This window comes from Macrosteles quadrilineatus, unplaced genomic scaffold (genome assembly GCF_028750875.1).
Source record: "Macrosteles quadrilineatus isolate MER2022 unplaced genomic scaffold, UCM_ALF_1.0 Scaffold_1__1_contigs__length_201487025, whole genome shotgun sequence".
NCBI classification, from domain to species: domain Eukaryota; kingdom Metazoa; phylum Arthropoda; class Insecta; order Hemiptera; family Cicadellidae; genus Macrosteles; species Macrosteles quadrilineatus.
In genome coordinates, this window is record NW_026542594.1 from 138,034,482 (window position 1) to 138,098,173 (window position 63,692).

The 63,692-nt window shown below is 44.2% G+C and overlaps 3 protein-coding genes and 1 non-coding gene across 4 annotated transcripts; 1 reads left to right on the forward strand and 3 right to left on the reverse strand.

Moving 5' to 3' along the window:
• Nucleotides 1-41,033: 41,033 nt before the first annotated feature.
• Nucleotides 41,034-41,870, reverse strand: LOC129000876 (uncharacterized). Its single transcript, XM_054427940.1, has 2 exons — nt 41,427-41,870; nt 41,034-41,381 (listed from the first exon to the last, which is right to left on the reverse strand). Exons 1-2 carry the CDS (start codon nt 41,868-41,870, stop codon nt 41,034-41,036), a joined length of 792 nt encoding a protein of 263 aa, XP_054283915.1.
• Nucleotides 41,871-43,129: 1,259 nt separating this feature from the next.
• Nucleotides 43,130-43,315, reverse strand: LOC128983779 (U2 spliceosomal RNA). Its single transcript, XR_008489955.1, has one exon. It is a non-coding gene; the product is annotated as a U2 spliceosomal RNA (small nuclear RNA).
• Nucleotides 43,316-47,954: 4,639 nt separating this feature from the next.
• On the forward strand, nt 47,955-48,908 carry LOC129000882 (uncharacterized). The gene has a single exon (XM_054427952.1). It carries the CDS (start codon nt 47,955-47,957, stop codon nt 48,906-48,908), a length of 954 nt encoding a protein of 317 aa, XP_054283927.1.
• Nucleotides 48,909-49,695: 787 nt separating this feature from the next.
• LOC129000889 (uncharacterized) lies at nt 49,696-60,684 on the reverse strand. Its single transcript, XM_054427966.1, has 3 exons — nt 60,226-60,684; nt 58,453-60,129; nt 49,696-49,833 (listed from the first exon to the last, which is right to left on the reverse strand). Exons 1-3 carry the CDS (start codon nt 60,682-60,684, stop codon nt 49,696-49,698), a joined length of 2,274 nt encoding a protein of 757 aa, XP_054283941.1.
• Between the last annotated feature and the right edge of the window lie 3,008 nt (nt 60,685-63,692).

Here is a 63,692-nt window from a genome sequence, read left to right on the forward strand (position 1 = left end):
GGTCAGCGACGTTGGCACCACGCGCACTCGAGCTCACTCACACGTGTAGCACACGGTGTAGAACGTTCGTGGCACGACACTGAACACGCGTGACACGCACAACTGTATTCAAAAAATACATTGGCTACACTTTGATCTTAGCCAACAGGCCTACACTTTGATCTTAGCCAACAGGCCGAGAAGCGAAGATCGGGCTACACTTTGATCTTAGCCAACAGGCCGAGAAGCGATACTTGACCGAGGATTTTCAAAATTCTCCGCCACTTTGCAACCACGTAATAAATAAATAACTTTCGTCAATAAATAAAATTTAAAACGTAGTCCAGTTTAGTAGAATAAATTAAAACAGTTTGCAAGAAACATGTTTCGACAAACCAGTCCATTCCTGCAGCCAGGTCACGTGGTCACGACGATCACCTGGCTCCATCGTCGACGTCGGCCCGGGATCTACACTCGCCACTAGGGTCCGACACACATGTCACTTCACTGGTCCCACGTTTGTCACGTCCACGTCAGTAGTGCTCCTCGTGGCGGTCAGCGACGTTGGCACCACGCGCACTCGAGCTCACTCACACGTGTAGCACACGGTGTAGAACGTTCGTGGCACGGCACTGAACACGCGTGACACGCACAACTGTATTCAAAAAAGACATTGGCTACACTTTGATCTTAGCCAACAGGCCGAGAAGCGATACTTGACCGAGGATTTTCAAAATTCTCCACCACTTTGCAACCACGTAATAAATAAATAACATTCGTCAATAAATAAAATTTAAAACGTAGTCCAGTTTAGTAGAATAAATTAAAACAGTTTGCAAGAAACATGTTTCGACAAACCAGTCCATTCCTGCAGCCAGGTCACGTGGTCACGACGATCACCTGGCTCCATCGTCGACGTCGGCCCGGGATCTACACTCGCCACTAGGGTCCGACACACATATCACTTCACCGGTCCCACGTTTGTCACGTCCACGTCAGTATTGCTCCTCGTGGCGGTCAGCGACGTTGGCACCACGCGCACTCGTGCTCACTCACACGTGTAGCACACGGTGTAGAACGTTCGTGGCACGGCACTGAACACGCGTGACACGCACAACTGTATTCAAAAAAGACATTGGCTACACTTTGATCTTAGCCAACAGGCCTACACTTTGATCTTAGCCAACAGGCCGAGAAGCGATACTTGACCGAGGATTTTCGAAATTCTCCGCCACTTTGCAACCACGTAATAAATAAATAACTTTCGTCAATAAATAAAATTTAAAACGTAGTCCAGTTTAGTAGAATAAATTAAAACAGTTTGCAAGAAACATGTTTCGACAAACCAGTCCATTCCTGCAGCCAGGTCACGTGGTCACGACGATCACCTGGCTCCATCGTCGACGTCGGCCCTGGATCTACACTCGCCACTAGAGTCCGACACACATGTCACTTCACTGGTCCCACGTTTGTCACGTCCACGTCAGTAGTGCTCCTCGTGGCGGTCAGCGACGTTGGCACCACGCGCACTCAAGCTCACTCACACGTGTAGCACACGGTGTAGAACGTTCGTGGCACGGCACTGAACACGCGTGACACGCACAACTGTATTCAAAAAAGACATTGGCTACACTTTGATCTTAGCCAACAGGCCTACACTTTGATCTTAGCCAACAGGCCGAGAAGCGAAGATCGGGCTACACTTTGATCTTAGCCAACAGGCCGAGAAGCGATACTTGACCGAGGATTTTCAAAATTCTCCGCCACTTTGCAACCACGTAATAAATAAATAACTTTCGTCAATAAATAAAATTTAAAACGTAGTCCAGTTTAGTAGAATAAATTAAAACAGTTTGCAAGAAACATGTTTCGACAAACCAGTCCATTCCTGCAGCCAGGTCACGTGGTCACGACGATCACCTGGCTCCATCGTCGACGTCGGCCCGGGATCTACACTCGCCACTAGGGTCCGACACTCATGTCACTTCACTGGTCCCACGTTTGTCACGTCCACGTCAGTAGTGCTCCTCGTGGCGGTCAGCGACGTTGGCACCACGCGCACTCGAGCTCACTCACACGTGTAGCACACGGTGTAGAACGTTCGTGGCACGGCACTGAACACGCGTGACACGCACAACTGTATTCAAAAAAGACATTGGCTACACTTTGATCTTAGCCAACAGGCCGAGAAGCGATACTTGACCGAGGATTTTCAAAATTCTCCGCCACTTTGCAACCACGTAATAAATAAATAACTTTCGTCAATAAATAAAATTTAAAACGTAGTCCAGTTTAGTAGAATAAATTAAAACAGTTTGCAAGAAACATGTTTCGACAAACCAGTCCATTCCTGCAGCCAGGTCACGTGGTCACGACGATCACCTGGCTCCATCGTCGACGTCGGCCCGGGATCTTCACTCGCCACTAGGGTCCGACACACATATCACTTCACTGGTCCCACGTTTGTCACGTCCACGTCAGTAGTGCTCCTCGTGGCGGTCAGCGACGTTGGCACCACGCGCACTCGTGCTCACTCACACGTGTAGCACACGGTGTAGAACGTTCGTGGCACGGCACTGAACACGCGTGACACGCACAACTGTATTCAAAAAAGACATTGGCTACACTTTGATCTTAGCCAACAGGCCTACACTTTGATCTTAGCCAACAGGCCGAGAAGCGAAGATCGGGCTACATTTTGATCTTAGCCAACAGGCCGAGAAGCGATACTTGAACGAGGATTTTCAAAATTCTCCGCCACTTTGCAACCACGTAATAAATAAATAACTTTCGTCAATAAATAAAATTTAAAACGTAGTCCAGTTTAGTAGAATAAATTAAAACAGTTTGCAAGAAACATGTTTCGACAAACCAGTCCATTCCTGCAGCCAGGTCACGTGGTCACGACGATCACCTGGCTCCATCGTCGACGTCGGCCCGGGATCTACACTCGCCACTAGGGTCCGACACACATATCACTTCACTGGTCCCACGTTTGTCACGTCCACGTCAGTAGTGCTCCTCGTGGCGGTCAGCGACGTTGGCACCACGCGCACTCGTGCTCACTCACACGTGTAGCACACGGTGTAGAACGTTCGTGGCACGGCACTGAACACGCGTGACACGCACAACTGTATTCAAAAAAGACATTGGCTACACTTTGATCTTAGCCAACAGGCCTACACTTTGATCTTAGCCAACAGGCCGAGAAGCGAAGATCGGGCTACATTTTGATCTTAGCCAACAGGCCGAGAAGCGATACTTGAACGAGGATTTTCAAAATTCTCCGCCACTTTGCAACCACGTAATAAATAAATAACTTTCGTCAATAAATAAAATTTAAAACGTAGTCCAGTTTAGTAGAATAAATTAAAACAGTTTGCAAGAAACATGTTTCGACAAACCAGTCCATTCCTGCAGCCAGGTCACGTGGTCACGACGATCACCTGGCTCCATCGTCGACGTCGGCCCGGGATCTACACTCGCCACTAGGGTCCGACACACATATCACTTCACCGGTCCCACGTTTGTCACGTCCACGTCAGTATTGCTCCTCGTGGCGGTCAGCGACGTTGGCACCACGCGCACTCGTGCTCACTCACACGTGTAGCACACGGTGTAGAACGTTCGTGGCACGGCACTGAACACGCGTGACACGCACAACTGTATTCAAAAAAGACATTGGCTACACTTTGATCTTAGCCAACAGGCCTACACTTTGATCTTAGCCAACAGGCCGAGAAGCGATACTTGACCGAGGATTTTCAAAATTCTCCGCCACTTTGCAACCACGTAATAAATAAATAACTTTCGTCAATAAATAAAATTTAAAACGTAGTCCAGTTTAGTAGAATAAATTAAAACAGTTTGCAAGAAACATGTTTCGACAAACAAGTCCATTCCTGCAGCCAGGTCACGTGGTCACGACGATCACCTGGCTCCATCGTCGACGTCGGCCCTGGATCTACACTCGCCACTAGAGTCCGACACACATGTCACTTCACTGGTCCCACGTTTGTCACGTCCACGTCAGTAGTGCTCCTCGTGGCGGTCAGCGACGTTGGCACCACGCGCACTCAAGCTCACTCACACGTGTAGCACACGGTGTAGAACGTTCGTGGCACGGCACTGAACACGCGTGACACGCACAACTGTATTCAAAAAAGACATTGGCTACACTTTGATCTTAGCCAACAGGCCTACACTTTGATCTTAGCCAACAGGCCGAGAAGCGAAGATCGGGCTACACTTTGATCTTAGCCAACAGACCGAGAAGCGATACTTGACCGAGGATTTTCAAAATTCTCCGCCACTTTGCAACCACATAATAAATAAATAACTTTCGTCAATAAATAAAATTTAAAACGTAGTCCAGTTTAGTAGAATAAATTAAAACAGTTTGCAAGAAACATGTTTCGACAAACCAGTCCATTCCTGCAGCCAGGTCACGTGGTCACGACGATCACCTGGCTCCATCGTCGACGTCGGCCCGGGATCTACACTCGCCACTAGGGTCCGACACTCATGTCACTTCACTGGTCCCACGTTTGTCACGTCCACGTCAGTAGTGCTCCTCGTGGCGGTCAGCGACGTTGGCACCACGCGCACTCGAGCTCACTCACACGTGTAGCACACGGTGTAGAACGTTCGTGGCACGGCACTGAACACGCGTGACACGCACAACTGTATTCAAAAAAGACATTGGCTACACTTTGATCTTAGCCAACAGGCCGAGAAGCGATACTTGACCGAGGATTTTAAAAATTCTCCGCCACTTTGCAACCACCTAATAAATAAATAACTTTCGTCAATAAATAAAATTTAAAACGTAGTCCAGTTTAGTAGAATAAATTAAAACAGTTTGCAAGAAACATGTTTCGACAAACCAGTCCATTCCTGCAGCCAGGTCACGTGGTCACGACGATCACCTGGCTCCATCGTCGACGTCGGCCCGGGATCTTCACTCGCCACTAGGGTCCGACACACATATCACTTCACTGGTCCCACGTTTGTCACGTCCACGTCAGTAGTGCTCCTCGTGGCGGTCAGCGACGTTGGCACCACGCGCACTCGTGCTCACTCACACGTGTAGCACACGGTGTAGAACGTTCGTGGCACGGCACTGAACACGCGTGACACGCACAACTGTATTCAAAAAAGACATTGGCTACACTTTGATCTTAGCCAACAGGCCTACACTTTGATCTTAGCCAACAGGCCGAGAAGCGAAGATCGGGCTACATTTTGATCTTAGCCAACAGGCCGAGAAGCGATACTTGAACGAGGATTTTCAAAATTCTCCGCCACTTTGCAACCACGTAATAAATAAATAACTTTCGTCAATAAATAAAATTTAAAACGTAGTCCAGTTTAGTAGAATAAATTAAAACAGTTTGCAAGAAACATGTTTCGACAAACCAGTCCATTCCTGCAGCCAGGTCACGTGGTCACGACGATCACCTGGCTCCATCGTCGACGTCGGCCCGGGATCTACACTCGCCACTAGGGTCCGACACACATATCACTTCACCGGTCCCACGTTTGTCACGTCCACGTCAGTATTGCTCCTCGTGGAGGTCAGCGACGTTGGCACCACGCGCACTCGTGCTCACTCACACGTGTAGCACACGGTGTAGAACGTTCGTGGCACGGCACTGAACACGCGTGACACGCACAACTGTATTCAAAAAAGACATTGGCTACACTTTGATCTTAGCCAACAGGCCTACACTTTGATCTTAGCCAACAGGCCGAGAAGCGATACTTGACCGAGGATTTTCAAAATTCTCCGCCACTTTGCAATTACGTAATAAATAAATAACTTTCGTCAATAAATAAAATTTAAAACGTAGTCCAGTTTAGTAGAATAAATTAAAACAGTTTGCAAGAAACATGTTTCGACAAACCAGTCCATTCCTGCAGCCAGGTCACGTGGTCACGACGATCACCTGGCTCCATCGTCGACGTCGGCCCTGGATCTACACTCGCCACTAGAGTCCGACACACATGTCACTTCACTGGTCCCACGTTTGTCACGTCCACGTCAGTAGTGCTCCTCGTGGCGGTCAGCGACGTTGGCACCACGCGCACTCAAGCTCACTCACACGTGTAGCACACGGTGTAGAACGTTCGTGGCACGGCACTGAACACGCGTGACACGCACAACTGTATTCAAAAAAGACATTGGCTACACTTTGATCTTAGCCAACAGGCCTACACTTTGATCTTAGCCAACAGGCCGAGAAGCGAAGATCGGGCTACACTTTGATCTTAGCCAACAGGCCGAGAAGCGATACTTGACCGAGGATTTTCAAAATTCTCCGCCACTTTGCAACCACGTAATAAATAAATAACTTTCGTCAATAAATAAAATTTAAAACGTAGTCCAGTTTAGTAGAATAAATTAAAACAGTTTGCAAGAAACATGTTTCGACAAACCAGTCCATTCCTGCAGCCAGGTCACGTGGTCACGACGATCACCTGGCTCCATCGTCGACGTCGGCCCGGGATCTACACTCGCCACTAGGGTCCGACACTCATGTCACTTCACTGGTCCCACGTTTGTCACGTCCACGTCAGTAGTGCTCCTCGTGGCGGTCAGCGACGTTGGCACCACGCGCACTCGAGCTCACTCACACGTGTAGCACACGGTGTAGAACGTTCGTGGCACGGCACTGAACACGCGTGACACGCACAACTGTATTCAAAAAAGACATTGGCTACACTTTGATCTTAGCCAACAGGCCGAGAAGCGATACTTGACCGAGGATTTTAAAAATTCTCCGCCACTTTGCAACCACGTAATAAATAAATAACTTTCGTCAATAAATAAAATTTAAAACGTAGTCCAGTTTAGTAGAATAAATTAAAACAGTTTGCAAGAAACATGTTTCGACAAACCAGTCCATTCCTGCAGCCAGGTCACGTGGTCACGACGATCACCTGGCTCCATCGTCGACGTCGGCCCGGGATCTTCACTCGCCACTAGGGTCCGACACACATATCACTTCACTGGTCCCACGTTTGTCACGTCCACGTCAGTAGTGCTCCTCGTGGCGGTCAGCGACGTTGGCACCACGCGCACTCGTGCTCACTCACACGTGTAGCACACGGTGTAGAACGTTCGTGGCACGGCACTGAACACGCGTGACACGCACAACTGTATTCAAAAAAGACATTGGCTACACTTTGATCTTAGCCAACAGGCCTACACTTTGATCTTAGCCAACAGGCCGAGAAGCGAAGATCGGGCTACATTTTGATCTTAGCCAACAGGCCGAGAAGCGATACTTGAACGAGGATTTTCAAAATTCTCCGCCACTTTGCAACCACGTAATAAATAAATAACTTTCGTCAATAAATAAAATTTAAAACGTAGTCCAGTTTAGTAGAATAAATTAAAACAGTTTGCAAGAAACATGTTTCGACAAACCAGTCCATTCCTGCAGCCAGGTCACGTGGTCACGACGATCACCTGGCTCCATCTTCGACGTCGGCCCGGGATCTACACTCGCCACTAGAGTCCGACACACATGTCACTTCACTGGTCCCACGTTTGTCACGTCCACGTCAGTAGTGCTCCTCGTGGCGGTCAGCGACGTTGGCACCACGCGCACTCAGCTCACTCACACGTGTAGCACACGGTGTAGAACGTTCGTGGCACGGCACTGAACACGCGTGACACGCACAACTGTATTCAAAAAAGACATTGGCTACACTTTTATCTTAGCCAACAGGCCTACACTTTGATCTTAGCCAACAGGCCGAGAAGCGAAGATCGGGCTACACTTTGATCTTAGCCAACAGGCCGAGAAGCGATACTTGACCGAGGATTTTCAAAATTCTCCGCCACTTTGCAACCACGTAATAAATAAATAACTTTCGTCAATAAATAAAATTTAAAACGTAGTCCAGTTTAGTAGAATAAATTAAAACAGTTTGCAAGAAACATGTTTCGACAAACCAGTCCATTCCTGCAGCCAGGTCACGTGGTCACGACGATCACCTGGCTCCATCGTCGACGTCGGCCCGGGATCTACACTCGCCACTTGGGTCCGACACTCATGTCACTTCACTGGTCCCACGTTTGTCACGTCCACGTCAGTAGTGCTCCTCGTGGCGGTCAGCGACGTTGGCACCACGCGCACTCGAGCTCACTCACACGTGTAGCACACGGTGTAGAACGTTCGTGGCACGGCACTGAACACGCGTGACACGCACAACTGTATTCAAAAAAGACATTGGCTACACTTTGATCTTAGCCAACAGGCCGAGAAGCGATACTTGACCGAGGATTTTCAAAATTCTCCGCCACTTTGCAACCACGTAATAAATAAATAACTTTCGTCAATAAATAAAATTTAAAACGTAGTCCAGTTTAGTAGAATAAATTAAAACAGTTTCCAAGAAACATGTTTCGACAAACCAGTCCATTCCTGCAGCCAGGTCACGTGGTCACGACGATCACCTGGCTCCATCGTCGACGTCGGCCCGGGATCTACACTCGCCACTAGGGTCCGACACACATATCACTTCACTGGTCCCACGTTTGTCACGTCCACGTCAGTAGTGCTCCTCGTGGCGGTCAGCGACGTTGGCACCACGCGCACTCGTGCTCACTCACACGTGTAGCACACGGTGTAGAACGTTCGTGGCACGGCACTGAACACGCGTGACACGCACAACTGTATTCAAAAAAGACATTGGCTACACTTTGATCTTAGCCAACAGGCCTACACTTTGATCTTAGCCAACAGGCCGAGAAGCGAAGATCGGGCTACATTTTGATCTTAGCCAACAGGCCGAGAAGCGATACTTGAACGAGGATTTTCAAAATTCTCCGCCACTTTGCAACCACGTAATAAATAAATAACTTTCGTCAATAAATAAAATTTAAAACGTAGTCCAGTTTAGTAGAATAAATTAAAACAGTTTGCAAGAAACATGTTTCGACAAACCAGTCCATTCCTGCAGCCAGGTCACGTGGTCACGACGATCACCTGGCTCCATCTTCGACGTCGGCCCGGGATCTACACTCGCCACTAGAGTCCGACACACATGTCACTTCACTGGTCCCACGTTTGTCACGTCCACGGCAGTAGTGCTCCTCGTGGCGGTCAGCGACGTTGGCACCACGCGCACTCAGCTCACTCACACGTGTAGCACACGGTGTAGAACGTTCGTGGCACGGCACTGAACACGCGTGACACGCACAACTGTATTCAAAAAAGACATTGGCTACACTTTTATCTTAGCCAACAGGCCTACACTTTGATCTTAGCCAACAGGCCGAGAAGCGAAGATCGGGCTACACTTTGATCTTAGCCAACAGGCCGAGAAGCGATACTTGACCGAGGATTTTCAAAATTCTCCGCCACTTTGCAACCACGTAATAAATAAATAACTTTCGTCAATAAATAAAATTTAAAACGTAGTCCAGTTTAGTAGAATAAATTAAAACAGTTTGCAAGAAACATGTTTCGACAAACCAGTCCATTCCTGCAGCCAGGTCACGTGGTCACGACGATCACCTGGCTCCATCGTCGACGTCGGCCCGGGATCTACACTCGCCACTTGGGTCCGACACTCATGTCACTTCACTGGTCCCACGTTTGTCACGTCCACGTCAGTAGTGCTCCTCGTGGCGGTCAGCGACGTTGGCACCACGCGCACTCGAGCTCACTCACACGTGTAGCACACGGTGTAGAACGTTCGTGGCACGGCACTGAACACGCGTGACACGCACAACTGTATTCAAAAAAGACATTGGCTACACTTTGATCTTAGCCAACAGGCCGAGAAGCGATACTTGACCGAGGATTTTCAAAATTCTCCGCCACTTTGCAACCACGTAATAAATAAATAACTTTCGTCAATAAATAAAATTTAAAACGTAGTCCAGTTTAGTAGAATAAATTAAAACAGTTTCCAAGAAACATGTTTCGACAAACCAGTCCATTCCTGCAGCCAGGTCACGTGGTCACGACGATCACCTGGCTCCATCGTCGACGTCGGCCCGGGATCTACACTCGCCACTAGGGTCCGACACACATATCACTTCACTGGTCCCACGTTTGTCACGTCCACGTCAGTAGTGCTCCTCGTGGCGGTCAGCGACGTTGGCACCACGCGCACTCGTGCTCACTCACACGTGTAGCACACGGTGTAGAACGTTCGTGGCACGGCACTGAACACGCGTGACACGCACAACTGTATTCAAAAAAGACATTGGCTACACTTTGATCTTAGCCAACAGGCCTACACTTTGATCTTAGCCAACAGGCCGAGAAGCGAAGATCGGGCTACATTTTGATCTTAGCCAACAGGCCGAGAAGCGATACTTGAACGAGGATTTTCAAAATTCTCCGCCACTTTGCAACCACGTAATAAATAAATAACTTTCGTCAATAAATAAAATTTAAAACGTAGTCCAGTTTAGTAGAATAAATTAAAACATTTTGCAAGAAACATGTTTCGACAAACCAGTCCATTCCTGCAGCCAGGTCACGTGGTCACGACGATCACCTGGCTCCATCTTCGACGTCGGCCCGGGATCTACACTCGCCACTAGAGTCCGACACACATGTCACTTCACTGGTCCCACGTTTGTCACGTCCACGTCAGTAGTGCTCCTCGTGGCGGTCAGCGACGTTGGCACCACGCGCACTCAGCTCACTCACACGTGTAGCACACGGTGTAGAACGTTCGTGGCACGGCACTGAACACGCGTGACACGCACAACTGTATTCAAAAAAGACATTGGCTACACTTTTATCTTAGCCAACAGGCCTACACTTTGATCTTAGCCAACAGGCCGAGAAGCGAAGATCGGGCTACACTTTGATCTTAGCCAACAGGCCGAGAAGCGATACTTGACCGAGGATTTTCAAAATTCTCCGCCACTTTGCAACCACGTAATAAATAAATAACTTTCGTCAATAAATAAAATTTAAAACGTAGTCCAGTTTAGTAGAATAAATTAAAACAGTTTGCAAGAAACATGTTTCGACAAACCAGTCCATTCCTGCAGCCAGGTCACGTGGTCACGACGATCACCTGGCTCCCTCGTCGACGTCGGCCCGGGATCTACACTCGCCACTTGGGTCCGACACTCATGTCACTTCACTGGTCCCACGTTTGTCACGTCCACGTCAGTAGTGCTCCTCGTGGCGGTCAGCGACGTTGGCACAGCGCACTCGAGCTCACTCACACGTGTAGCACACGGTGTAGAACGTTCGTGGCACGGCACTGAACACGCGTGACACGCACAACTGTATTCAAAAAAGACATTGGCTACACTTTGATCTTAGCCAACAGGCCGAGAAGCGATACTTGAACGAGGATTTTCAAAATTCTCCGCCACTTTGCAACCACGTAATAAATAAATAACTTTCGTCAATAAATAAAATTTAAAACGTAGTCCAGTTTAGTAGAATAAATTAAAACAGTTTGCAAGAAACATGTTTCGACAAACCAGTCCATTCCTGCAGCCAGGTCACGTGGTCACGACGATCACCTGGCTCCATCTTCGACGTCGGCCCGGGATCTACACTCGCCACTAGAGTCCGACACACATGTCACTTCACTGGTCCCACGTTTGTCACGTCCACGGCAGTAGTGCTCCTCGTGGCGGTCAGCGACGTTGGCACCACGCGCACTCAGCTCACTCACACGTGTAGCACACGGTGTAGAACGTTCGTGGCACGGCACTGAACACGCGTGACACGCACAACTGTATTCAAAAAAGACATTGGCTACACTTTTATCTTAGCCAACAGGCCTACACTTTGATCTTAGCCAACAGGCCGAGAAGCGAAGATCGGGCTACACTTTGATCTTAGCCAACAGGCCGAGAAGCGATACTTGACCGAGGATTTTCAAAATTCTCCGCCACTTTGCAACCACGTAATAAATAAATAACTTTCGTCAATAAATAAAATTTAAAACGTAGTCCAGTTTAGTAGAATAAATTAAAACAGTTTGCAAGAAACATGTTTCGACAAACCAGTCCATTCCTGCAGCCAGGTCACGTGGTCACGACGATCACCTGGCTCCATCGTCGACGTCGGCTTGGGATCTACACTCGCCACTAGGGTCCGACACACATATCACTTCACTGGTCCCACGTTTGTCACGTCCACGTCAGTAGTGCTCCTCGTGGCGGTCAGCGACGTTGGCACCACGCTCACTCGTGCTCACTCACACGTGTAGCACACGGTGTAGAACGTTCGTGGCACGGTACTGAACACGCGTGACACGCACAACTGTATTCAAAAAAGACATTGGCTACACTTTGATCTTAGCCAACAGGCCGAGAAGCGATACTTGACCGAGGATTTTCAAAATCCTCCGCCACTTTGCAACCACGTAATAAATAAAAAACTTTCGTCAATAAATAAAATTTAAAACGTAGTCCAGTTTAGTAGAATAAATTAAAACAGTTTGCAAGAAACATGTTTCGACAAACCAGTCCATTCCTGCAGCCAGGTCACGTGGTCACAACGATGACCTGGCTCCATCGTCGACGTCGGCCGGGATCTACACTCGCCACTAGGGTCCGACACACATGTCACTTCACTGGTCCCACGTTTGTCACGTCCACGTCAGTAGTGCTCCTCGTGGCGGTCAGCGACGTTGGCACCACGCGCACTCGAGCTCACTCACACGTGTAGCACACGGTGTAGAACGTTCGTGGCACGGCACTGAACACGCGTGACACGCACAACTGTATTCAAAAAAGACATTGGCTACACTTTGATCTTAGCCAACAGGCCTACACTTTGATCTTAGCCAACAGGCCGGGAAGCGAAGATCGGGCTACACTTTGATCTTAGCCAACAGGCCGAGAAGCGAAGATCGGGCTACACTTTGATCTTAGCCAACAGGCCGAGAAGCGATACTTGACCGAGGATTTTCAAAATTCTCCCCCACTTTGCAACCACGTAATAAATAAATAACTTTCGTCAATAAATAAAATTTAAAACGTAGTCCAGTTTAGTAGAATAAATTAAAACAGTTTGCAAGAAACATGTTTCGACAAACCAGTCCATTCCTGCAGCCAGGTCACGTGGTCACGACGATCACCTGGCTCCATCGTCGACGTCGGCCCGGGATCTACACTCGCCACTAGGGTCCGACACACATGTCACTTCACTGGTCCCACGTTTGTCACTTCCACGTCAGTAGTGCTCCTCGTGGCGGTCAGCGACGTTGGCGTCACGCGCACTCGTGCTCACTCACACGTGTAGCACACGGTGTAGAACGTTCGTGGCACGGCACTGAACACGCGTGACACGCACAACTGTATTCAAAAAAGACATTTGCTACACTTTGATCTTAGCCAACAGGCCTACACTTTGATCTTAGCCAACAGGCCGAGAAGCGAAGATCGGGCTACACTTTGATCTTAGCCAACAGGCCGAGAAGCGATACTTGACCGAGGATTTTCAAAATTCTCCGCCACTTTGCAACCACGTAATAAATAAATAACTTTCGTCAATAAATCAAATTTAAAACGTAGTCCAGTTTAGTAGAATAAATTAAAACAGTTTGCAAGAAACATGTTTCGACAAACCAGTCCATTTCTGCAGCCAGGTAACGTGGTCACGACGATCACCTGGCTCCATCGTCGACGTCGGCCCGGGATCTACACTCGCCACTAGGGTCCGACACACATGTCACTTCACTGGTCCCACGTTTGTCACGTCCACGTCAGTAGTGCTCCTCGTGGCGGTCAGCGACGTTGGCACCACGCGCACTCGAGCTCACTCACACGTGTAGCACACGGTGTAGAACGTTCGTGGCACGGCACTGAACACGCGTGACACGCACAACTGTATTCAAAAAAGACATTGGCTACACTTTGATCTTAGCCAACAGGCCTACACTTTGATCTTAGCCAACAGGCCGAGAAGCGAAGATCGGGCTACACTTTGATCTTAGCCAACAGGCCGAGAAGCGATACTTGACCGAGGATTTTCAAAATTCTCCGCCACTTTGCACCACGTAATAAATAAAAAACTTTCGTCAATAAATAAAATTTAAAACGTAGTCCAGTTTAGTAGAATAAATTAAAACAGTTTGCAAGAAACATGTTTCGACAAACCAGTCCATTCCTGCAGCCAGGTCACGTGGTCACAACGATCACCTGGCTCCATCGTCGACGTCGGCCGGGATCTACACTCACCACTAGGGTCCGACACACATGTCACTTCACTGGTCCCACGTTTGTCACGTCCACGTCAGTAGTGCTCCTCGTGGCGGTCAGCGACGTTGGCACCACGCGCACTCGAGCTCACTCACACGTGTAGCACACGGTGTAGAACGTTCGTGGCACGGCACTGAACACGCGTGACACGCACAACTGTATTCAAAAAAGACATTGGCTACACTTTGATCTTAGCCAACAGGCCTACACTTTGATCTTAGCCAACAGGCCGAGAAGCGAAGATCGGGCTACACTATGATCTTAGCTAACAGGCCGAGAAGCGAAGATGAAGCGAAGATCGGGCTACACTTTGATCTTAGCCAACAGGCCGAGAAGCGATACTTGACCGAGGATTTTCAAAATTCTCCGCCACTTTGCAACCACGTAATAAATAAATAACTTTCGTCAATAAATTAAATTTAAAACGTAGTCCAGTTTAGTAGAATAAATTAAAACAGTTTGCAAGAAACATGTATCGACAAACCAGTCCATTCCTGCAGCCAGGTCACGTGGTCACGACGATCACCTGGCTCCATCGTCGACGTCGGCCCGGGATCTACATTCGCCACTAGGGTCCGACACACATGTCACTTCACTGGTCCCACGTTTGTCACGTCCACGTCAGTAGTGCTCCTCATTGCGGTCAGCGACGTTGGCACCACGCGCACTCGTGCTCACTCACACGTGTAGCACACGGTGTAGAACGTTCGTGGCACGGCACTGAACACGCGTGACACGCACAACTGTATTCAAAAAAGACATTGGCTACACTTTGATCTTAGCCAACAGGCCTACACTTTGATCTTAGCCAACAGGCCGAGAAGCGAAGATCGGGCTACACTTTGATCTTAGCCAACAGGCCGAGAAGCGATACTTGACCGAGGATTTTCAAAATTCTCCCCCACTTTGCAACCACGTAATAAATAAATAACTTTCGTCAATAAATAAAATTTAAAACGTAGTCCAGTTTAGTAGAATAAATTAAAACAGTTTGCAAGAAACATGTTTCGACAAACCAGTCCATTCCTGCAGCCAGGTCACATGGTCACGACGATCACCTGGCTCCATCGTCGACGTCGGCCCGGGATCTACACTCGCCACTAGGGTCCGACACACATGTCACTTCACTGGTCCCACGTTTGTCACTTCCACGTCAGTAGTGCTCCTCGTGGCGGTCAGCGACGTTGGCGTCACGCGCACTCGTGCTCACTCACACGTGTAGCACACGGTGTAGAACGTTCGTGGCACGGCACTGAACACGCGTGACACGCACAACTGTATTCAAAAAAGACATTTGCTACACTTTGATCTTAGCCAACAGGCCTACACTTTGATCTTAGCCAACAGGCCGAGAAGCGAAGATCGGGCTACACTTTGATCTTAGCCAACAGGCCGAGAAGCGATTCTTGACCGAGGATTTTCAAAATTCTCCGCCACTTTGCAACCACGTAATAAATAAATAACTTTCGTCAATAAATCAAATTTAAAACGTAGTCCAGTTTAGTAGAATAAATTAAAACAGTTTGCAAGAAACATGTTTCGACAAACCAGTCCATTTCTGCAGCCAGGTAACGTGGTCACGACGATCACCTGGCTCCATCGTCGACGTCGTACCGGGATCTACACTCGCCACTAGGGTCCGACACACATGTCACTTCACTGGTCCCACGTTTGTCACGTCCACGTCAGTAGTGCTCCTCGTGGCGGTCAGCGACGTTGGCACCACGCGCACTCGAGCTCACTCACACGTGTAGCACACGGTGTAGAACGTTCGTGGCACGGCACTGAACACGCGTGACACGCACAACTGTATTCAAAAAAGACATTGGCTACACTTTGATCTTAGCCAACAGGCCTACACTTTGATCTTAGCCAACAGGCCGAGAAGCGAAGATCGGGCTACACTTTGATCTTAGCCAACAGGCCGAGAAGCGAAGATCGGGCTACACTTTGATCTTAGCCAACAGGCCGAGAAGCGATACTTGACCGAGGATTTTCAAAATTCTCCGCCACTTTGCACCACGTAATAAATAAAAAACTTTCGTCAATAAATAAAATTTAAAACGTAGTCCAGTTTGGTAGAATAAATTAAAACAGTTTGCAAGAAACATGTTTCGACAAACCAGTCCATTCCTGCAGCCAGGTCACGTGGTCACAACGATCACCTGGCTCCATCGTCGACGTCGGCCGGGATCTACACTCACCACTAGGGTCCGACACACATGTCACTTCACTGGTCCCACGTTTGTCACGTCCACGTCAGTAGTGCTCCTCGTGGCGGTCAGCGACGTTGGCACCACGCGCACTCGAGCTCACTCACACGTGTAGCACACGGTGTAGAACGTTCGTGGCACGGCACTGAACACGCGTGACACGCACAACTGTATTCAAAAAAGACATTGGCTACACTTTGATCTTAGCCAACAGGCCTACACTTTGATCTTAGCCAACAGGCCGAGAAGCGAAGATCGGGCTACACTATGATCTTAGCAAACAGGCCGAGAAGCGAAGATGAAGCGAAGATCGGGCTACACTTTGATCTTAGCCAACAGGCCGAGAAGCGATACTTGACCGAGGATTTTCAAAATTCTCCGCCACTTTGCAACCACGTAATAAATAAATAACTTTCGTCAATAAATTAAATTTAAAACGTAGTCCAGTTTAGTAGAATAAATTAAAACAGTTTGCAAGAAACATGTTTCGACAAACCAGTCCATTCCTGCAGCCAGGTCACGTGGTCACGACGATCACCTGGCTCCATCGTCGACGTCGGCCCGGGATCTACATTCGCCACTAGGGTCCGACACACATGTCACTTCACTGGTCCCACGTTTGTCACGTCCACGTCAGTAGTGCTCCTCATTGCGGTCAGCGACGTTGGCACCACGCGCACTCGTGCTCACTCACACGTGTAGCACACGGTGTAGAACGTTCGTGGCACGGCACTGAACACGCGTGACACGCACAACTGTATTAAAAAAAGACATTGGCTACACTTTGATCTTAGCCAACAGGCCTACACTTTGATCTTAGCCAACAGGCCGAGAAGCGAAGATCGGGCTACACTTTGATCTTAGCCAACAGGCCGAGAAGCGATACTTGACCGAGGATTTTCAAAATTCTCCGCCACTTTGCAACCACGTAATAAATAAATAACTTTCGTCAATAAATAAAATTTAAAACGTAGTCCAGTTTAGTAGAATATATTAAAACAGTTTGCAAGAAACATGTTTCGACAAACCAGTCCATTCCTGCAGCCAGGTCACGTGGTCACGACGATCACCTGGCTCCATCGTCGACGTCGGCCCGGGATCTTCACTCGCCACTAGAGTCCGACACACATGTCACTTCACTGGTCCCACGTTTGTCACGTCCACGTCAGTAGTGCTCCTCGTGGCGGTCAGCGACGTTGGCACCACGCGCACTCGAGCTCACTCACACGTGTAGCACACGGTGTAGAACGTTCGTGGCACGGCACTGAACACGCGTGACACGCACAACTGTATTCAAAAAAGACATTGGCTACACTTTGATCTTAGCCAACAGGCCTACACTTTGATCTTAGCCAACAGGCCGAGAAGCGAAGATCGGGCTACACTTTGATCTTAGCCAACAGGCCGAGAAGCGAAGATCGGGCTACACTTTGATCTTAGCCAACAGGCCGAGAAGCGATACTTGACCGAGGATTTTCAAAATTCTCCGCCACTTTGCAACCACGTAATAAATAAATAACTTTCGTCAATAAATAAAATTTAAAACGTAGTCCAGTTTAGTAGAATAAATTAAAACAGTTTGCAAGAAACATGTTTCGACAAACCAGTCCATTCCTGCAGCCAGGTCACGTGGTCACTACGATCACCTGGCTCCATCGTCGACGTCGGCCCGGGATCTACACTCTCCACTAGGGTCCGACACACATGTCACTTCACTGGTCCCACGTTTGTCACGTCCACGTCAGTAGTGCTCCTCGTGGCGGTCAGCGACGTTGGCACCACGCGCACTCGTGCTCACTCACACGTGTAGCACACGGTGTAGAACGTTCGTGGCACGGCACTGAACACGCGTGACACGCACAACTGTATTCAAAAAAGACATTGGCTACACTTTGATCTTAGCCAACAGGCCTACACTTTGATCTTAGCCAACAGGCCGAGAAGCGAAGATCGGGCTACACTTTGATCTTAGCCAACAGGCCGAGAAGCGATACTTGACCGAGGATTTTCAAAATTCTCCGCCACTTTGCAACCACGTAATAAATAAATAACTTTCGTCAATAAATAAAATTTAAAACGTAGTCCAGTTTAGTAGAATAAATTAAAACAGTTTGCAAGAAACATGTTTCGACAAACCAGTCCATTCCTCCAGCCAGGTCACGTGGTCACGACGATCACCTGGCTCCATCGTCGACGTCGGCCCGGGATCTACACTCGCCACTAGGGTCCAACACACTTGTCACTTTACTGGTCCCACGTTTGTCACGTCCACGTCAGTAGTGCTCCTCGTGGCGGTCAGCGACGTTGGCACCACGCGCACTCGAGCTCACTCACACGTGTAGCACACGGTGTAGAACGTTCGTGGCACGGCACTGAACACGCGTGACACGCACAACTGTATTCAAAAAAGACATTGGCTACACTTTGATCTTAGCCAACAGGCCTACACTTTGATCTTAGCCAACAGGCCGAGAAACGAAGATCGGGCTACACTTTGATCTTAGCCAACAGGCCGAGAAACGATACTTGAACGAGGATTTTCAAAATTCTCCGCCACTTTGCAACCACGTAATAAATAAATAACTTTCGTCAATAAATAAAATTAAAAACGTAGTCTAGTTTAGTAGAATAAATTAAAACAGTTTGCAAGAAACATGTTTCGACAAACCAGTCCATTCCTGCAGCCAGGTCACGTGGTCACGACGATCACCTGGCTCCATTGTCGACGTCGGCCCGGGATCTACACTCGCCACTAGGGTTCGACACACATGTCACTTCACTGGTCCCACGTTTGTCACGTCCACGTCAGTAGTGCTCCTCGTGGCGGTCAGCGACGTTGGCACCACGCGCACTCGAGCTCACTCACACGTGTAGCACACGGTGTAGAACGTTCGTGGCACGGCACTGAACACGCGTGACACGCACAACTGTATTCAAAAAAGACATTGGCTACACTTTGATCTTAGCCAAAAGGCCTACACTTTGATCTTAGCCAACAGGCCGAGAAGCGAAGATCGGGCTACACTTTGATCTTAGCCAACAGGCCGAGAAGCGATACTTGACCGAGGATTTTCAAAATTCTCCGCCACTTTGCAACCACGTAATAAATAAATAACTTTCGTCAATAAATAAAATTTAAAACGTAGTCCAGTTTAGTAGAATAAATTAAAACAGTTTGCAAGAAACATGTTTCGACAAACCAGTCCATTCCTGCAGCCAGGTAACGTGGTCACGACGATCACCTGGCTCCATCGTCGACGTCGGCCCGGGATCTACACTCGCCACTAGGGTCCGACACACATGTCACTTCACTGGTCCCACGTTTGTCACGTCCACGTCAGTAGTGCTGCTCGTGGCAGTCAGCGACGTTGGCACCACGCGCACTCGAGCTCACTCACACGTGTAGCACACGGTGTAGAACGTACGTGGCACGGCACTGAACACGCGTGACACGCACAACTGTATTCAAAAAAGACATTGGCTACACTTTGATCTTAGCCAACAGGCCGAGAAGCGATACTTGACCGAGGATTTTCAAAATTCTCCGCCACTTTGCAACCACGTAATAAATTAATAACTTTCGTCAATAAATAAAATTTAAAACGTAGTCCAGTTTAGTAGAATAAATTAAAACAGTTTGCAAGAAACATGCTTCGACAAACCAGTCCATTCCTGCAGCCAGGTCACGTGGTCACGACGATCACCTGGCTCAATCGTCGACGTCGGCCCGGGATCTACACTCGCCACTAGGGTCCGACACACATATCACTTCACTGGTCCCACGTTTGTCACGTCCACGTCAGTAGTGCTCCTCGTGGCGGTCAGCGACGTTGGCACCACGCGCACTCGTGCTCACTCACACGTGTAGCACACGGTGTAGAACGTTCGTGGCACGGCACTGAACACGCGTGACACGCACAACTGTATTCAAAAAAGACATTGGCTACACTTTGATCTTAGCCAACAGGCCTAAACTTTGATCTTAGCCAACAGGCCGAGAAGCGAAGATCGGGCTACATTTTGATCTTAGCCAACAGGCCGAGAAGCGATACTTGACCGAGGATTTTAAAAATTCTCCGCCACTTTGCAACCACGTAATAAATAAATAACTTTCGTCAATAAATAAAATTTAAAACGTAGTCCAGTTTAGTAGAATAAATTAAAACAGTTTGCAAGAAACATGTTTCGACAAACCAGTCCATTCCTGCAGCCAGGTCACGTGGTCACGACGATCCACTGGCTCCATCGTCGACGTCGGCCTGGGATCTACACTCGCCACTAGAGTCCGACACACATGTCACTTCACTGGTCCCACGTTTGTCACGTCCACGTCAGTAGTGCTCCTCGTGGCGGTCAGCGACGTTGGCACCACGCGCACTCAAGCTCACTCACACGTGTAGCACACGGTGTAGAACGTTCGTGGCACGGCACTGAACACGCGTGACACGCACAACTGTATTCAAAAAAGACATTGGCTACACTTTGATCTTAGCCAACAGGCCTACACTTTGATCTTAGCCAACAGGCCGAGAAGCGAAGATCGGGCTACACTTTGATCTTAGCCAACAGGCCGAGAAGCGATACTTGACCGAGGATTTTCAAAATTCTCCGCCACTTTGCAACCAGGTAATAAATAAATAACTTTCGTCAATAAATAAAATTTAAAACGTAGTCCAGTTTAGTAGAATAGGCTAAATTAAAACAGTTAGCAAGAAACATGTTTCGACAAACCAGTCCATTCCTGCAGCCAGGTCACGTGGTCACGACGATCACCTGGCTCCATCGTCGACGTCGGCCGGGATCTACACTCGCCACTAGGGTCCAACACACATGTCACTTCACTGGTCCAAAGTTTGTCACGTCCACGTCAGTAGTGCTCCTCGTGGCGGTCAGCGACGTTGGCACCACGCGCACTCGAGCTCACTCACACGTGTAGCACACGGTGTAAAACGTTCGTGGCACGGCACTGAACACGCGTGACACGCACAACTGTATTCAAAAAAGACATTGGCTACACTTTGATCTTAGCCAACAGGCCTACACTTTGATCTTAGCCAACAGGCCGAGAAGCGAAGATCGGGCTACACTTTGATCTTAGCCAACAGGCCGAGAAGCGATACTTGACCGAGGATTTTCAAAAATCTCCGCCACTTTGCAACCACGTAATAAATAAATAACTTTCGTCAATAAATAAAATTTAAAACGTAGTCCAGTTTAGTAGAATAAATTAAAACAGTTTGCAAGAAACATGTTTCGACAAACCAGTCCATTCCTGCAGCCAGGTCACGTGGTCACGACGATCACCTGGCTCCATCGTCGACGTCGGCCCGGGATCTACACTCGCCACTAGGGTCCGACACACATGTCACTTCACTGGTCCCACGTTTGTCACGTCCACGTCAGTAGTGCTCCTCGTGGCGGTCAGCGACGTTGGCACCACGCGCACTCGAGCTCACTCACACGTGTAGCACACGGTGTAGAACGTTCGTGGTACGGCACTGAACACGCGTGACACGCACAACTGTATTCAAAAAAGACATTGGCTACACTTTGATCTTAGCCAACAGGCCTACACTTTGATCTTAGCCAACAGGCCGAGAAGCGAAGATCGGGCTACACTTTGATCTTAGCCAACAGGCCGAGAAACGATACTTGAACGAGGATTTTCAAAATTCTCCGCCACTTTGCAACCACGTAATAAATAAATAACTTTCGTCAATAAATAAAATTAAAAACGTAGTCCAGTTTAGTAGAATAAATTAAAACAGTTTGCAAGAAACATGTTTCGACAAACCAGTCCATTCCTGCAGCCAGGTCACGTGGTCACGACGATCACCTGGCTCCATCGTCGACGTCGGCCCGGGATCTACACTCGCCACTAGGGTCCGACACACATGTCACTTCACTGGTCCCACGTTTGTCACGTCCACGTCAGTAGTGCTCCTCGTGGCGGTCAGCGACGTTGGCACCACGCGCACTCGTGCTCACTCACACGTGTAGCTCACGGTGTAGAACGTTCGTGGCACGGCACTGAACACGCGTGACACGCACAACTGTATTAAAAAAAGACATTGGCTACACTTTGATCTTAGCCAACAGGCCTACACTTTGATCTTAGCCAACAGGCCGAGAAGCGAAGATCGGGCTACACTTTGATCTTAGCCAACAGGCCGAGAAGCGATACTTGACCGAGGATTTTCAAAATTCTCCGCCACTTTGCAACCACGTAATAAATAAATAACTTTCGTCAATAAATAAAATTTAAAACGTAGTCCAGTTTAGTAGAATAAATTAAAACAGTTTGCAAGAAACATGTTTCGACAAACCAGTCCATTCCTGCAGCCAGGTCACGTGGTCACGACGATCACCTGGCTCCATCGTCGACGTCGGCCCGGGATCCACACACGCCACTAGGGTCCGACACACATGTCACTTCACTGGTCCCACGTTTGTCACGTCCACGTCAGTAGTGCTCCTCGTGGCGGTCAGCGACGTTTGCACCACGCGCACTCGTGCTCACTCACACGTGTAGCACACGGTGTAGAACGTTCGTGGCACGGCACTGAACACGCGTGACACGCACAACTGTATTCAAAAAAGACATTGGCTGCACTTTGATCTTAGCAAACAGGCCTACACTTTGATCTTAGCCAACAGGCCGAGAAGCGAAGATCGGGCTACACTTTGATCTTAGCCAACAGGCCGAGAAGCGATACTTGACCGAGGATTTTCAAAATTCTCCGCCACTTTGCAACCACGTAATAAATAAATAACTTTCGTCAATAAATAAAATTTAAAACGTAGTCCAGTTTAGTAGAATAAATTAAAACAGTTTGCAAGAAACATGTTTCGACAAACCAGTCCATTCCTGCAGCCAGGTCACGTGGTCACTACGATCACCTGGCTCCATCGTCGACGTCGGCCCGGGATCTACACTCGCCACTAGGGTCCGACACACATGTCACTTCACTGGTCCCACGTTTGTCACGTCCACGTCAGTAGTGCTCCTCGTGGCGGTCAGCGACATTGGCACCACGCGCACTCGTGCTCACTCACACGTGTAGCACACGGTGTAGAACGTTCGTGGTCGGGCACTGAACACGCGTGACACGCACAACTGTATTCAAAAAAGACATTGGCTACACTTTAATCTTAGCCAACAGGCCTACACTTTGATCTTAGCCAACAGGCCGAGAAGCGAAGATCGGGCTACACTTTGATCTTAGCCAACAGGCCGAGAAGCGATACCTGACCGAGGATTTTCAAAATTCTCCGCCACTTTGCAACCACGTAATAAATAAATAACTTTCGTCAATAAATAAAATTTAAAACGTAGTCCAGTTTAGTAGAATAAATTAAAACATTTTGCAAGAAACATGTTTCGACAAACCAGTCCTTTCCTCCAGCCAGGTCACGTGGTCACGACGATCACCTGGCTCCATCGTCGACGTCGGCCCGGGATCTACACTCGCCACTAGGGTCCGACACACATGTCACTTCACTGGTCCCACGATTGTCACGTCCACGTCAGTAGTGCTCCTCGTGGCGGTCAGCGACGTTGGCACCACGCGCACTCGAGCTCACTCACACGTGTAGCACACGGTGTAGAACGTTCGTGGCACGGCACTGAACACGCGTGACACGCACAACTGTATTCAAAAAAGACATTGGCTACACTTTGATCTTAGCCAACAGGCCTACACTTTGATCTTAGCCAACAGGCCGAGAAGCGAAGATCGGGCTACACTTTGATCTTAGCCAACAGGCCGAGAAGCGATACTTGACCGAGGATTTTCAAAATTCTCCGCCACTTTGCAACCACGTAATAAATAAATAACTTTCGTCAATAAATAAAATTTAAAACGTAGTCCAGTTTAGTAGAATAAATTAAAACAGTTTGCAAGAAACATGTTTCGACAAACCAGTCCATTCCTGCAGCCAGGTCACGTGGTCACTACGATCACCTGGCTCCATCGTCGACGTCGGCCCGGGATCTACACTCGCCACTAGGGTCTGACACACATGTCACTTCACTGGTCCCACGTTTGTCACGTCCACGTCAGTAGTGCTCCTCGTGGCGGTCAGCGACGTTGGCACCACGCGCACTCGTGCTCACTCACACGTGTAGCACACGGTGTAGAACGTTCGTGGCACGGCATTGAACACGCGTGACACGCACAACTGAATTCAAAAAAGACATTGGCTACACTTTGATCTTAGCCAAGAGGCCTACACTTTGATCTTAGCCAACAGGCCGAGAAGCGAAGATCGGGCTACACTTTGATCTTAGCCAACAGGCCGAGAAGCGATACCTGACCGAGGATTTTCAAAATTCTCCGCCACTTTGCAACCACGTAATAAATAAATAACTTTCGTCAATAAATAAAATTTAAAACGTAGTCCAGTTTAGTAGAATAAATTAAAACAGTTTGCAAGAAACATGTTTCGACAAACCAGTCCATTCCTGCAGCCAGGTCACGTGGTCACGACGATCACCTGGCTCCATCGTCGACGTCGGCCCGGGATCTACACTCGCCACTAGGGTCCAACACACTTGTCACTTTACTGGTCCCACGTTTGTCACGTCCACGTCAGTAGTGCTCCTCGTGGCGGTCAGCGACGTTGGCACCACGCGCACTCGTGCTCACTCACACGTGTAGCAAACGGTGTAGAACGTTCGTGGCACGGCACTGAACACGCGTGACACGCACAACTGTATTCAAAAAAGACATTGGCTACACTTTGATCTTAGCAAAGAGGCCTACACTTTGATTTTAGCCAACAGGCCGAGAAGCGAAGATCGGGCTACACTTTGATCTTAGCCAACAGGCCGATAAGCGATACTTAACCAAGGATTTTCAAAATTCTCCCCCACTTTGCAACCACGTAATAAATAAATAACTTTCGTCAATAAATAAAATTTAAAACGTAGTCCAGTTTAGTAGAATAAATTAAAACAGTTTGCAACAAACATGTTTCGACAAACCAGTCCATTCCTGCAGCCAGGTCACGTGGTCACGACGATCACCTGGCTCCATCGTCGACGTCGGCCCGGGATCTACACTCGCCACTAGGGTCCGACACACATGTCACTTCACTGGTCCCACGTTTGTCACGTCCACGTCAGTAGTGCTCCTCGTGGCGGTCAGCGATGTTGGCACCACGCGCACTCGTGCTCACTCACACGTGTAGCACACGGTGTAGAACGTTCGTGGCACGGCACTGAACACGCGTGACACGCACAACTGTATTCAAAAAAGACATTGGCTACACTTTGATCTTAGCCAACAGGCCTACACTTTGATCTTAGCCAACAGGCCGAGAAGCGAAGATCGGGCTACACTTTGATCTTAGCCAACAGGCTGAGAAGCGATACTTGACCGAGGATTTTCAAAATTCTCCGCCACTTTGCAACCACGTAATAAATAAATAACTTTCGTCAATAAATAAAATTTAAAACGTAGTCCAGTTTAGTAGAATAAATTAAAACAGTTTGCGAGAAACATGTTTCGACAAACCAGTCCATTCCTGCAGCCAGGTCACGTGGTCACGACGATCACCTGGCTCCATCGTCGACGTCGGCCCGGGATCTACACTCGCCACTAGGGTCCGACACACATGTCACTTCACTGGTCCCACGTTTGTCACGTCCACGTCAGTAGTGCTCCTCGTGGCGGTCAGCGACGTTGGCACCACGCGCACTCGAGCTCACTCACACGTGTAGCACACGGTGTAGAACGTTCGTGGCACGGCACTGAACACGCGTGACATGCACAACTGTATTCAAAAAAGACATTGGCTACACTTTGATCTTAGCCAACAGGCCTACACTTTGATCTTAGCCAACAGGCCGAGAAGCGAAGATCGGGCTACACTTTGATCTTAGCCAACAGGCCGAGAAGCGAAGATCGGGCTAAACTTTGATCTTAGCCAACAGGCCGAGAAGCGATACTTGACCGAGGATTTTCAAAATTCTCCGCCACTTTGCAACCACGTAATAAATAAATAACTTTCGTCAATAAATAAAATTTAAAACGTAGTCCAGTTTAGTAGAATAAATTAAAACAGTTTGCAAGAAACATGTTTCGACAAACCAGTCCATTCCTGCAGCCAGGTCACGTGGTCACTACGATCACCTGGCTCCATCGTCGACGTCGGCCCGGGATCTACACTCGCCACTAGGGTCCGACACACATGTCACTTCACTGGTCCCACGTTTGTCACGTCCACGTCAGTAGTGCTCCTCGTGGCGGTCAGCGACGTTGGCACCACGCGCACTCGTGCTCACTCACACGTGTAGCACACGGTGTAGAACGTTCGTGGCACGGCACTGAACACGCGTGACACGCACAACTGTATTAAAAAAAGACATTGGCTACACTTTGATCTTAGCCAAGAGGCCTACACTTTGATCTTAGCCAACAGGCCGAGAAGCGAAGATCGGGCTACACTTTGATCTTAGCCAACAGGCCGAGAAGCGAAGATCGAGCTACACTTTGATCTTAGCCAACAGGCCGAGAAGCGATACCTGACCGAGGATTTTCAAAATTCTCCGCCACTTTGCAACCACGTAATAAATAAATAACTTTCGTCAATAAATAAAATTTAAAACGTAGTCCAGTTTAGTAGAATAAATTAAAACAGTTTGCAAGAAACATGTTTCGACAAACCAGTCCATTCCTCCAGCCAGGTCACGTGGTCACGACGATCACCTGGCTCCATCGTCGACGTCGGCCCGGGATCTACACTCGCCACTAGGGTCCAACACACTTGTCACTTTACTGGTCCCACGTTTGTCACGTCCACGTCAGTAGTGCTCCTCGTGGCGGTCAGCGACGTTGGCACCACGCGCACTCGTGCTCACTCACACGTGTAGCTCACGGTGTAGAACGTGCGTGGCACGGCACTGAACACGCGTGACACGCACAACTGTATTCAAAAAAGACATTGGCTACACTTTGATCTTAGCCAACAGGCCGAGAAGCGAAGATCGGGCTACACTTTGATCTTAGCCAACAGGCCGAGAAGCGATACTTGACCGGGATTTTTAAAAATTCTCCGCCACTTTGCAACCACGTAATAAATAAATAACTTTCGTAAATAAATAAAAATTTAAAACGTAGTCCAGTTTAGTAGAATAAATTAAAACAGTTTGCAAGAAACATGTTTCGACAAACCAGTCCATTCCTGCAGCCAGGTCACGTGGTCACGACGATCACCTGGCTCCATCGTCGACGTCGGCCCGGGATCTACACTCGCCACTAGGGTCCGACACACATGTCACTTCACTGGTCCCACGTTTGTCACGTCCACGTCAGTAGTGCTCCTCGTGGCGGTCAGCGACGTTGGCACCACGCGCACTCGAGCTCACTCACACGTGTAGCACAGGGTGTCAAACGTTCGTGGCACGGCACTGAACACGCGTGACACGCACAACTATATTCAAAAAAGACATTGGCTACACTTTGATCTTACCATTTATAAAAAAATTAGAAATTAGAGCCACTCAATAATACACATTCAACTACAATGGAGTATAGTGAGTAGGTAGAGAGAGTCATTCGTTATTTTATACAAACAACAGCGGTAGTGTACGTAAATAAATGATATTTTTGTTAACAATCGTTGAATAACGTAGCGCAATAACCTGTAAACAAAGAAACGGACTAAATTTTTCATAATATTAAATCGTGCAATGCGTTATATTATTCAATGTTGATTGTTATTTACTTTTTTAACAGTCGATGAATTTCGTAGTGCAAAACTGACTAGGATCCTACCACGGATCTGGCGAATCCACTAATTTTCGAGTTTTTATCCATTTTGATTTATAAAACTGATAATGTATTGCTGATTGCTCTGTCAGTTAGAATAATGATGGTTCACTCAGGATGGTGACAGGTACTTCCAGCACTCACCAACGGCCATACCACGTTGAATATACCGGTTCTCGTCCGATCACCGAAGTCAAGCAACGTCGGGCGTGGTTAGTACTTGGATTGAAGTTTCGACAAGAGGGAATAACATAGCGGCATATTTTTCCTTAGTGACGCCCAAAGTTTCAAGAGCCCGCAGCTGCACTTCAAGTCTATCATAGAGGTTAGTGACAGACACCTGGCTACTTTTACTTAACACTAAGGTCAACAGCTCCCTTATATAATACTCGATTAGTAATTCGTCTTTGCCAAATCGAGATTTCAAGAGTTCGATTGCTTTATAATAGTTTTCCTGAGACAAAGGAAAACCCTCGATCAGTTTTAGAGCCGCGGAACCTGGTGTCATTGATTGAATTAAATATTCAAATTTATCCTCATCACGCAGACTCTGATCATAATGGATTTTCGAAAACTGTGACCAAAATCCAATCCAATTTTTGAACTGCCCGTCAAATTTTTTTAGTTAAATTTTTGGTAAACGAATTTTGGTTTCATGTTTAGAGGGGTTCAACTCACCTCGGTCGCTGCAGGGAAAAGTTTTTACCAGGTTTTTGTATTGGGCCTTCATGTTGAACCACTTGTCTCGAAACTCTAACGAAGCGTCGTACTCTGCGTCCAGGTCAGCGTCAGAAGTGTTCTCGCCTAGCATCACGTCTTGTATCTGTTCATCCATAGTGAAGAGATTGTCACATGTCGCCTGCATACCTAAATATTGTGTTTCAATGGCTACCAGGAGTTCTTCTTTTGGCAAATCTTCTTTTAAAGCATTTTCAAAATTATTATGTGCTTTCAAAAATTGTCGTCGAAGCTGTCTTCTCCTCCTGTTTAAACGTATTAGGTCATCTGCCATTTTTTGTTAGCCTAATTGACCTTCAGGTTTTATACAATAATTAATATTTCAAAATAATGTATTCTTCTAATAATCCTGGCAGGGTCGCCAAAAATGTAAACTAACCTCAAATATGAACCAATTCTCAATAAAGTTAAATAACATCAGTCTCAAGTTAGTTGGAACAAATTTACTATTTCTTTTTCAACACACAATGTTTACATTCATGATTCTTTTAACTATCATAATTAAACATCTGTTAATATATCATATCTTTACAAAGAGGATAATATTGAATTATATAACAACACTACATTTTATAACACACGGCATCGGCAAGCCACGTCGAAAACCTTCCCCTGATCAGGCTTCCTAGTGAGTGTCTTCTTCAACTTGACCCTCATGGCAGCCTCATGGCAGCTTGAGCCTCATGGCAGTCTCATGGCAGCTTGAGCCTCATGGCAGTCTTCAATCGTGAAAAGAGATGGCCCCTTGCGTCCTCTGGGACAATGACTGGACCGGAAGTGCCGTCAGGCGAGGGAATTCGAATTTGGAACTCCTCCCTGTCATGGTCGAACTTCCAGTAGACTCCGATTTTCTTTTGGAGCCTACCGGCGGCATTCCTCGAATCAGTCCACAGAGAACCGATGTCACCTCCATCCCTGGCAAAGTCACCGTCCAACCTACCGGACAAGTAGTCGGAAACCTCGTCAAGGGAAACGGGACGCCCAAGGCGTTTCCTGGCGACATGCGAAAGAGTAGCTCTAGCCAGGTTGTAACATGTTAAATTTCGCCATGATATTTTTTGTATAAGGAGCCGATTTAGCACCAATGCAATGTCACAAATGTAAATTTGTAAATCCCGCCAACGTTTGAGTCGGCGGCTTCCATTCGCACAGCGCCGGGCGCTCTGCGCATGCCCAACTGGACCTGCGCACAAGCGTCGTCCCCGGCCGTTGCACCACACGCAGCTCCTCGAGACAGTGGAGGCCAGGACACGAGAGAGAGCAGACTTCACGTTACCTGACAGTCGAGTCAGGGAGTCGACCATATCCACTACGGGGGCACGAGACAGACGACTGTCAACCACGCACGGGTCTCCGAGGACCAATTACGACGACTCTGTATAAGGTAGTCATCACCTTGCTTTGAAATAGACATTTGTCGTACCGTTCGTTCAAGTCTAGTACAAGATAAAGTTTCATTGTGTATTCTGTTAAAGTCAGCTTAACGTAAAACTTACTTGCGCTAATTGTTCAGTATATTTAGCATTGATCGCATTGCAGACATACATTGACATTTTGTCACTCACATAATTCGATACGTTTACTTGTAATTATTTATTGAGCTTGATTAAACAATAATTACATTCAAAGGAATTTACCGTATCTCTCATCCTCACACATACGAGGAAACCATTTAGCTGTTGTAGTCATATTTACTGTGTGTTGTGTGTTTTGTGGTTTTAAATTATTAACTAAACGATTATAATCGAAGATATCTAACGGTTTGTGTGACGAATTATCTGTAGTTTAAACACGTAAATACTGTGTGACATCAAGACGTGTGATCTAATGGAATAATCGAGATACTAGCTTATTTGTGTGATCTGTGTAAATATCTGTGTAAACCATCCTTAACTGTGGTTCGCCCGCAGCATCCCCCGATCCTACCTGTGGTTCGCCCACAGCAATTAGCTTTAACTAGCGATAATTCCCTGTGGTTCGCCCACAGCACTTAGCTATAGTTAGCTTTAATCTCTGTGGTTCGCCCACGGCAATTAGCTTTAGTTAGCTTTAGTTCCCTGTGGTTCGCCCACAGCATTTAGTCGTAGTCAGCGATAATCCCCTGTGGTTCGCCCACAGCAATTAGCTTTAGCTAGCGATAATACCCTGTGGTTCGCCCACAGCACTTAGCTTTAGCTAGCGATTATTCCCTGTGGTTCGCCCACAGCACTTAGCTGTAATTAACGATAATCCCCTGTGGTTCGCCCACAGCAATTAACTTTAGTTAGCGATAATTCCCTGTGGTTCGCCCACAGCAATTAGTTATAGTTAGTGATAATTACCTTTCCCTGTGGTTCGCCCGCAGCACCCTCCGATCCTATCTGTGGTTCGCCCACAGCACTTAGCTTTAGTTAGCGTTAATTTCCTGTGGTTCGCCCACGGAAATTAGTTATAGTTATAGATAATTCCCTGTGGTTCGCCCACAGCATTTAGCTTTACTTAGCGTTAAATCCCTGTGGTTCGCCCACGGCATTTAGTTATAGTTAGCGATAAATCCCTGTGGTTCGCCCACGGAAATTAGCTGTAGTTAGCGATAATTCCCTGTGGTTCGCCCACAGCTCTTAGCAATAATAACCTATCCTTAACTGTGGTCCGCCCACAGCACTCCCCGATCCCTAACTGTGGTTCGCCCACAGCATGTGTAAATAGGTTACGAATATTTGTGTGCTTTATATGCCTAACTATATTTCAGGTGTTGCAGTATAGTAGTGACTAATACGTGTGTCTTGAATAATGTTATTTTAGGTGATTGTAGTTTTAGCGATTACTAGTGTGTGCGTGTCTTATATAACTGTGTGGTAGGTGGTGTAGGTTTAGTGCTTACATACTTGCGTGTTTTTATTTAACTGTATTGTAGGTGTTTGTGTGAAATAATCATATTTTGCAGCTTAGCTTCTTCCCGTTCCCCAAGATCGACGTATCCGTCCTAACTGTGGTTCGCCCACAGCGATCCGTCCTAACTGTGGTTCGCCCACAGCAATCCGTCCCGAACTGTGGTTCGCCCACAGCACTCCGTCCCGAACTGTGGTTCGCCCGCAGCGCACCTTTCTTTACATATAGAGAACAAATATGGCAATGATGATAACGTGGGTTCGATTGTTGGAGATTTTATATCTCATACCCTTTGTCTGAGCCATCCGTTCTCTTTTCAAAATATTAGTCCGCCCTTAAATGGTCAATTCGTTAGACATTTCGACCCCTGGAACCGCAACCCAGCGCGACTAGCTATCCGGCAACCGGGTCAAAACCGGACTCGCGTATTTTCCGAACGCCTCACCCGGAAATACGTCGTAGGTTTTGGCGCCCGCGAACAGGGACTTTTACTCGAACACAATAAAGATTAATTTTCGTAAAATTTGCAACTAAGTTGCTGGCGCCCGTTCAGAATGACAGGTGGAACGACTACCACAACCGCTGTTAAGCCCAAGACGATGATTACGAGAACAACCACCCCAACAACGATAACTCCGTCCACTAATGTTGCTGCGACCTGTAGACCGGAATTAATTACCACGACTGACGTTTTAGTAGTAACTACCTCCCAAGAATTGTTAACACCAGCCACTACAACGGCACAGGCCAGAAGTGAGCTCCTACTTCCGCTCGAATCTGATTCTAGAGTTAATTGGGTTTACAAACTGTCCAAAGATGCAATTAGACAAATTTTAAGGGACTATAACTTGTCAGACGAAGGTAAAACTGACGAATTAAGAAAACGACTTGTAACTGCTATCAGGAAAAGTCCAACTAAGGAGATGGACCCGGTAACTTTGTACAGTGATGTTCTTCGTACGAGCCCATACAAAACCACGAGCACTACTGATTCGACACTTACTACCATGGCTCAATTCATAACCCCTGTTACAACTAAACAACTAAAAACTCCATTGACCGACCCACGAGTTAGCTGGATTTTCGATTTAAATAGAGACGACTTGATTAGTGAAATGAAAAAGTACGGACTGAGAACTACCGGACATGCAGTGGATCTTAGACAAAGATTTGCGGATTATTGGTGTGACCACGCGGCTGGAGGCTTCACCACGTCTACTACATCTATCTCGCTGGACTCTTTGCATGTTCCCGCTACGACCAGTAGATTCGTGGATTATCAACCCATACATCAACAGGAGCTTGATACTACACAAGCTGACTATTTGTTAGGAGCACCAGTTTTTCAAACGAAGGAAAATACCAATGTGGTTTTTACTTTTAACAGAGGACTACCTTCAACACATGCCTATGATACTCAGCAATCAGAGGAATTAAGAATCCGGGAAATGTTAAACCTGCCACCCGCGGCTGATTTTCGTACAGTACAAGAAAAGATGTTCACAGCTCAGCCAGGAGCAGACCAGCGTGGTCCAAGGGATCCTTTGAATAATAAATTATATGAATACGGCCCTACAGCATTCCTTCCTCATAATTCGTATGGAAATAGAGAGCAGACTTTCGAATCTGTACCAGTCGACAGTAGGATGCAATTTACACGTTTACCTCAAGGAGACATTCCAGAACGTAATTTTGAACCTAGGTCAGCGTACACATTACCTGATGCTTCGACTATATTTGCTAAAAGCTATGCTCCGACGAGAAATCTAAATGCTGTAGCAGAAGTTTGCAATCAAGTACGGAAATGGAACTTGAAGTTCGATGGTGAACATCAACCAGTATTGTTTATCGAAAGACTAAATGAGTTAGCCGAATCTTATGATATACCACCGCCACTTCTGCTTAAAGCAATGCCCGAGATGTTGAAAGGAGGCGCTTTACTATGGTTCCGGAATAAAAAGGCGCAATGGGCCAATTACCAGGAATTCGTCACTAGCTTCGCTGAAAATTATTTCCCTCCAGACTACCGAAGAAAACTTACCGAAGAGATTGAGAAGAGGACCCAAGGTGAAAATGAATCGATTAGGAAGTTTGTTGTTGCCTTAACCACGCTAATTCGTAGGAGAGGAGGCTATACACAGGACGAAATACTCGACCGTCTGTTCACTAACATGCGACCAGAATACAAGTTAACAGTAAGACGTAACCACTGTCACACCGAGGACGATCTGGTAAATCTAGCCGAAGGGTATGGTATGAGAGTTATCTACGGGATAAAAGAAGTTTTCGGCCCCCGCCTAATCATGCTCAATCATTGTTTACTGAAACTGCATACAATCCACGAAATAAAGCATTTACTCCGTATAAAGTTGAGCTATCGAAACCCGGCCTTACTTTAAGGAACACAAGCCAACACAGCAAACTATCTTTCAAAATAAGGAAGTGACTCGTAGAACAAACAGTCCTACCAACAGCTCACAACAACAATCACATGTGACGTTTGCTCAAAGGACACCTCCTCCCAACATTTTCTACCCTAACAGTAGCCGACCTGTGAGACAATCTCAAGAAGAAATACGATATGTAGAAAGCTTAAGGCGTAATGAAGGAAATGGTAACAATAATGCCAACAATTCAGAGGACTACGTTTGCTGGAACTGCGATGGACGAGGACACAGATTTCGGGACTGTAGACACCCAAAAGTTATAAGGTGTTTTAATTGCAAAAGAGAGGGTGTGTTAACCACAAAATGTCCGTGTAAGGCGGGAAACTCAGATCGAGACCGGAAGGCAAGAGGTGGACCGAGTCTCGCTACAATAAAACCACCTCAATAGAGTGGGAAAATTGGCTAAACAAAGTTAAAAATTTCAATTTTAACACGTGTTCCAAAGTTAATGAATCGGAAAACAGGATTTTCATTACAGTCGAAATTCTAAACGAAAATTTTAATGCCTTGATAGATACGGGCTCAATGATCACTCTAATCGGAAATGGTGTTGCCGATTATCTTCGAGAGCATGATATAAAACCTCAGATGGTGAAAACAAATATTTGTCTGGCCGACCAATCTACACGTACCGTTGACGAAGTTTATGAATTTGAATGTTCAGTTGGAAATAAAGAAACTCGAGTCCGAGCTATAATGGTACCTAATCTGTCTGTACCCATAATACTAGGAATGGACCTAATCATTCCTCTAGAATTGATTACCGTTAACTGTAACGAATCCAGTGTTACACCTGCAACAGGAGCTACGAACATTTTAAAGTGTAATGCTGTTACACCTCTCTCCAAAGAAGAGAACGAAAAACTAGAATGTTTTCTCGATAAAGAACTTGCTCTATTTAACGAAGTTCCGGGTCGTACGAACTTAATCCAACATAGTATTAGACTAAAATCAGAATACCCCATCAAGCAGCGGTACTATCCCCGAAACCCTGCGATGCAGGCGATTATCGAGAAGGAAATCGATCAAATGCTCGCTGATGATATAATCGAACCATCAAATAGTCCATGGAGTAGTCCATTGGTAGTCGTAAAGAAACCTGGTGGTAAAGTAAGGATCTGTATTGATTTTAGAAAAGTTAATCAAGTAAGTGAACGTGACGCATATCCACTACCTCAGATTGGAGCTATTTTAGACAAACTGAGACAAGCTGAGTACATTAGTACACTTGATCTTAAGTCAGGATACTGGCAAGTTCCATTGGAAGAAAAGAGTCGTCCTATAACGGCATTTACGATCCCAGGAAGAGGTCTCTTTCAGTTCAAAGTTTTACCTTTTGGACTTCACTCGGCTCCCGCTACATTTCAACGCCTACTAGACCAAATCATTGGTCCTGAATTTGAGCCTCATGCTTTCGCTTATTTAGATGACCTGGTGTTGGTGTCTAAAACCTTCTCGGAACATTTAACACTATTGAGTAAGGTTTTCAAGAAACTCAGGGATGCAGGACTTATTTTGAATGAAGAAAAAAGTAAGTTTTGTCGAAAGGAATTGAAATACCTTGGACACGTAATTAACGAGCAAGGTATCCAAACCGATCCTGAAAAGGTAAAATCCATTACAGAGTTTCCTACACCTAAATGTCCGAAAGATGTAAGAAGTTTCATCGGATTGTCCTCATGGTACCGTCGCTTTGTTGAAAACTTTGCTAAGATATCAGCCCCTCTAACGAAACTTACAAAGGAAAATGTACGATGGGAATGGGGTTCCGACCAGGAGACTGCTTTTGCTACACTGAAAGAAAAACTGACAAAAACACCAGTTCTTTCATGCCCGGATTTCAACCAAACGTTTGTTATTCAAGTAGATGCCTCAAATCATGGCTTAGGAGCTTCTCTGACACAAAACTCTGGGAAAAACGAAAAAGTTATAGCCTACGCCAGTCGATTACTCTCAGATAATGAGAAAAAGTTCACTACAACTGAAAAAGAGTGTTTGAGCTTAGTATGGGCAGTAAAGAAATTCAAGCCTTACATCGAAGGGTATAAGTTCATAGCAATAACAGACCATCAAGCCTTGAAATGGCTAATGAACCTCGAAAAACCTTCAGGAAGATTAGCGCGATGGGTTCTTGAGCTGCAACAGTATGACTTTACAGTGCAGTATAGAAAAGGAGCACTAAACAAAGTAGCGGATGCATTGTCGAGACACCCAGTGAATGAAAGCGAACAATGTAAGAACCTCCGCACTTGTGTGGTAGAAAAAGGAGAACAAATCGAGGAGGATCCACAGCCCAACGATTGGTACAGCAAAATGTTCCAATCTGTTACGAAAAATCCTTCAAGACATAAGAACTACACGATCCGTGACGGGAAACTTTACAGAAAATTCCGCTTGAAGAATGGTGATCTAGATCGAACAAAACAGTGGAAATTGTGTATTGCTGATGATCAAATACGCCAAGTCCTAAGAGAATGTCACGACCAACCCACTGCGGGACATTTAGGATGCAACAAAACGATCCAAAGGATAGCTCAAAGCTATTTCTGGCCTGGATTACGTATGGATACGATTAAGTATGTTAGAAGTTGTGAAAGCTGTCAACGCTATAAAGTTGAGCAACGTAAGGCAATTGGCAAAATGTATTTCAGGTAAATTAGCCCCCAAATTCGATGGACCATTCATTATTCACGCCGCTGAGGGTGCGAACATATTTGTGTTACGTGACAACCAACGAAGAATCGTAGGAAGGGCCCACGCAAAGGACTTGAAACCTTATTCCCAAGGCTTAAGGCAACCCTAATAAGACCTGATTCCAAACATGTCGTTATGATAAATCTTTTCTTATTGTCAAAGCTACAACTTCTTCGCCTTGTTTAGGTTTGATCCTATTATCAGATAAGTGACGTATTCGTGTACCCATGAGTAAGAAAGATCTCTTTTCTTTTTCATGTTTTCTTTTGTTTCTTAAAGGTAGGGGAGGGTGTAACATGTTAAATTTCGCCATGATATTTTTTGTATAAGGAGCCGATTTAGCACCAATGCAATGTCACAAATGTAAATTTGTAAATCCCGCCAACGTTTGAGTCGGCGGCTTCCATTCGCACAGCGCCGGGCGCTCTGCGCATGCCCAACTGGACCTGCGCACAAGCGTCGTCCCCGGCCGTTGCACCACACGCAGCTCCTCGAGACAGTGGAGGCCAGGACACGAGAGAGAGCAGACTTCACGTTACCTGACAGTCGAGTCAGGGAGTCGACCATATCCACTACGGGGGCACGAGACAGACGACTGTCAACCACGCACGGGTCTCCGAGGACCAATTACGACGACTCTGTATAAGGTAGTCATCACCTTGCTTTGAAATAGACATTTGTCGTACCGTTCGTTCAAGTCTAGTACAAGATAAAGTTTCATTGTGTATTCTGTTAAAGTCAGCTTAACGTAAAACTTACTTGCGCTAATTGTTCAGTATATTTAGCATTGATCGCATTGCAGACATACATTGACATTTTGTCACTCACATAATTCGATACGTTTACTTGTAATTATTTATTGAGCTTGATTAAACAATAATTACATTCAAAGGAATTTACCGTATCTCTCATCCTCACACATACGAGGAAACCATTTAGCTGTTGTAGTCATATTTACTGTGTGTTGTGTGTTTTGTGGTTTTAAATTATTAACTAAACGATTATAATCGAAGATATCTAACGGTTTGTGTGACGAATTATCTGTAGTTTAAACACGTAAATACTGTGTGACATCAAGACGTGTGATCTAATGGAATAATCGAGATACTAGCTTATTTGTGTGATCTGTGTAAATATCTGTGTAAACCATCCTTAACTGTGGTTCGCCCGCAGCATCCCCCGATCCTACCTGTGGTTCGCCCACAGCAATTAGCTTTAACTAGCGATAATTCCCTGTGGTTCGCCCACAGCACTTAGCTATAGTTAGCTTTAATCTCTGTGGTTCGCCCACGGCAATTAGCTTTAGTTAGCTTTAGTTCCCTGTGGTTCGCCCACAGCATTTAGTCGTAGTCAGCGATAATCCCCTGTGGTTCGCCCACAGCAATTAGCTTTAGCTAGCGATAATACCCTGTGGTTCGCCCACAGCACTTAGCTTTAGCTAGCGATTATTCCCTGTGGTTCGCCCACAGCACTTAGCTGTAATTAACGATAATCCCCTGTGGTTCGCCCACAGCAATTAACTTTAGTTAGCGATAATTCCCTGTGGTTCGCCCACAGCAATTAGTTATAGTTAGTGATAATTACCTTTCCCTGTGGTTCGCCCGCAGCACCCTCCGATCCTATCTGTGGTTCGCCCACAGCACTTAGCTTTAGTTAGCGTTAATTTCCTGTGGTTCGCCCACGGAAATTAGTTATAGTTATCGATAATTCCCTGTGGTTCGCCCACAGCATTTAGCTTTACTTAGCGTTAAATCCCTGTGGTTCGCCCACGGCATTTAGTTATAGTTAGCGATAAATCCCTGTGGTTCGCCCACGGAAATTAGCTGTAGTTAGCGATAATTCCCTGTGGTTCGCCCACAGCTCTTAGCAATAATAACCTATCCTTAACTGTGGTCCGCCCACAGCACTCCCCGATCCCTAACTGTGGTTCGCCCACAGCATGTGTAAATAGGTTACGAATATTTGTGTGCTTTATATGCCTAACTATATTTCAGGTGTTGCAGTATAGTAGTGACTAATACGTGTGTCTTGAATAATGTTATTTTAGGTGATTGTAGTTTTAGCGATTACTAGTGTGTGCGTGTCTTATATAACTGTGTGGTAGGTGGTGTAGGTTTAGTGCTTACATACTTGCGTGTTTTTATTTAACTGTATTGTAGGTGTTTGTGTGAAATAATCATATTTTGCAGCTTAGCTTCTTCCCGTTCCCCAAGATCGACGTATCCGTCCTAACTGTGGTTCGCCCACAGCGATCCGTCCTAACTGTGGTTCGCCCACAGCAATCCGTCCCGAACTGTGGTTCGCCCGCAGCGCACCTTTCTTTACATATAGAGAACAAATATGGCAATGATGATAACGTGGGTTCGATTGTTGGAGATTTTATATCTCATACCCTTTGTCTGAGCCATCCGTTCTCTTTTCAAAATATTAGTCCGCCCTTAAATGGTCAATTCGTTAGACATTTCGACCCCTGGAACCGCAACCCAGCGCGACTAGCTATCCGGCAACCGGGTCAAAACCGGGCTCGCGTATTTTCCGAACGCCTCACCCGGAAATACGTCGTAAGGTCTTTCACCACAGGGTCAGTACACTTGACCATGCGGAAGGCATGGGCCACGAAGGATATGTCAACTAGGTCTGCCAGAGGGAACAATCCGGCCCCTCCCTCTGCCACACCCAGATATACCACCTCAGCACTTGCTCGCTGTGGAAGGTAGAGCCACTTCTTCACCATTCTCTTTACATCATTGTCAAGTTTCTTCAGTGGGGTCTTGGCTACCCTGGCTCCTCTCATGATGAAGTCTAGCCGAGGGAGTATAAACATCCTCACGGCTTCCAACTTCTGCCAAGGTGCCAGAAGAATCTCATCAATCTTCTTTACATCTTCGGCCATTCTGGCAATGTCACGTTCTGGTGTCTGGTCTACTTTGAAGCCTGTTGGCACCCCAAGATGACGGTACTCCTCGCCCTCTTTCAGACACACCATAGGAGCACCGCCGATCTCGTACTCGGTCGCCAGGACTCGTCTGCGGTTGCGGCAGTCCACCTCGAGGCTTGCGCACTTCCTGGGGTTAAACCTTAGGCCCGCCCAGGCAGCGACATCCTCCGCCGTCCTCAGGAGCCTGCGCTACACTTTGATCTTGGCCAATAGGCCGAGAAGCGATACTTGACCGAGGATTTTCAAAATTCCCCGCAACCACCCCCGTTGGTGTGAGTTTTTCACGGAATCGTGGGGCCTTCGGACACCGTCGGCGGCAAACCGGAGTAGAAAATACTGAAAAAAGAGCTTCCAACTGCGACAGGACGAGAGAATAACAAGAATTATTTCCTTACTATGTGTACGTGAGTGTGTTGTTGATCGACTTATTTCAACGTCTGCGAACGCGTACGAGAACCGACTCGGGCCCCGAACAGTCCAGGTGCTAATGCCAGTTCTGTCCACGCTGTCCACGCCGGTTATAGCGCTAGCGTCGCGAGACTAGGTCCACGTCAGAGGGTTCGTTCGTCGTCGGTCTCCCCAGCCTAGCCGACACTTCCTCAGGGGTTATCTCACCCACCAGGTCTTGGTCTTCGTCACATGGCTCGTGAGGAGTCATGGTGTCACGAACAACCTGGGGAGTTGGCCCGACTCGAAAGTCACCCGCCGAGAAAACCTTTCTGAAATGGTCCTCCACCACTGCGTCATCCACGGTACAGAATCGACTGTCACCACCCAGAATCTGATTGACCGCCTTTTTCTTGTTGCGACGGAACAGCCTCTGGTTGGCGGCAGCTTCGATTGGATCGAACCCACCCCGGGCTGCCTGGTCCCGACCAGGGCCAAGGCCATGCCCACGAGCACGGGCTCCAGGTCGCTGAGCGCCCCGGCCCCGCCCGCGGCCATGACCACGGCCCCGACCAGTCCCATCTGCCACCCGAGGGGGGCCATTTTCCCTTCTCTTGGGAGCTGCCTCGAGAATCCACGACCCGCTCGAAAGCCTCACAAGTGCCTCCACCACTTCCCTCAGCCAGTGACCCTGGCGGCCATTCGGCGGCGCGGGAGGGGGCGGACCCCCAAGCTCATCTCTGCCCCCATCAGTGGTATTTACAATGTCTAAATCTAATGCCCCCCCTATCTGAGCCCCCCATTATTGCTAGTGACACTCACAATCGAAGCGTTGCGTCTGCGACGTCTCCGCACCCGTAGACTCTCGTTCAGGACCACGTCCCAGGCGTCGCCGTCCCCACGTGCTGCAGCAGCCGTCAGCCGGGCCAGGGTCGCATCGAGGTCCACCTCGTCCCGCCGCTCGGCCTGGAGCCTAGGCACTGGTGTCGAGGCAGCAGGTCCCACAGCCACGGATGTCTCCAGTACGGCCCTTGAAGCGTCGATGTCAAGCTCCATCTCAGCACGCAGGTCAGCAACCTCCTCCGTGAAGTCCAGCAGGTCCCGGACGTGGTCCCCAATCGCAGCAGCCTCCACCTGGTCGTCCATCTCTTGGTGGTCACCAACAGCAGCAGCCTCCACTTGGTCGCCCATCACTTCGTGATCCTCCACAGCCGCAGCCTCCCCCTGGTCGTCAACCTCCTCCTCATGGTGCAGACGTCTGGCTCCACGGGCAGGCGCTGGCGATCCACGTGGCGGAGTTGGCACGTCGGAAGTGTCACTTGCCTCGCTGCTACTGTCTCGCTGCTGTCGTCGTCTTCCTCTTCTTTTATGCACTGCAGGGAGAGCCACGTGCTGACGAGCATGGTTTAGTGCTGTTCTTAGCATTTGGCTCTGCTCGCCACAGACCCGACACTGGTATTTGGGTTTTTTTCTATGGATGCGCCACAGGTGCTGCTCCAACTTCTTACGGGACTCATATACACCCTGCTTCCTATTATTGGGTACCCAAAAACAGTCCTCACACCTAAGGGGGCCTTCATTCTCGTCCAAAGGGAAGGGCACTAAATAATATACTATGTCCATGTTCGTAATAAATAAATAAATAAATAACGTGCAATAAATACTATAGGATAAATAACGATGAATAAATATCTCTCCAGTCCAATAGTAAAAATGTCAACGAACAAATATATGTAGATTAAATAAATACTATAGAATAAATAGTCAGATGATAAAATGTAATAAATAAATAACTTTCGTCAATAAATAAAATTTACAACGTAGTCCAGTTTAGTAGAATAAATTAAAATAGTTTGCAAGAAACATGTTTCGACAAACCAGTCCATTCCTGCAGCCAGTTCACGTGGTCACGACGATCACCTGGCTCCATCGTCGACGTCGGCCCGGGAACTACACTCGCCACTAGGGTCCGACACACATGTCACTTCACTGGTCCCACGTTTGTCACGTCCACGTCAGTAGTGCTCCTCGTGGCGGTCAGCGACGTTGGCACCACGCGCACTCGAGCTCACTCACACGTGTAGCACACGGTGTAGAACGTTCGTGGCACGGCACTGAACACGCGTGACACACACAACTGCATTCAAAAAAGACATTGGCTACACTTTGATCTTAGCCAAAAGGCCGAGAAGCGATACTTGACCGAGGATTTTCAAAATTCTCCGCCACTTTGCAACCACCCCCGTTGGTGTGAGTTTTTCACGGAATCGCGGGGCCTTCGGACACCGTCGGCGGCAAACCGGAGTAGAAAATTCTGAAAAAAGGGCTTCCAACTGTGACAGGACGAGAGAATAACAACAATTGTTTCCGTACTATGTGTACGTGAGTGTGTTGTTGATCGACTTATTTCAACACTCTCGTCTGCGAACGCGTACGAGAACCGACTCGGGCCCCGAACAGTCCGGGTGCTAATGCCAGTTCTGTCCACGCTGTCCACGCCGCTTATAGCGCTAGCGTCGCGAGACTAGGTCCACGTCAGAGGGTTCGTTCGTCGTCGGTCTCGTCGCTGGCTCCCGCTATCCGGCAGTCGCGTCACCGATAATAACGAGATAGTGTAAAAATCTGTAACACGTCGAATCGCCGTTCTTTTTAACGACTGCTATCGTGTCCGTCGTGCACAGGTCGAATATGTTAACGGGAGAATCGCGTTTGTCGCGTCCGCCTCTCGGTCTGACTGAACTATGCACTTTGCGAGAACTACCCAACTCTTCTCCTATTGGTCGAATCAAACAAAACAGGCCACGCCCACTTTTCTACAATGTAAAACGACATATTGTGTTTAATACCGTCAGTTTACCGATCGGGCTATATAATTCTATCTCGATCAAAGGAAATCCCGACGGTACTGCAATGCCGGGTCAACCCGTGACAGAGGTGGAGCAAGCTCCTAGCACTCCGTCGATATCCAAAAATCAGTTTAACAAACTGGTCCCTCGATGAGGGACGTATCAGATGTTAAGCTGATAAGAACAGATTGACAACTTTTTATTAAAATATTTAAATAATATACAATTCAACCCTTTACATTTCATGCAATTCAAAGGTAATATCTTCATGCAATATAAGTCCACATGCTCATTATGAGCTTCATTTTTTTTAAACTTTACATGCAAAATACAAATGCTGTTCGATGATGCAGTCCACCTTAAATCCTTGGTTGACAAACTTATCACTGTCACTGCTTAACTATTCAAAAAACTTAAAACTACCTAACTAATGGCAACCTAACAATAAAATTTGAACGCATGGCCCAGGCTTGCTGCACTTTGGAACGCCACTCCACATTTAACTAATAGATATATTCAAAAAATGATTACAATTTTGGAAATTAAATTTCCCTAACTAAAACTAGTACAAATAAATATCTAGGAAAGGTGCAGCAAGCCACTTATAAATTAAATAACAATGATAAAAATTTGTTAAATTTAACAATGCACAAAAATAAATTATGAAACCTTGAACTTCACTCCACTTTTTTTTCTTTTTTTTTCACATAACACTTCACAACATGATCACAATATCAAATCATAAACAATTTTTTTCCTATTTAAACAACAAAGGGCCATGCGTTCGATACCACTGATGGGGGTTCCCTACCATTGCCGATGGCCTGTGATATGAGTCACGTAGATGTTTCGTGACCACATGATCACATCAGAGACCATCTGGCGTCTAATGGCCTGGGCACAGCGCGAGGAGATGTTCAACAGTTTTAACACTCGCTCGTTCGCCATGTCCCAGGATCCCAAGGAACCCACGATGAACCCATCCAGGGTGACAGAGTATCCCTTGAGGCGAAGTTCATCAGCTAGCTGACGGTATTTCTCAATTTTTTAGTCTTCTCGCGTCAGCTAGCGCCCCGTACCTGTTTTCGAACGGGATAGCCACATCCACCAAGTGGATGCGCTTTTCCCGCTCGTTCGTGACGACCAGGTCGGGCCTCAAGGTACTCTCGACACCGGGAACGGTCAGGTCAACCCTGGTGGTTCCGGTCCTTTCCGGGATTGATTCGGCTAAGCGATGGAGTACTGCATCATGGCGCTTTCTCCAGCCCTCACTGGTCGGCTGGCAGTGGTTTAGCACATGAGGCAGAGTTTCTGCCTGCTCACCACCGCGCCTGGGAGAGGGACGGTGCCGAGGCGAGCCTTGAAAATGAAACGCCAATCGGCAAATCGAGTGAACTTGCCGGATGGTCTTCAAAAGTTCCAAAATCGGAAGATCCAAAGAATATATTGCCGATCGGAAGTTCCAAAATCGAAAGATCCAACGTTTATATTGCCGATCGGATGTTCCAAAATCGGAAGTTCCAAAGGTTATTTAGCGGGTCGGAAGATCCAAAATCAAAAGATCCAAAGAAAATATTGCCGATCGGAAGTTCCAAAATCGTAAGATCCAAAAGTACAGTCATAACTAGAAGTACAAATTTATTTCTTAAAGTAAACTTATGAAATAGGCTGTCCTTTTCACTTTGGATCTTGCGATCGTATGTCGGGTCGGAATTTCCAAAACGCTACTAGCATTGAGTATAAACCTGTTCCATCAAACAGTAGACAGACTGTAGCAATCTACAAAGATAACGAAGCGGACAGTATTCGCAAAACTAGGAATAAAACCAGTTCCGGCTTCCCCCCTCACCTCTCTCCACTATCAGCTGACGGCAACAATGACTCGCAAACCGTCTGCACCGCAAATAGTAACAATGAATTGTTTACTACACTTTTGGGCACTGCGCTCGTGAAACTGACTTCTACTGAAGGAAACACAATGGTTGTTAGAGCACTTGTGGACAGTGCTTCCACTTGTACATTTATTAACACGGACATTGTGAATAAATTGCAGCTAAAGCTAAAGCATTCTAAACAATCCTGCCAAGTAAATGGTATTTCCGCTACTCCTGTTAGCACAAAAGGTGTAACAAATGTAAATATTCTCACGCTTGATAACAAACAAGTTTCTACTAACCATCCAGTGTTAGTTTTGAGTAAGATAACCTCAGACATGCCTTCAGCACTTATTAACGACAATGTTATTAAAAGTGTGGCTAATTTCAAACTCGCTGACCCTCACTTCTATAAGAGCGGTCCTATTCAAATGCTCATTGGAGCTGACCTTTTCATGGAAATAATAAAGCCGAATAAATATAGCTTAGGTGAGAACATGCCTCATGCTCTGGACACTGAATTTGGTTTTATTGTTATCGGCAAAACTCCTGTATCCACGGACTGTAAAAACACGCTAGCTGTTAATCACATTATACTTCATTGCCTGCAAGAGGATAATTTAAGTAAACTGATTTCTAATTTTTGGTCTTTGGAACAGCCTCCCGCACCCTCTAAACTCACAGAGGAAGATATTAAATGTGAACAACACTTTTCTGAAACTTACTGCCGCAACCCTGAGACAGGAAAATATTCTGTCAAACTTCCGTTCAAGGAAAATCCCGCAAAGTTAGGGGACTCATCTTTCAATGCTAAAAGGCGTTTTTTATCGCTTGAGCGTAAACTTAATACTCAACCTGAGTTTAAGCAATTGTATTCTGATTTTATGAGTGATTATGATAGTACAGGCCACATGTCATTGTTTACAGATTCTATTCCTGACAAGCCGCATTATTTTTTACCGCACCACGGTGTTTTTAAAGCTTCCAGTTCCAGTACTCGCTTAAGAGTGGTTTTTGATGCAAGTGCAAAAACAACGACTGGTTTATCACTTAATGACATTATTCATGTAGGCCCAAAACTGCATAATGACATAGCTACAATTATAACGAATTTCAGGCGTTATAAATATGTATTCACTACTGATGTAAAACAGATGTTTCGTTCAATCGAACTCGACAAGGACGACCGCCGTTATCAGTTTATCTATTGGAGAGACGATCCACAAAAGAAGCTTTCTATTTATCAGCTAAATACTGTCACCTACGGTATGTCAAGTAGTCCCTACTTAGCTAATAGGGTAATTTTACAATTAACTCAAGATGAGGAAGTTAATTTCCCTGCCTCTTCTCAGGTTTTAAGGAATCACATTTATGTAGATGACGTCGCCCTCGGCGCTGACACAATAGAAGATGCCTTGCTCCTTCAAAATGATATAAAATCAATTCTCGCTAAAGGTGGTTTTCAATTACGAAAATGGACAGCAAATCATGATGCTCTACTCAAGGACATTCCAAGCGAGTTTCATGAAAAACCTGTAGTTTTTCGCACCCCAGACCAACCACTGATTAGCATCTTAGGATTACAGTGGATTTCAAGCTCTGATTGTTTTACTTATAAAATAAATATTTCTCAATCTGAAACGTATACAAAACGAATTGTGTTATCTGACATTGCGAAGATATTTGACCCGTGCGGATTCTTATCTCCTGTGGTGATATGGGCAAAAATATTTATCCAAACATTGTGGACAAGAGGACTTCAATGGGACACCCCCCTCCCCTCCGACCTATTGCGGCAATGGAAGTTGTTTACAGAACAGTTATATTTACTTGAAAATATAATGTTGCCTCGACATTTTAGAATGTCCAATTCAAGTGACATACAATTGCACGGGTTTTGCGATGCCAGTGAGCTTGCTTTCTCAGCCTGTGTTTATTTACGTGTTACTGACTCCGACCATAACACGTATATTTCACTAATTGTCGCCAAAACCAGAGTAGCACCTCTTAAGCGTATTTCTCTTCCCAGACTCGAATTGTGCGGGGCGCATTTACTCGCCCAATTAATGCATTTTTGTTCAAATAATTTCTTATCCAAACAAGTGCCACTTACTTCCATTCACGCCTGGACGGATTCTACTGTAACTTTAAATTGGATTTGTACCCAACCATACAAGTTAAAAACGTATGTAGCCAATAGAGTATCTCAAATACAAGAATGGATTCCCGCTACAGCTTGGTCACACGTCTCATCTAACCAGAACCCAGCTGATTGTGCTTCTCGCGGAATATTTCCGCAGGATATTATTTCTCACAAACTCTGGTGGTCAGGACCGCAATGGCTCTTATCAGATCAAGATAACTGGCCTACAACTCTGAATAAAGAAATCGATCCCTCAGAAATTCCTGAGCTCAAAATAACACATAACAATACACTTGTTACTTCCTTACATTGTAAACTTGTCCAAGATTTTTTGTCTAAATATTCCTCCTGGAGTAAACTTGTGCGTGTAATCGCCTTTGTTCTTCGCTTTATACACAATGCACGACATCCAGCTTCCAAACTAAGCGAAAATCTGTCTTCATATGAGCTTCAAAATTCTGTAATTAAAATATGCAGAATAGTTCAAATCAATGATCTTAACTCTGAAATAGAAAGTTTAAAGAACAATAAAATGTGTTCTAATAAACTGAAACATCTCTCGCCTTTCTTAGATGAAAGTGATTTGATAAGAGTGGGAGGTAGGCTTAAAAACGCAAAATTAAGCTATAACGCCAAACACCCGATTCTACTTCCTAAATCTCATAAGATTTCTTCATTGATAGTGGATTATTTTCACTTAAAATACCTACACGCTGGACCTCAGCTTCTTCAGTCACTCATCTCTCAACACTACTGGATATTAGCAGCTAGGAGTTTAATTCGTTCTCGAGTACATAAATGCCTAATTTGCTTCCGCCACAAGCCGAGAACTATTTGTCCTCTCATGGGAAACCTACCTGAAGCCCGAGTTAACCCTTCGTTTTGCTTCAAAACATCTGGATTAGACTTCGCGGGACCGTTTGAAGTAAAAATTCACACCTTACGAAGAGCCCAGATTGTAAAATGCTACATATGTTTATTTGTATGCTTCGCCACTAAGGCAATTCATATCGAGGTAGTCTCAGATTTATCTACGGATACATTCATCGCTGCGCTCACACGCTTTATCTCTAGAAGAGGCGTACCAAGTGATTTGTACCTTGATAACGCTACAAACTTCGTAGGAGCTTCCAATCATCTCAACAAAGTTATAAAAACTTTAATTCAAAATGAATCGACTAAGAGCAAGTTACACGACCTGTCTTCTGAGTATTCTATAAAATTTCATTTTATTCCCCCTTCAGCCCCGCATCAAGGTGGTATTTGGGAGAGTGGTGTGAAGAGTATGAAAACACACCTAAAAAAGGTTATTGGTAACAGAATATTAACACAGGAAGAATTTCAAACTGTGTGTACTCGCATCGAAGCGATACTTAACTCGAGGCCGCTTTGTCCCTTATCAACCGACCCATCTGAGATAGAGGTGTTGACACCTGGGCACTTCCTTATCGGCCGACCAATGGTTGCTCTGCCGGAATTAAATTATGAAGAATTGCCTTTAAACCGTCTGAAAAGGTGGCAAGCAGTGCAATCTATTACTCAGCAGCTCTGGAAGCGGTGGAAAATAGAATATCTGCACACTCTTCAGCAAAGAGCTAAATGGGTTACTCATCACCCCAACCTCGAAATCAACGATTTGGTGTTACTCCACGGCAACTCACCTCCTCAGTCTTGGCCGCTAGGAAGGATAATCGCTACTCATCCCGGCACTGACGGTGTGACTAGAGTCGTCACTGTGCGGACCAGCAATGGAGTCTTCAAACGTCCGGTTGTAAAGGTGTCACCTTTACCCAAATGAAGAACAGATTTCTCAAGATCATTTTTATCTCGTTTCAAGAAGTGATTTAAGTTTATTTTTGACAGTTTTAAATTTTGTTTGTAATCAAATTGGAGCTTTAACAAACTTTAACTCATTTTTTTTTTGCGAATCTCTGTGCGATTCACGGGGCCCGGTATGGTCAGTATTCGACATGTTCACCTGTTTCCAGACATGCACTTTGTCGAGCAGTTTTGTGATAACACGGCCTCACGTGATTGGTCAGATTTTCAAATATTGAAGAGTGGGAGAGACGCTATGATATTTGTAACGACAAAATCCAGTTCCGCTTATGTCTTCACCGTGGTAACTACCGTGTACTCGCGGTTAATATTGCATTACGCATTTCTTGCACGTGGTCTCTTTACCAGTGTTTTATAATTTACCCTCGTTCTCGCTTTATGCAGCGTCCGTCTGACAAAGTGTTATTTCATCCAGTTCACCGCATAATTCTCAATTTAAATACATCAAGACGCCAGTTTTTATAAGCTATTTCTCACTTTTCATGTTAAATTTCATGTTATTTCAAGAAACATCAAGCTCCAGTTTAAAGTCTTAAATCATTTTTACTTTGCATTTTAATTTGCTAATTTTAAGATTTATTATTTTGTGCAAGGCATAAAGAAGAGTGCCAAGTGTAAATATTTTTATTTTTATTTTTAATTCAAATATCACATGAATAAAGTGATAAAACCTCAAGAGGAAGTGATTTTTTATTTAATTTTATATGCTAGAGAATAGCTTTTTTACTCTCTAATGCTTATCTACATCAACTCTGCACATCATCATCTCTACATACGACCGACATCCTCTCATCGTCCCCTACAGAAGGCGCCTTCTTCCCCCAGCAGTGAGGCCCTAACTCCCCTATGCTGCCATCTCTCTCATCTACAGGATCTTCACACCTCTACGGCTGCACTTCTTCAGCTTCAATAACACCTACACTCACTAAAATTGGAAATCAGGTACTCTCAGCGTTTCATCTTAATATATTTTATTCATGTCACAAGAGTGCTTTAAATGTTTGTTTTCTTTACAGGACTTTCAGCTTTTAATATCTTTGAAAAATCCTAATTCCAGCATTTATGCTGTAGTAGTCAAGCGCTGTACAGTTAACATAGCCCGCACCTTGCGTCACTATTCAAAATTTAAGATGGTCTCTGCTCTTATAAATTGGAAGTACGCAAAGTACCGTTCAGCACGGTTTCCAAAAAGGGAAATCCACCATATCAGCTGGTACAGAATTAATTCAAACAATAATAGATTCAGTAGGCAAAGGGCAAAAAGTGGTTGGTATATTTCTTGACTTGACTAGGGCTTTTGACAGTGAAAAACTATTAATTGCATCGCCTAATTTAGCAATTACTGGCTAAGAGTCTAAGTGGTTTGAATCATATTTGGGAAATCGGGAGCCATTTGTAGAAATTGAGCACACCATTAAATTCAACAATTAAAAAAATCACTATAACTATATCCGGAAGTTTAACTCTCAAAATTTAAAAATTAAACAAGGAGTACCACAGGGGTCAATTTTAGGACCTTTATTGTTTATTTGTTACATAAAAGGGCTACCTGACTTACTATCCGTAAACAGTAACGTATGTTCATATGCCGATGACTCTAATATCACTGTGACAGGGAATTCCAAGGAGGGCATTGAAATTGAATCATTTATTAGTCACTCAATTATTAAAAACTTCCTTGATGGTAAAAACCTTCTTCTTAATCCAAGTAAATCCATTTTCATATCTTTTTGTAGGAAACAAGCAAGGGTCAAACTAAAACCAGAAATCTATTTAGATGACAATCAATTAGATCAAGTAGAAGTTACAAAATTTCTGGGACTCTTCATTGATGCTAATCTGAGCTGGGACGATCATACAAAACATGTTGTTAACAAAATTTCAACAAGTTGTCATCGTATATACGAGTAAAGTCTGCTTTTATGTGTGCTTGCTTGCTTGCCTGCTTGCTTGCACAACAATATCAAATAAGAGTTCAAAGATTTTCCTTTAAAATATTCTAAATCATTTATTTCTAGCCTACAAACGTGTTTGAAGACTACCAATACAATACCTCCGTTAAGTAATTATTTCACTACAGAACTAATTTGCACATTTAACAATTGATCATTGGCCGTATGGCTTAACAGTGACCATATTTGTTGAACGAAATGGAGCACTGAACTTTGTATTTAAGATCGGAAAATTACAGTAGCAGAAATATATTTTATCATATCATTATAACAAAATGCCAAGAACATTAATTACATCTGGGGGTTTTACTTTGCATTATTATAATACCGTATGCTACATCCCTAAGGAAAAATCTCAATTCCTTTAGAAATAGTGGCGCAAATTTGAAAATCGTTTTCACAACCCATTTCGAAACTAATGTAATTTCTTTGGTATCATAATTAATGCTGTCATTAGTGAGCTTATAACTCAACAACGGGTTTAAACAACAAGAAGGAATAAAAATCCTGTGAGAGTATCACTTCTTGTAAGGTAATAAAAGTGTTACTAGTATCCTAGTACAGTAACCACAACCATTACAACAATAATCAATTACACTTGTTAACAGTTAGTTATAACTGGGTCAAAAATCTTACTAACATTATAAATGTGAAAGTTTGTGTGTTTGTTTGTTTGAAGTTCAATCACGCATAAACTACTGGACGGATCCGGCTGAAATTTGGCATGATGGTAACTCACATTCCCGATTAACATATAGGCATATTCTTATCTCAAAAATCCTTTCGGGCTCCACCCCAGTGGCTCTGTAGTTTCCCATGTTAACTTTATGATGAGTATTCATATTTAAAGGGAATAAAAGAATTTAGTCAGCTGTTTCAACTAAAAAAGTTGGTTCTATGTAAAAGCATTAAAAGTTATAAGATTTACCAACAGGGTGCAAAACTATATTTTTTTTGCATTTATGAAAACAGCTAATTATAACTAAGCAGCAACAACAAACTGTGGTATGCCATGAGAACTGTCAAGGTAGCCTAGGATTGTTTACAGTTGTGTTTATGTTTTTAATTTCATGAATAATTTTTGATATTTTATGAACTTTTAATCATTTGTTTTTCTCTATTGTTCAGATGAAGTGGTGGAATATTATGGCTATGGTATGTGTGTAATACTATAGTATACTGTAAATTTAAAGAAGCAAATTTTATCAACATGTGTCCTCCCCCATTGCAAGTTCCAAGTTTGAGTTCAATATAACTGCAATAAGAATTTTTTTTACTTATATGCCAACCCCGTATACGAAGGACGGGTACTCTGCTAGTAATTAATATAGCAATTGAAAGTTCTATAGCAAATAAGTTGTCACAAAATTAAGTATATTTCATATTTCATCTATCGTATTACCTTTAATGCGGCCAATGACGATATATGACGATATAGCGATAGTTAGCAACCATAATCAATGGGAGTACAATAAATGTTATGGGCATAAAAGTAAAAAATTGAGTCATTAGAAACCAAAGATCCACATTAATTGTAGGTAACATTTGTAAGTTTATTTGTTGTGAAAAATTAACTACAGTTTTTCTATACTTCCACAGTCTACCACTGTAGGCCTACCGTTACTGTAGTTTTGTGGAGGTTCACTTTAGTTATCGAACACAAATGATTCTAAATACTGTACAGTCTTCAGCACCTTCCAGTACTAATTCCTGTGTAACACTTACTTTTCTGTTTACTGTTTGGATCCTTCACAGTTCAAAGAGACTTATAACGAAATATCACACTCTTTACAATATCAACAAATTACTGGGCTGCGCATTCTTCATTAAATTTACCTTTACACGAACCTTCTTCTACAATACTTTCATTTTTTCATTTTATACCTACATGGCAGGACAATAAGAGCAAGTAAATTTGCATTTAGACAATTAGATTTCTAATAAATGTTTTTAAATTGTAGATAATAATATACATTTAACAAAGATAAATGAATATTAAACTAAAAGATAGTAACGGGGGACTGATCCTTGCTGAGTTTGGTTAATTACATTTAATTGTTAAAGAAATATACTACACAGACATGTTTTATTACAATACAAATATAATTCTATTAAATACCATAGAAATTTCATCGCAGAACTAATAACACATTGAATAAGGTATGCAATGAAAAAAGGAATATTTAAGATCCTACTCCAGTTTTTTTAAACATTTATCATGCAAAATACGATTATTTTTATAGGTAAGGGGCATAATTTATTTCTCGGTACCACACTAGACTTTTCGTTGATTAGTTGAAGCCGAAGACTGATAAGTCCTATTGGAGCATAAATCTTTTACTGGAAAGATTATTATAATGAAATAATTAATTTCAAAAATTATGTAACTAATTAGACCTGTCCATATTTTGTTTCAACTATAAAAAATAGTGTTTACAATTTGTGCAATCTACCATTAAATACGGGTGAAACATTGAGTTGACGCCTGTGCACTCAAACGACACCAACTGGAAACACATTTATTGAAAATAATTGTTGTGCATTTGATAACAATATATCACTATTATTTAAACAAATTAAATGCTAAATTGATTCGTTTACAATAGCATACTTTTAATAAGCGGATTTAAAACAATTGCTTTATTTACACAATATTCGTCAATTAATAATCTGAGCCCTATCTATAATTACAGTGCCTTGTGATTCAGAACGCAACCCATATACATCACAGTTACGCAAACAGTATTTGAATAGTAAAGGGAGTTAATGTACAAATGTTGGTCAGTCGAACGCACGGGAATCGAGTAGTCAATTTTTTAAACTAGTCGAGGCGCTGAGGGGGTTTGAGCATGCATAAAAGTGTAACGAAATTTGACTTTTGATTGTTGCTATGGGTACCTAGTAGATAAAGAAAATCGATGTTGTCGCATTTCTAGGTGGTTAATAACATGGGGGGAGGGGGTGAAGTTGGGGGGCCGCCCCGGGGGGCCGCCGCGCACAAAACAGCTTATATCTCGTGAACCAAAAGTCATATGAATACGTTAGACACGTCAAACTGTGCAGAAAAATGCATTCAACAAATAGATTATGTAGTAGTTTCACAGAAATTGACAAGAAGTTACTAAGAATTATATTTTCTAAATTTACGATAAGTATAATCAGGAGTATAATGGTTTTTGTTGTTGTTTAGAACCATTAATTTTTTAATTGACAACTTTTGAGAGTAGTACACTATAGGTAAATAGCACTTCTGTATAATGAAACTATTGCGGTACGTAACTTCACAGCTATACAATCCTCAGATCCAATAAACATAACACAAACAAAGGCGCAAAACGCGTCGCGGTCATTGTTCCTGCTGCCGTAACTACTAATGGCGAACACAGTTCAAGCTGATACTTATATTATACTTTTAGAACGATGGAGATTCTGAGGATTCATTTTCATATATATAAAATAGTATTGAGGGACTATTATGTAGCGGGAAATATAGTTTGTAAAAGAAGAGAGTTTATAAAAAATTTGGTAGTTGAACGTTTCTGTCACCTGACCAGGCTGCACAATTGGTGCAACAGCTGTTTCGGCGATCGCGTAAAGGTAGTGTAAACGATACGAGTAGAAAACGTTAAATACAAGCCTTGGCGAGTGCCTTAAAAACTTCTACGAGTGTCGTTAACACTATTTACGCGAGTTGTGTGCATTAATTAACCTGCAACAGTATTTTAATTACCAAAAACCACTACTCAAAACTTAAAAAGAGAGGTTATTTTTTCTTTACCCCTCATTGTCTCTGACAGTAATGCAACGAATCATCGCACCAATCGTTAACAATTAAATTGACCTGAACAGCTGAAGTTATAGTGAAGTTCGAAGCATTATAATTTTACTTCTTATCTCTCAATCCTTGACCCTATCTGCTGGGTACCAGTGGTGGTTATATTTTGGCCCTTTTGTAGTGGTACCATATAATTCACCAGAGAACAGTTACATGCCCATATAAGTAGATATCTATTATATATTATGTTTCAGTGACAAATGTAGAATATAATAATATAAAAATATATATTTTTCATTAATGCTTTTAGGCGTAGTAGCAAGAGGTTTGCAAATTTTTGGATTATTCAACTTAGAAATGTCTAAATCAACCCACAAAAATCATAAAAATAATGTTTTTATTATCCATATTATCCAAATGTTAAGGTTATGTAAAATATGATTCCTTACGTAGAAATATCAATGTTTTTTTTTAATACGCATAAAAATAAAATTATAAAAAACTACCAAACTATTTTAATTACCAAATTGTATTTAATTGTTGTATGAGAAATAAATTTATTGCATCAACAGTAAATAAATATTATACTGCTGTAACAATTTAGTATTTTCACAAAAATTTTCAATAGAATAATTTAATTTTTACCATATGTTTTAACTTTTATCAATATGTCAATCCATCTCTCTTTATCAAACCTTGTATAATATATGGCCAAACAGACCCATAGGTAATTGATTCAATACATTATAATATAGAACATTTCCAAATAACCTTATTTCATGTAAATATATAATAACCTATAACCTTTTGTAACAAAGTTGCTTCAATTTCAATATAATTTTACTTAAATAACTTGTCAAAATTCAAATTTAGCTCTATGGCAAATGAAAATTGTTATAATATATGTGTGAACAGTGGCCTACAATTTTCCGTGATAAAGTCAGCATTGACATATGTGAATGCAACAATGCATCAAACCTTCCTCACTTCTAAGAGTGCTGAGCTAGTATGAAGATATAAATTGTAAACTGCATATTTTAATAAAAATTTTTTTAAAAAGTGCATATATTTGGAATAAATTAGTGAAATTTGATTAAAGAAGATCCGTCCTTGTTACAAACATTAATAACTACAACATCAAGAAATTTAACTGTGAAGAAGACATCAATTTTGGTGAGATCACTCCAGTAGACATTTTCTTTCCTTGGATCGAAGCCATTACAACACTTTTAAGCCTAACTTTTGAACTTTTGTACCAGAATTTAAAAGTCAAGAAACTAATAGAAGCTTATATAGAACATAAATTAATTAACCTTTCAGAAAATAATTCGAACATAATTTATATTTCAAAACAAAATTTAATTAGGCTATATATAATCACAAGATTAAATTCAAACGCCGCTCGATCACCCCACCTGAGATAAAGATCCATGCAATATAACCCCTCAACCTAAATTAGAACTATTGTAATAGGCCTAGCCTAAAGCTTAATTTAGTAAATTCATTTGCCACCCTTTGTAAACTTTTATTGTGAACCCTTAGTTTCTTTTCTTTTACCATCAATTTTGCATTGTAATGAAATAAATTTAAGTTTAGATACTGTACATGGAGTTTCCATTGTATTCCTAGCTTGTATTTGTAGCCTTGTTACACTGCATAATTTAAGAGTAAAAGCTCTTTCTAAAAATGTATAGTTAAATGTAGTTAAAATCGAAATTTCCTGAGTAATTTACGTCAGAATGTGAAATGTTAACATTTTTTTACGAAAACATAATTTTTATGACCTTTTCAAAACTACATAAAATTGTTATAACCAACCTCAGATTCGGAGATGTATAAATTGTAGGGAATTTATTGCAGTTTCAGATGGTGATGGAACGATCCACCACCAAAATATATTTTGAACTCTCTTCTTTTACAAACTATATATCCCGCTACATAATGGTCCCTCAATACTATTTTATATATATATATATGACAATGAATCCTCAGAATCTCCATCTTTCTAAAAGTATAATATAAGTATCAGCTTGAACTGTGTTCGCCATTAGTAGTTACGGCAGCAGGAACAATGACCGCGACGCGTTTTGCGCCTTTGTTGGTGTTATGTTTATTGGATCTGAAGATTGTATAGCTGTTAAGTTATGTACCGCAATAGTTTCATTATACAGAAGTAATATTTACCTATTGTGTACTACTCTCAAAAGTTGTCAATTAAAAAATTAATGGTTCTAAACAACAACAAAAACCATTATACTCCTGATTATACTTATCGTAAATTTAAAAAATATAATTTTTAGTAACTTCTTGTCAATTTCCGTGAAACTACTACATAATCTATTTGTAGAATGCATTTTTCTGCACAGTTTGACGTGTCTAACGTATTCATATGACTTTTGGTTCACGAGATATAAGCTATTTTGTGCGTGTTGGCCCCCCGGGGCGGCCCCCCAACTTCACCCCCTCCCCCCATGTTATTAACCACCTAGAAATGCGACAACATCGATTTTCTTCATCTACTAGGTACCCATAGCAACAATCAAAAGTCAAATTTCGTTACACTTTTATGCATGCTCAAACCCCCTCAGCGCCTGGACTAAACAGTTTAATTCAGAACAGCTATTTACACATATAAAGACCAAAAAACTATGTCGTATAAGTCAATTCTCATATCTTCAACGATTAAGCGATAGTTTGCAGAACAATAAGTATTTTCAAACATGACTTAAAATTGTTACAACAAAACCTTTTACTTAGGTACACAAATTGAATCTCCAACAAAACTTGATTAGACGCAAATGTTTGATATACAGTTGAACATTTTACATTTCCTGATAAAACACATTCTTTGTAAGGAAAAAATTACATTTCACTTGAATTAGGTTACAGCAGACATTCGCTAGTTGTGGGGAAAACTAAATACAATTTAACGTTACAATTTCAATTTAATTAAATTTGAAACTACCTGTTTGTTACAACAACCGGAAACAACTTCAAATATTTAGCGTTGGTTACTAGTACACTATTACAACTTAATAGTTCAGCTCAAATAAACCACGACAAATTCATTATCTTTTCATTTTTCAAATGATTTATTCTGGATTCTCTTACGGAGTAAACAAAAATTGTCATAAGCTATAAAAATAAGTTATTATTTGTTTAAGACGTTTGCCAGATAATTTATTATTGTTATTGTCAAGGTTAATACTTAAACCATATTTTAAGAATAAAAATAAACACGTTATTTTACTTTTAAAAATAAATAGTAAACAATACCAACACTAGCCCTGCATGCCTACAAAATCCCATATATACATGTATGTATGAATGCGTGTGTATTTAAGTGTGTGTACTTGAAAATACTAATACAAAAATATTAATTAAAATATCAATTAACAAAACAAATAACCAATAACGTTGCTGGTGACGACGTGTGTTTAAACGCCTTCAATCTGAGAGACGCAACAGTTCTAGCGTTTTGGAACTTCCGATCTGATTACTAGAGTTTTGGATCTTCCGACCCGGCATACCACAAGTTCCAAAGTGAAACGGACAGTCTATTTCATAAGTTTACTTTAAGAAATAAATTTGTACTTCTAGTTATGACTGTACTTTTGGATCTTACGATTTTGGAACTTCCGATCGGCAATATTTTCTTTGGATCTTTTGATTTTGGATCTTCCGACCCGCTAAATAACCTTTGGAAATTCCGATTTTGGAACATCCGATCGGCAATATATTCTTTGGATCTTCCGATTTTGGAACTTTTGAAATACTCCCAACTTGCCGGCCTGGATGAAATGATTTGAATCACGGCATCGGCAAGCCACGTCGAAAACCTTCCCCTGATCAGGCTTCCTAGTGAGTGTCTTCTTCAACTTGAGCCTCATGGCAGTCTTCAATCTTGAAAAGAGATGGCCCCTTGCGTCTTCTGGGACAATGACTGGACCGGAAGTGCCGTCAGGCGAGGGAATTCGAATTTGGAACTCCTCCCCGTCATGGTCGAACTTCCAGTAGACTCCGATTTTCTTTTGGAGCCTACCGGCGGCATTCCTCGAATCAGTCCACAGAGAACCGATGTCACCTCCATCCCTGGCAAAGTCACCGTCCAACCTACCGGACAAGTAGTCGGAAACCTCGTCAAGGGAAACGGGACACCCAAGGCGTTTCCTGGCGACATGCGAAAGAGTAGCTCTAGCCAGGTCTTTCACCACAGGGTCAGTACACGTGACCATGCGGAAGGCATGGGCCACGGAGGATATGTCAACTAGGTCTGCCAGAGGGAACATTCCGGCCCCTCCATCTGCCACACCCAGATAGACCACCTCAGAACTGGCTCGCTGTGGAAGGTAGAGCCACTTCTTCACCATTCTCTTTACATCATTGTCAAGTTTCTTCAGTGGGGTCTTGGCTACCCTGGCTCCTCTCATGACGAAGTCTAGCCGAGGGAGTATAAACATCCCCACGGCTTCCAACTTCTGCCAAGGTGCCAGAAGACTCTCATCAATCTTCTTTACATCTTCGGCCATTCTGGCAATGTCACGTTCTGGTGTCTGGTCTACTTTGAAGCCTGTTGGCACCCCAAGATGACGGTACTCCTCGCCCTCTTTCAGACACACCATAGGAGCACCGCCGATCTCGTACTCGGTCGCCAGGACTCGCCTGCGGTTGCGGCAATCCACCTCGAGGCTTGCGCACTTCCTGGGGTTAAACCTTAGGCCAGCCCAGGCAGCGACATCCTCCGCCGTCCTCAGGAGCCTGCGCATCTGCTCCTCGCCCGACGCAATCAGTGCCAGATCATCCGCGTAGGCCACGACAGAGAAGTGGCGTCCACCAAGACGATACCCGTCCGACTCAGCAGCACTATGTACTGCACTGACCACTGGCTCAATGGCAAGGTTGAAAAGAATAGGGCTGAGCGGATCGCCCTGTTTCACCCCTGCCGCCATTGGTATAGGACCGGTAAAGCCTTGTGACGTGCGGACTCTCCTGGTTGCCCCGTGGTAAAGCTCACTCACCACGTCAATCAATTTCTGGGGCATCCTATGCATCTGAAGCGCATGCAAGAGGTAGCTGTGCGGCACAGACCCAAAGGCATTGGAGAGGTCAAGCCATGCAAGCACGACTCTTTTCCCTCCCCTTCTGGCGTCATCGATGGCTGATCGGACCACGAAGTTGTGCTCATAGCACCCCTCGTGCTCCATAAAACCTTTCTGGGGCCAGGAGATCCTGCCATTCCTGGCCCACTTGCCAATTCTGGAGGCCAGGAGCCCTGTGTACAGCTTCGAAATGCAGGAAGCTAGGGTCAATGGTCTCCAGTTGTCGAGGTCCATGGGGTTGTCTTTTTTGTGGATGAGCACAGTGTTGGAGTTCTTCCACTCTGCCGGAGTCCGGCTCTCTTCAAGGCATCGGCTGAAGATGGCCGCCAACACCACACCACCCGGGTCAGCCCTCTTGAGTGCCCAATAGGGGACCCTATCAGGGCCCGGTGCAGTATTGGAAGCCCGCCCCAGCCTAGCCGACACTTCCTAAGGGGTTATCTCACCCACCAGGTCCTGGTCTTCGTCACATGGCTCGTGAGGAGTCATGGTGTCACGAACAACCTGGGGAGTTGGCCCGACTCGAAAGTCACCAGCCGAGAAAACCCTTCTGAAATGGTCCTCCACCACTGCGTCATCCACGGTACAGAATCGACTGTCACCTTCAATCAGAATCTGATTGATCGCCTTTTTCTTGTTGCGACGGAACAGCCTCTGGATGGCGGCAGCTTCGATTGGATCGAACCCACCCCGGGCTGCCTGGTCCCGACCAGGGCCAAGGCCATGCCCACGAGCACGGGCTCCAGGTCGCTGAGCGCCCCGGCCCCGCCCGCGGTTACGACCACGGCCCCGACCAGTCCCATCTGCCACCCGAGGGGGGCCATTTTCCCTTCTCCCTTCTGCCTCGAGAATCCACGCCCCCACGACCCGCTCGAGAGCCTCAAAGGTCACTGCCTCCACCACTTCCATACGTGGGGGACATTCGCACGGTGGAAAGGGTCTTGCGTTTGGGGATCAGTGAGCTTGAGCTCATTGACATTGTGCTTCAGGGGTTGAAGCCTGAGGAACGCTCCCGTTTGGTTTTTGCGCCACGACCTTCATCTTTTGCGGATCTGGACAGACTCACCATCCTTTCGAGATCTGTCCAGGACGCTGATTTCCAGAGAGACCAAGTAGCGGGGCATCTTCCCCTAGCTGGTCATCATGCTGTCAGTAGTAGGTAATAGCCGAGTTCACACATGCCTCCCCTCCGGTAATTAGTAATTACAATGAGTAATTACAATTAGTTTTTTTTTGGTAATGAGTTTTTTTTTGTAATGAGTTTTTTTTTTGGGTAATGAGTTTTTTTTTGTAATGAGTTTTTTTTGTAATGAGTTTTTTGTAATGAGTTTTTTTTTTGTAATGAGTATTTACAATTAGTTTTTTTTTTGGGTAATGAGTTTTTTTTTTGTAATGAGTATTTACAATTAGTTTTTTTTTTTTTGGGTAATGAGTTTTTTTTTTTAATGGGTAATGAGTATTTACAATTAGTTTTTTTTAATGGGTAATGAGTATTTACAATTAGTTTTTTTTTAATGGGTAATGAGTATTTACAATTAGTTTTTTTGTTAATGAGTATTTACAATTAGTTGTTTTGTTAATGAGTATTTACAATTAGTTTTTTTTAAGGTAATGAGTAATTGCAGTGTTTTTAGGTAATTAATATCTATTCTGCCTCACACATGCCTCCGCCTCCGCCTCAACCTCCGCCTCTGCCTCCGCCTCCGCCTCCGCCTCCGCCTCCGCCTCCGCCTCCACCTCCGCCTCCACCTCCGAGGTGGTAATGATTTGTTTTTTTTCGACAATGTGTAATTACCAATTAATACACATGGCGTAAGTGGCGGAGGGTACCCCTCACCACCAGTGTTGTGAACTTCTCACAAAGATAAAAGGGGATGCTTCCACAATCCCTCCCTTCGCCAACCTCGCCACATGTTTTAACATAATTTATGATGTCTAGACACGTGGAGTAGTGCGTAGGAATCAACAGAGAGGGTTCATCGCAGACACTATTACATCACTGTCTTAGCTAAGCTGAGATAGTATGGAATAGTTATAACTATTGGTTTGTTTGTTTGTTTTTTTTTGTTTTTTATATTTTTTATTTACAAAAATCTAAACTTATATAGTATACAAATAATCTTAAAACTAAGGAATTAGGTTTCATTTAATACAATTTCCGCTTCAGCCCGTTGTTGCAGCAGACATTCCACTGTGACCAGCTTTGCCATTAATTTATTTAGATGTGCCCATTCCTCGGGGCACCTCGGTTGAGCACACCATTTACAATTCAACTCCCACGAATCATCATCATGCTGGTTCTTGAGCTCCTCAGTTGTCATCTCTTGAAATTTTTTATTCATATCTTCAGCTTCCAACGCATTGGCGATATGAATTAGCTCCTGCTCGCTAATACCTCGAAGCTGATTCTCGAGGTATTCTGCCTCAATTGTATTGGCAATATCAATTAACTCCTGGTCGGTAAATAATGGTTCCTGGTCCGACATGTTGATCGAGCAGTGGTGATACTTTCTTGGCTAAAGGATGAATGAATAGTGAGATACGTTTGGATCAGCTCCAACCGAGACGTCCCAACGCTACCTATTGAGCAACTCTTGAACTAACAGTGAGGATTTAGTCAACCACTACAGACCACATATGTTGATATGACGAAGACAGTGGAGATACAACGTCGGAGGGACCACCAGCGCAGGTGTTGACTGTAACCACCTGTTAAGATAATATTTCATGTATGAGGGGAGTAACCCCGTCTGACACTCCCTAAGCATTGTTTGATGCGCATCATATCATACACATCTCTAATAATCAGCAATAAATATGTTTACGCATAATTTGCAAATACCATTTATTGTATTGTAAATGCGTGGTTGACAATTAATAATTTTTCAGTTAAAACATAATACAATGAGTATGCGTTACACGTATTTAGTGTTTATAAGTAACGAATAAGTACTATATGTAAGAAGGCTTATGAATAATTTATAAGGTTATTACTGCACCGGTATATTTAACTTGATTCAAATCATTGGGTTTATTTTTTAAACTCAATTATTTAAATCATACTCACAATGCCAATGTACATAATTTTCTATATACACATCACTTCTAACTATGTAATGATTCAAGTTATTTTTGTTTTCAATTTAATTTGTTCTGTAATAATTAATTATCGATTAGTACAAATGGCGTAAGTCCCCGTCCTTATTTTTTTTTTTAAGTATTATCATGTATTAAAACGTGACAGGGTTTTTTTTATTTCACGATTCTAAATCAACCACTTTACGGATTTTCATCATTTTTTGTGTTGAAAGAAAGATCATTTTTTTAAACTAGAAATGTTGAAACCATAATTTTAGTTTAGGGGTTCAGTTTGTTTTGTACATCAAGTTTTAATTTTCAAAAAGTCTAGCAGCCGACGCTAACATTCTAGACAATCTTTTGGTATAATACAATTTGTTTAACTTAACAGTTGTAAACATTCAGCGTTTTCGACACAAATTCAGTATTTGATTGAAAATGAACGGACATACGTAGAATTAACTTATTTATACTATGTGTAATGCTATAATCATCGATACGTTCATTTATTCGGTAAGATGATGAGAGTTTATTTAAATATACATAGTAAAATACTAGATGTTCTAACTTTTTTTAGCAGTCTTTAAAATATTTAGCTTGTTTTAGTGCAATATAATTTGTTATAACTAACAGCTGGTTGATTACAAAAATATTCAATAGAACTATGTGTGATTTTGTATTAATTATAGGAAACTAGCAGAGTACCCGTCCTTCGTACGGGGTTGGCATATAAGTATAAAATGCTTATTGCAGTTAAACTCAAGCTTTGCGTTTGCAATGAGGGAGGACACAGTTTGACAAAATTTGCTTCTTTAAATTTACAGTATTCTATAGTATTA

Coding starts and splice junctions, on each gene's coding strand:
- LOC129000876 (XM_054427940.1), bottom strand. CDS start 41,870: ATGGACATAGTATATTATTTAGTGCCCTTCCCTTTGGACGAGAATGAA. Junction 41,382..41,426: donor ACGAAGTGATGGGCGACCAA/GTGGAGGCTGCT, acceptor ATGGACGACCAG/GTGGAGGCTGCTGCGATTGG.
- LOC129000882 (XM_054427952.1), top strand. CDS start 47,955: ATGGGAAACCTACCTGAAGCCCGAGTTAACCCTTCGTTTTGCTTCAAA.
- LOC129000889 (XM_054427966.1), bottom strand. CDS start 60,684: ATGGAAGTGGTGGAGGCAGTGACCTTTGAGGCTCTCGAGCGGGTCGTG. Junction 60,130..60,225: donor GTGACGAAGACCAGGACCTG/GTGGGTGAGATA, acceptor TGGGCACTCAAG/AGGGCTGACCCGGGTGGTGT. Junction 49,834..58,452: donor TCCAGGCCGGCAAGTTGGGA/GTATTTCAAAAG, acceptor GTGCAGCCGTAG/AGGTGTGAAGATCCTGTAGA.